This window comes from Octopus sinensis, linkage group LG2 (genome assembly GCF_006345805.1).
Source record: "Octopus sinensis linkage group LG2, ASM634580v1, whole genome shotgun sequence".
Classification (NCBI taxonomy): Eukaryota; Metazoa; Mollusca; class Cephalopoda; order Octopoda; family Octopodidae; genus Octopus; species Octopus sinensis.
The window spans coordinates 38,918,696-38,990,784 of record NC_042998.1 but is presented as its reverse complement, the minus strand read 5'-3'; the positions used below and the strand labels follow the sequence as shown (position 1 = coordinate 38,990,784).

Here is a 72,089-nt window from a genome sequence, read left to right as displayed (position 1 = left end):
GTTAAATTTTGCTTTATACTCAAAGAGTTTATTAGTTTCGCCGCAGTAATTAAGTTCGGCTTCACTTGGAAGCTAAAAACCTAATATATATCGATCGTATTATAATTCCTAAATTCAGGTAGAAAATGATAGATACAATTAAGCCTTAAGGCTCAATAGTTATTAAAAATTATGTCTTTTTAGAAATATTGCATAATTTCATCAATCGTAGATATCAGTATTATACGTATTTAAAAAAAAAACAAAAACATTTCAACAGATTTATACCTCAAATAAAGGTAAATAGTTCTATTCTTTACACTACTTCTTGTTCAGTCTCATCTTAACTCTGTTACAAAATAGATCTATATTTATGACCAAAGGGATCCCACATATTTCGAGAAAGGTTTGATGTTTGTTATAGAAAGTCAAGCAGCCATGTTGAATTTTAAACATTGACATCTAACGTGTAGTTTTAGTAAAAAGGTTAAGCTATCTTTTGGTCATTTTGAAGAAGTATTCGCTGTGTTGTATAATGATTTCAAATACCTACCAACCGGTGAGTATGTAAGAGCAAAATTATGCAGGTATTTTACCAGTAAAGATTTTCACCGAAGAAACTCTTTAAATATAGGCGCAAGCGTGGCTGGGTGGTAAGAGGTTTGTTTTCTAACCACATGGTTCCAGGTTCAGTCAACCCATTGTGTGGTTCTCTAAGTGTCTTCTACTGTCTCGGGCAGACCAAAGCCTTGTGAGTGGACTTGTTTGACGGAAAGTGAAAAATGGTCGTTGTGTGTATGTATGTATGTATATATATATATATATATATATATATATTATATATATATATATAGGAAAGACAGAAGTTGAAAATGCACTGAGAATAGTCAAAATATTTTAAATCAAAATATTTGAAGCTTTAAACGGTTTCACAGTTTACACTGATTTTCAAAAGGTTCAAATAGAAAGACGTGGCTTATGTCGCAGCTGATTTGCTACTGTTAGAGTCAGCAATGCTCGGGTACTGGACGAGTGCGTGCAGAACGGTTCGTCGCTCTGAGCGCACCTCGGGCAGGCCCGGCTGATGGCACTTCCGTGCCTGTAAAGTTTATCCCGAACAGGCAGCGCCCCTCGGAAGCACTGTCAGGCAAGGGATTTCTGGAAGTTATCCATAGGCTTAGGCCCGAAAGTTCTCCGCAATAGACCGATTAGTTGATCTTCATTGACTCCCAGAGTTTCCCCGAGAACGTCGCACTTTCCTTGACCTAGTCCTCTATAGAACGTTCGAGTGGAACTACCATCGACTGTGAGCGCTTGACGGCACTCGAGGTGCCAAGCGACCCTCCTCGGTCTACGCCTAATCCAGAATTGCAGCTCAGTCAAAGAGACAACTTGTGGGAAAGTGTGCCTGACAAACGGTAACCACGCCCGCTCGCCACCAAGGGAACACTGGAGATTGCAACCTCAGGGCATGTCTGCGCATCAGCAACCACGGCATGCTCAGCCCTCCATTCAATGGCCGTTAACAGCAGATGGAGCGCCTGACCAGTAGAATGTGCCCCTCCCACAGAAAGCGGAAGAGTAAGCTTACCAGCTTGGTTGACTAGTAAACGGGACAAAGGACTACAGTCAAGCGGTAATAGATGACGGATGCGATGTACGCATTCGCCACCTCCGCTTGACCTTTCAAGGAGAGCTTCCTCTTGGTCCATTTCTGGGTGAGATTCGCTACTCTGCACGTCACCTCGTCCCAGTTTTTCTTCACCTGGAGACCCGGACGAAGCCAGACTCCGAGTAACTTAACGGGACCGTCTGTCCAGCGCCCTATAATGCTGTTGGACGGTATGGACTTGCTTTTCCAGATTCCGAGTTGCAAGCCCATTGGCTTTACCGTGTTCATTTTTGCTCCTGTCACCACTTCATATTCTTGTAGTGTTTCGTCAATCAGGTCTATATGTCTGTGGTTTGACACTATGACTGGCATCATCGGCGTATGCAGTCACACTCCTTCCCACATCCTAGATCACGCGGGACACCCCTCAAAGCCTCCAACATCCTCAGTAGTGGCTCAAGAGTCAGTACATACAGAAGGGAGGAGAGAGGGCACTCTTGATGGACCGAACGCAAGATGCTGAATGGCTCCGACAGATGATCATTCACTCGAACAACCGAGCAGATGCCGCTGTACAAAGTAGCGGTCCAAGGAAAACTGGACCGAAACCAGCTGCCTTGAGGCTAGCAGCCAAGTATTTATTGATGGCCGACTCTATCAAAGGCTTTAGAGTGAGCTAAATTGATCAGAGCCTCATCTATGCCAGCTTCGTTACCCACCCTCTCTATGATGTAACACATAAGATGGAGGTTATCGTGAATAGCCCCTCGACAGACACAAGTGGTAATTCTCCCATTCTGCTGCCTGTTGCAGTAGACGTCTACCAAGAGGACCACAAACAATATGGCATCGAAGTATAAAGCTCGAGGTGCAGACCACCCAAACCTAGCGATTTACCTCTCGTGCATTTCTTCATCGCTTCCTCTATCTCCGCGCCTGCTTTCGGCTTTTCACAGCATTTCGCTTCGCTCGTCGAGAGTCATGGCAGTCCGTCAAGGAAGACACTGAAATCTTACCTGTTTTCCGTCCTACCATTCGTCCCGAACAGTTGAGCAAAGTGCCACTGAAAAGCCGCACACATCTGTTTCGGTTCGGACACGTCGCATTCGCTCTGGTCCACCAAAGACCGAATGGTGGCTTTATTGTCACTTATCGCTTCCGCCACGCGGGTCCATCGTGACGCTTTCGTTCCCTCCCCGATTAGTGAACGTGCCTTAGCCCTGACGACAACGCAGCCTTCATTTTTGGCGTCGGAAAATTGGTCGAGGGCCAACCTCGCTGCCAGCACGTCGGTTGCGATGCCTGTCCTAAGCGCCTAACTAAATCTCTATTTCGTTCTATCGCCAATGCCTTGCTAAACCTAATTGATTCTACTCTAATTGCCCTTTTAAGAGCAAACCACCAGTTGTTGACGATTGCACCCGTCAACGCCCGCTCAACCAATTCGCTAATCCGATCTCTGTATATTTATTTCAGGGGGCACCTCCCAATTTTAATTTCTGTCATGCGCCGACCTAGGTACAGGAATACTGTTTTGCGTCCTCCTCTGTTGTAAAACGCACTTCCACAGTGCTGAATCGTTATCCACGTGTTACATGGGTCTTGTCTTTCCAAATTGGTCTAAGTAATATTTCTAGTTTAGTGGCTTGTTCCACTTTTGGTGTTTTGGCATTTGTACGTGACCGTTTTTCTGTTCGTTTTCTTATAATTTCCTTCGTTGTGTTTAGATGGATATTCTTTCCATCTTTCGTTATTAATTCCTTTGATTCTTTTATTTCTGCTAGAGAAATATTTATTTTTATTCTCTTGTTTGTTTCGCCGCTGAAGCGAAACCGCGTCCGTTCGTTTTGCTTTTAATGTTGTTCGAGTTTTCTTCATTGCTCATGGCGGCGGTGGCGGCGTTAGAAATATTTCCCTGTTTACTCATGTTTAGGCTGTTATTGGTAGTTATTCAAGTTTGCCTCATTTTCTTTGTCGTTCATGACGGTGGTGGCGTTGGAAATGTTTTCTTGTTTATTCGTGTGTATGCTGTTGTGACTGGTGCTTGTCAGAGTGGGGTGGGTGGGAAATCCTCACTGTACTGGCCGTCAGAACAGCCACTGCCACTCCCCTTGACAGAGGAAGCCATCTTGTTTTTACATAGTTTCCACTAATTAGACTTTGACTGTAGATTTACTGACATGACTCCAAGAGTACTATATATATACACACACACACACACATATATATATATATTTACACACACACACACACACACACACACACACACACACACACACACATATATATATATATATATATATGCCATATTATTGAAAATAACCACTAAATGTATTTACAATGGAATTCACAGAAAGACTTGAAGAAATATGGAAAATATTTTACAATGGTATTTTGCAAACAATTACAAAGGTTTATTTTAAAAAAAGACTGCAGAAGTTTTCAGAGAATTAAACTTACCGTTTCATGGGTGCAGATAAAGAAGTGAGTAATTTTGAAGGAATCGATAGGCTGCGTGAAGTTTTGGAAAGTGTTCAACTGGAACCGAAGGTTACACATTTTTGGAAAGTAGTGTACTCTGCCATTTACACTTAGCGTTGTTCTGTTTGTCATTTTCATTTCGTTTTGACTTTCAGAGGATGGTAATATTTATCTATTTACAGATCGACGGATGGATAGATGGGAGAGAGAGAGAGAGAGAGAGAGAGAGAGAGAGAGAGAGAGAGAGAGAGAGAGAGAGAGAGAGAGAGAGAGAGAGAGAGCTTAAATGGAGGAAAATAAGGAAAGTATTTAAAGAAGGTAAAAGTAAGGTTAAGTGATACTGAAAATATTGGGCAACTAAAATAAATGCATGATAAGTACAAGTTTATATAAGTATGATAAGTACAAGTCTATATATGTATGATAAGTACAAGTAACTATGTGAGGAGAAGGATTTGTGCCAAATGATCGGTAGCAAAGTGGACTAATCGTACTAAAGCTGATAATGTGAAGAAAGTAAAAGTCGTCGGCTGAACTAAGAAAACGGTGCACATAAAATCATATCTTTACTAAAGGGAAAGAAAACCCAAGAAAAACAAGAGATCCGTGACGGAATGAGAGAATAAACTCATGAAAAACATACAACATGGCGAGTAAATAAATATAAGCATTAAAAAGAATGACGAAAGATGATTGCGGTAACAGCAGTGATCGTTACCTGGTATCTTACAGTTATTCCTGGTGTACTTTGGAATTTAGGATCCAATATTTATCTTCTTGTTCGTGCGTAAAAAATAAGTTTAATAGAACGTGTAACTTAATTTTCATTGAAAGAGATTTATCACAAATGTACTATCGTAGATATAATCGCATAATGAAGGAGTTCGCTCCACAATCACATAGTTTCCGGTTCCACCTAATGGATCATTACATTCGACAAGTAGCTCCCAGCCATGTGATATATATATATATATATATAATATATATATATATATATATATTCACACACACACACACTTTGACTTTGTAGTTTCTGTGATATTTACTTCTCAAATTATATCAAATTTTTGGAAACACCTTGTACACACACACACACCTATACTATATATGTATCTTTTATCTTTCACTTGTTTCAGTCATTGGATTGCAGCCATGCATGTATGAATTCCACTGTAATACCATCCATACGCACTTCACAGTTCCAGTGTGATCAAATATAGACGCAGATATAGCTTATGACCATACATATATGCGCATGTGTGTATACATGCGTATGTGTGAATACACACACGCATACAGATATATATATATATAAAATTTAATAAGGGTAGAAATTGATATTGTGGAAAATAGCGATTTGACGACTATATCTAGCATGTTGACTGTCCACTTTTCACGTTCAGTCCTTTAAATTTTGTATTATATATATATATATATATATATATATATATATATATATATATATATATACATGTGCGCGCGCGTGTATGTAGATATGTATACATGGGTACATATGTTTGTGTGTATGGAATTATATGTGTATGTGCGCATATCTATGTAAGCGTGTGTTTATGTGTGTGCGTGTATGTGTCTGTACGTACGTATCTGCATTTTTGTCTTTCGTCTCAGCCAAATTACAGCAATCGATTTCAAATTTTGGCACAAAGCCAGTAGTCTCAGTGGAGGGGAAGAAGTAGATTACATCGACCCCCAGTATTTAACTGGTACTTGGTTTCATCCACTCCGAAAGTATGAAAGAGAAAGTGGACCCCGGTGGCATTGGAGGTCAGAACGCAAAGTCGAAAGAAATGCATCTAAGCATTTTGTCCGGTACGTTAACTATTCTGCCAGTTCGCCGCCTTAGATTGAAATAGAAATACTGACCCACTGTTAGCTATTCTGTTTATTTGTCTAGTGTTCTTTTTTTTCTTCTTTTGCTTATCTCTAACCATAGTCCACACCAAGTGTAAAGTCATGACCCACTCATGTCCTTATATTTTTGTATTTTTGTGTCTTAATTTACATTTTCCTTCATTTGTAATAATGGAGAGCTACATCTATTTACAACATTTAGCTTTTAAAAATGCTGATCATTACAAAACACCCCATATCTTCCTTTCCCCTGCTCGCTCCCCGTTCTCCTTTTAATTATTTTCCTTGTTATTTTAGTTTTTCATATCTTTGTTTAACTAGAATCTCATATTCTCTCGATATCTCTATCTTTCTCTTTCCGCATTTCTGTTTCCCTCTCAAAATATATAAACCTTGCCCTCTGGCCAACTTGAAACGTTCGATCTCTGCAACAATGCAATGACGTGTTCCCCTCATCATCTGTTGTGGTTCAGCATCCATACGCACTTGGAATATCGAATGCAGATGTCGCGTACAGCGGGAACAGATGATATGAATTGTGTTTATCATAATTTCTCATATATATATACAAGGTTTACTAGGAGGACAACACTACACACTCCGAATTGAGCAGCTGCCTCGAAGACTTTGGAACCCTTTCTGTTGAATAATTCTACAACAACTAATTTAATTATGGCCTCTGCAGTGAAAGGAGGCGTAACTCTACTTTTATTTCTTTTCTTTTTTGTGCTTTTATTTACTCTTCTACTTTTTGCATCAACTTTCACGTTTTTTCTCGTGATTTCTCATGTACCATCGTCCTGATCATATGCCCAGAGCTTGAAGATTAGGTGGCGACATAAGGCGTGTTATTAAAACCTCTCTAGATACGTGTATTTATAGCAAAAACAAAAAACAAAAAAACTATTGGAAGCTCTTATCTTTATTGCGTGTACATTGTACATTAAATGATATATGTGTATATATATATATATATTCCTATCTCCATCTGTTTTCTCTCCTCTACAGAAGAGCGTAGGCTCGAAACGTCAGAGATTTCTTGACAAAGACACTCTTGACCAGCGGAACATCCAAGATGTGACGTCTCTAGCGAGAGAGTGAGTTCTCACGTGACTGGAATGATGAAAGGCAAATTGGAGTTTGACAGGACTGAAACTTCGAACGCAAAGGGCCGGAGCAAATATCTCAACGCATCCTGACCGACAGTTTATCAACTGTACCAAGGGACGACTGCATGCCACTACATCTACATTTCTTTTAAAATGCACACAAATTTACACACGCACGCTCACACACAAACGCGTGCGTACACACACACACAAACGCGTGCGTACACACACACACAAACGCGTGCGTACACACACACACACATCACGCACGAACACATATACATAATGAGAGAGCTACAATGAAAGACGAAAATATGGATTGAAAGGTAGAGGCTTATGAATATTCAGTACAATTTCTATAATATGCAGTATAATGCTTAAGGTTGACCAGGCGTCAGTGAGTCGATGTTAGTGAATAGGAGGGCACTCACGAATAGAAAAGACCAAGTGTTAGAAGACAGTGAACAAATTCATTTCTCTGTGCCTAGAATGAAAGTGTCACTTCTCGTATGAAAGTGTTTATATTGAGTTTATATTGTTATCAATTAGGCTGGATGTGTATTTGTGTTGGTATGTTTATGCGAGAGATGTATATTAACTCCTACATATGTTACTTGATGTGTGAATACGTGTGAGATAGCAGGATTTCTTTCCATTTAGCCCATGTGAACGCGCACGAGTATATGTGGTCATAAGTATATATGTATGTTGAACTGCTCTCCTTTAACATCTCAAATGCAAAATCTCTTCTCTGAAGACGGAGGCTTGTCTCATCCTACGATGGAATCGATCTACAAACATTATTAGGGATCTCTCAACCCCCAGAGACTGCTGTTGGATTTCTAATACTTTTCTTCAAACCTTTTATTTTCTTGTTCTCTGGTCCTTTTTATATGTATACAGATATACCTTTTTTTGTATTTCATGTATTTAATATACTTTATATATTGATCCGTCTAACTTGCTTATCCCTGCATTTACTTCTAAACCCGCTCAAGTGGAAATCTCTTGAGCATCACTAAGTGTATTCTATACGGAGACTATCTGGATCTCATCTATGAACTGTATATGTATATATATTTGTGTACATGTGTGTGTGTATATATTTATATACATGTTTGTGTACATGTGTGTTTGTGTACGCGCGCGCGTGCGTGTAGATTTGTGAGTATAAATATTTGTCTCTATATCTGTGTGTGAATTTGTTCATATCTGATTGGATTATTATATATGCGTATTTTTATGCGAAAGAATGATTAACCACTGAAAGACAGAGCGAAATGGAGAAAAGGAGAGACGAAGAGAGTAAAATTGCTTGAGTAGGAACTAAATCATCAACAAGTTGAGGATTTAGCTCCTCTTTCTAGCAAGTAGGCTCCTCATGTGCCCTCTGTTATAATTATAAATTTTATTCTCTCGCTATTTAACGCTATCATTGGTTGCTACCACCTATATTTTTTTTTGTTATTATCAATTATTTATATTTACCCTTGATAGTAATAACAATAATAATATCTATATGAATATTCGTTTGAATATTTACTCCTTATATATATATATATAAACAAACGTAAAGTATAATTATAAGAAGCAATACAATTATCACACCCTAAATTATAATTCAAACAAGTGAAAAGTTAGCTGCTGTACGCATTTAAATACTTATAATTAACCACACCTATTCAGTATGGTAAAGATGTCTGAAACAACAAAATCAAGAGAGGATCCTGTGTCTATTTAATATACTCAGAAGTTTACTATTTTGACCAGAAGCCTCAACACCGAATTTCTAATTATCAACCAATGCGATCGACGTCTGAGACGTCTTAATTAATTGGAAAGTAGAAGAGAGTATTTATGGAAATTCTCCACGCTTATGAGAGAGGTGATGTGAGAAAATGCCTGGTAGCCGTGAAGATGAAATTGGAAAACTTGAACTGTCAATATTTTCTAAGGAAGAGTTATTATTTTTTTTAAAAAGCCATCACCCATTGTTGATTATTCAGTTGTGTCAATTAGGTTGGAATAAATTAAATAATTGAAGTTGATTTGTTTTACTATATTTGCAATACAAAGATCGGACTGCTTTCAAAACCTTAATATTCAGCGTTTTACCAATTATTCAATAAATATTTATGTACTGAGCACAACTAATTAGTCAATATAATACTAAGTTGCTGATGCAACTTTTGACTTGAAGGGACGTAAGCTTAAATTTTGCGTAGTGTTAAGTAGAACCATTCAGTCCCAACAAGAACCAACATTACAGTTTGAACCTGGTGCTTCAGATTAACGAGTCTTTAAAACTTAAAATACCTATTTCTTTACTACCCACAAGGGGCTAAACACAGAGAGGACAAACAAGGACAGACAAACGGATTAAGTCGATTATATTGACCCCAGTGCGTAACTGGTACTTAATTTATCGACCTCGAAAGGATGAAAGGCAAAGTCGACCTCGGCGGAATTTGAACTCAGAATGTAGCGATAGACGAAATACCGCTGAGCATTTTGCCCGGTGTTCTAACGCTTCTTATTTCTTGCGCAATGGCCCAGTGGTTAGGGCAGCGGACTCGCGGTTTCGATTCCCAGACAGGGCGATGTATGTGTTTATTGAGCGAAAACACCTAAAGCTCCACGAGGCTCCGGCAGGGGGTGGTGGCGACCCCTGTTGTACTCTTTCGCTCCAACTTTCTCTCACTTTTCTTCCTGTTTCTTGTCCCCGACTTCCTACGCAGCCACTGAGCCTGGATGCGCATTCATCCATCCGTCGATGCTCTCGGTGTCGGGGGTTGACCTGCTTTCTCTTCTGCGGGTCTTACGAATAGCAAAGGACCACGTTTCGGACTTCTCCCACTAATGGGACGAAGACCGCTTCGCTCAACAAACAAACAAACAAGCAGCAGCATCTTGACATTGGACTTCACTGGATGCATTTTTGGGGGGTGGGGGTATGGAGACATTGAATGCTCCCACTGATTCTAGCGGCGGAAGCCTGAACTACAACGGGCTTGTTCCATAGATAATATTTCCAGTTACTTTTGGGCATCCCCTCGTATATAAAAACATTAGATGCAGTTTAAACAAGAAAAAATAATATGAAAATATCGATAAATTGACAAGCGACATCTCATTCACCACTGTAAGACAAAGACGTAAAATCTCTGACGAAGTTTTTATTTTCTCTCTTATGTTTGAGTTTGGTACTTGCGATATGTTGTATGAAGCTGCGTGGAAAATCACAGCAGCTAATTGAAACCAGTGTAAATGACAAACCAATATAAATATAACTGAGCGGCACCTTTGTCAAGTGTCTTCCGCTATAGCCCCAGCCCAGCTAATGCTTTGTGAGGGAATTTGGCTCACGAAAACTACATGGAAGCCCGTCGTATGTGTCTATACATGTCTGTTGTGTATGCATGTGTGTATGCGAGCTTGTGTCTTTGTGTTTGTCCCATCCAGTCACCGCTCGACAACCGGTATTTGTTTGTTTACGTTCCCGAAAGCTAGCGGTTCACCAAAAGTCATTAACAGAATAAGTACCAGACTTAAAAAATAGTAATGGGGTCGATTTGTTCGACTGAACCCTTGAAGGTGATGCTTCAGCATGGTTGAGATTTAATGCATGAAACAAAAACAAAAAAAGTGAAAAGGAAAAGAATGTAACTGTATAGATTTAAGATAAATCACGCTTCCATGAAAGTAAAATTGCTAAAAATTTATAAACCATTCAATCTCTGGCACATTATAGGATCTAAATGGGATCAAATTGTTGTTTGTGTTTAACAAATTTATTTAAAAATATATAATGTTGAAAATTAATGGGCAAAGAAGAAATTATTTTCGCATCACAAATAAATGTAAATGTATATTTAGATACATAGGAGGCCCAATAGATAATTAATGGTAAACTCTAAATAATTCATACAGAAAATTTATGCAAAAGATTTAGAACTAAAGAGTTAATATTTAGACGTAAATAACAGTTTAAAAATGTGAAAATAACCAAATTTGTTGATTAAATGATATAAGAAATTGTAATTCGTTACCTGGGGAATAACGAGATATTACTATCAAAATATTCTACTTTACAATACCCATAGATTGACAAAACACTAAAATTAAATTTATTCTAGAGTGTTATGGAAATTTCCCGTCATTAGCATATTTTTAGTATCAGTGACACTTTGTGAACACATACATTTAGAACGCATACACAGGCACAAGTGTGTATATGTTCTAAATGGGCGAGATATATTCATGCACGTGGTCTCCAGTGGTTGTTTGGAACAACGTCTGTGAATATTTCACGCCACAATCATCGTCATTGGAGTAATTGTCTCTCACCGTAGATGTTCAGCAATTTGCATTTCTTAATAAAGGCGTTCTAAGTATTGGTTCAAGGGAGGTTAACATATAAATCGGTCGTCTCCGAAATTATTATAAACTAGCCAAATGACCCGGCGTTGCCCGGGTTACTGCTGTTCTTATTCAGATTAGTAAACAATAAATATAAAGATATATTTTCATAATTTATTAAAACAAAAAATCCAATTTGTAATGATAATAGAATTTAGAACCGAAAATCTGTCAATGTTGAAAGCTCTCGAGATAAACAATATTCATTGAGTAATTTTTTGTGGGTGTCGGAATGAATAAACTAGAGAGCAAGCAACATAAAGTTGGCCGTGGGAGAAGCATGAGGGATTGACCCTGAGAATTGTTAATTGAAATACCAAATCTAAGTTTGACTAGAAACTGAAGCCTCTTAAATTCAAATGGAACATCTGTAGGTATGAGAGGAATTTTTGGAATAAAGACATTTTCTCCTTTGTGACTACCTGTTATGATTGCTGCCCATAGGACATGGGGCTTCATGGAAGTAACAATTAAGTGAGTTCCATTACACCAGGCGAGGTGAGTCAAGATTCTAAGCAACATAATGAGAGCACCCAGTTTTAGTGTCAAGTTATGCGGTGGCATCCCAGTGGGTTTAAGTGTGTTCAGAACTTCAACAAGGTATCGAACTGCCTGATCTTGATCGACTGTTGTCGGTTGATCGAAAAGTCATTTCTGATGTACCTGTTAATGATTGAGTTAAATCAGCCATTTCATTAGTTGGGTCCAGTATAGCTCTTTCACTTAGCCAGTTTACATCAGTGTAATTGACAGATAAATTGGGAAATACTTTATCCATAAGATCCCTAAGAGAAAGTATCATTTGGCCGCATCTAATTTCATGTAGGTGAAGTATTCTTCACCTATATATATATATAAATCCAAATTTAGGGAGGGGAGTTGGACACACCATCTGCAACCATTCGCTGCTCTCATTACATACTCGATAATACAGTCGTCTGAATTGCCTCCAAAAATCGAAGTCGAATCATTCCCTCACTGCATGAGATTTGGCACTATTCTTTTCAGGTGTGTATTCATGCTTTAATCAAACGTATTATAAAGAAAAGACCTGGCGAAAGTAATCCGTTTTAATTAAAATATAGTCGAGAGGTCGTGTAATATGTTGTATTTAGTATTTGAGAATATGGCGAAATTTGCCCCTGCATTTGTATATATAAGAGATGTGGAAATTCGTTGGAAAGAAAGTCAATTTTCTGGATGATGGAAGAACATAATGCTGGGTCATTGAAAACTACATGTTAATTGAACAGCTTACTTCTATACATGGGAAAATCGATTTCTCAAACAAAATACCAGTTCTTCAAATATGAACACACCCACTTAACGACCGAAACAAGATCTGATGTTTAGACAGCTGAACTAAGTGTATTAAAAGCAATTCAGCTTAATACTTATACCGGAAATTGAAAAACTTTTTCAAATTTGAAATTTACAGTGTTTGTTGATTACAAGTGAAGGTGGATGTCGCTTGAGAGGCAGCTGCAAATTTTTAAGACAGAACGGGCAGAAAGAGCGGTGAGTATACATACATACTTGTACATACGTACATACATGCATACACACGCACACACAACACAGACATATACAATGCATACATATGTCCATACACACACACATGCATATAACTACCAACCCCGACCCCGCACACATCTATTTATTGGTTTGTTTACCTTAGAGCCCTTCGTAATATATGTACAATTGCTGACACCTCAGATATATATATATATATATATATATATATATAAGCATTCGACGTAATGAATATTATGAGTTTGGTTTTCTAAGGAACTTCTTTTCATTTAATGTTTTTTCTTGTTTACGTGATCTTCAACTTTCTGTCGATGGATCATTAGAATATTTTATTGAACCGAATTCACAATTCAGTATAGTTTATTCAGTGATAAAATTAATTACGTTTGAAATTTGTTCTACAAATCCTGCGCGAAGGGTGAAAAGATGCTTGTGTTTTACAACGGCACTCGGAAATCATGCATGCATATATATATATATATGTATTTATGAATATATGTATGCATATATATATATGTATACACACACACACACACACACACATCATATATGTATAGCCTGAAGTGCCATTGAATGAAAAAGCTTTGTCGTCAAAAAATTCCATTAGTTTTGGTTGACATTTTGAAGTTAGTTTCTGAAGTTTTTGAACAAACATTTTTCTGAGAGAATCAAACTTCTGGAAATTAGTAGGAGTGCATTCTTGATTTTTAATTTTGTCGGAACCAGTAAAACTCGATCCTATAATTCATGAATAAGCTATACTGGTTCTCCGTCGGCTACGACGACAAGTGTTTCAGTTGAACCGATCAACGGAACAGCCCGCTAGTGTAATTATCTCGAAATTGTTGAGCATTCCTTAGACACGTGTACTCTTAAGGCAGTTCTCAGGGAGATGCAGAATGTGACAAGGCTCGACCTTTGAAATGCAGGTACAACTCATTTTCGTCAGTTGAACGGACTGGAGCAATCTGAAATAAAGTGTCTTGCTCAAGGAGACAATGCACTCCTGAGGATCGAACTCATAACCTTACGATCGTAAGCCGAATACGAAGCTAGCATTGGTATTTGTACGGCCTGCCGGAGGGTACATGAAATATCCTTGAATACGAAACTACACATACAACATGAGGCTTTGTATGTGATGGAGTCTTCTTGCAGCGTTGTAGCACGGCGTGAAAGTACCTTAAATCCAAAATGTCCGTCTTTCATCATGCATTAGCTGCTCATTTTGTCTTTTGAAGTTAAACATCAATGCATAAACAATTGACTTTAGAAAACCCATGAACTTGGAAAATATGCGAAAAGAATGTTCTCCTAGTTCAGTTGTTGCATCAAAGAAGCATTATTTGGTTCTCTTTCTTTCAATTTGTGACGGTTGAAAGCTCAATAATTCTTGAGAGCAATATTCTCTGCAAGAATGGTTTTAGGTAATCTTCGATTAAACACTAAATCAATGATTTGATGCAGAGGAGAGATAAACCCTTTCCTAACGGAGAGGTCATTCTGCAGCAGATGCTTCGCCACTCATAGGTGAACAGTAAAGTTTAGCCACCTGCTGCTGGCACCGCTCCTCCAGCTGTCACAGTCACAGTCACAATATTTTGCCGAATCCAAGAACCGGAAGAACAAACAGTGTCCTTCTCTTCCTCTCTGCTCGTGACTACATGGGTATTGTACAAGCCACCAGTTCATATTTGCTTGCAAATAACGAATACTGTGTCATGTGTGTGTGTGTGTGTGTGTGGCATTACCATTACTGCAGACAATTCGCAACTAAACAATCGTAATGTACTTGATGGAAATGTACACCAAACGGTTACAAGACATTCGTGATGTTACTTCAGACGCACCCGATGATCCGTGACACGCTACTACCCCTTCCATCCTTTCTATTTACAGGTTAGAATATCCTATGATGACCAATGTTTATTGCTTTCGAAATGTAAAGCATCTTCATCGGAATTTTCGGTCTAATCTCGATATGGGACAAATCGCATTCGATGCATGTTTTATTGATCAATTATCGAGTCATCGATATTTTCTATACAAACCGTGTTTATGCGAGGGACTAACAACCAACTCTGCTTTTTAACTTAATCCCTCGACTGATCCTACTACATATTACTTATATGTGTGTGCATGTGTGTGTGTGTGTGTGCACATATACACACACACATGTAATTTAGATTTTTTGTATATAAAAAATAATGGGCAGAAATATTTTTCGATTAGATTACTATCATTAAAAGTACACAAGAATATTTATGACCGTTGTTCTAGTTTTTATTTATTTGAATTTTGTATTTGAGTTTTTGAATTATATTTTTAAATTATTGACGCTCGCGCTTACAAACATGCTTAATGCAGTATTTTCTTGGACTTAAAAATCCTTCCATGTAATTTTGTTTAATTTTGTCAAATATTTCCCCGAAGAGATTCATAACCATAAATATGACTTTTTTTAAAATTCATTATTGGGTAGGAATCGAAACAATTTGTGGGATTAATATTTGTATTTCAATTCGTATTCATATTATATTTATTGTAATATAATATTATATTAATAAATTATATTTAAAATATGTCAATCGTAAATATCTTTTTGTATATTGAATACACACACACACACATATATATGAAAGAGAATTTGTTTTAGAAAATGCACACGACTTTGAAAATTTTGTACTTTTCTTTAAATAAATTTCCTTACATAGCAAACTAGTTTCAACGATTTTTTGTTTATCAATGTTACAAATGTAAATAATGCAATGGAATTTTAACAGAATTTAAAATTATGGAGTAGAAAACAGGATTAAAAGTTCACAAAATTCAATGACAGGGGTAAAGAATATTTAAAAAAAAAAGATCGGTGAAGAATCTAAAAAATGTGGATTACTGAAAGTTCGGTCATATTGTGTTATAGAATACGTGGACGAGAGAGAGAGAGAGAGAGAGAGAGAGAGAGAGAGTAAGAAAAGGGTTTTTTGCACAGTTTCTGTCGTCTTGCGTGTAGTTTTTTTTCCATCGCATGTGTGTCTTTGTCCCCAACCATCGCTTGACAGCCGGTGTTCGTTTGTTTACGTCCCCGTAACGTTAGCGGTTCGAGAAGTTAGAACAAGTTCCATGCTTATATAAAAAAAGGATGATATGCACACCTGAAATACCTTTCCGCTGCTCCTAACTGGCACAAAAAAACAGCGGCAGGCATGGCTTCCCTCTCGGGGACCTACGTTTCTTGTATTCTACTTATTCTACCATAGAGAAGCGAATAATACAAGAACACAAACAAATAATATACACAAGGTACGTCGATGATATACGTAGTTGCAATGCACACATTAAAGGAAGTTGAGAATCTAATGGAAGGCTCAGAAAAGAAATGCGCACTAAAATTAACACCTTGAAGAATATAAACGCGAAATCGTTTTTAAAGACAAAGAGATACATTATACCAGTAGACACTAAAGAATCAAAGAAATATATATAGCTATACGGAGACGGTGAATGCAAACACGACTATAGGATGTCAATGGTAAAATCATTCCTCAGAAGAGTATTTATATTCTTGTCTCCAAACAATTCACTAGAGAGAACAAATACATAATATAAAGCCAACATTCGAACCATAGAAGAATACAGACGCAAATACACAGCAGAGAATACAGCAAACTGAAAGGCTCACACCGAATATAACATTTATTACACGAATCAAATGCGTAAAAACTATTGAACAGACAAACATAATCCTAACCTTTGTTAAACGGAACACAAAGCGCATGACAATCAAACATAACCTAATAATATACGAAAACTAAAATCTTCTTTACCGATAACACACCACAAACATGTAACCTGAGAGCAAGATACGAATAACAAAATCGATAAATTTGATTGTAAAACTGAAAGTTTCAAACTTCAAGACGATAGCTGTTACATAGGACGTAGTGATACAATATTCTTTCGTCGGCTCAGCATGGACTCACAACTTGAAGTTATTACAAAACATTATATCATACGCCACAAAACAAAAGTAAAAAAAAAAAGTTTTTAACGGTGGAATACGAGGTATAATATACAGCTAGCTATAATAACGAGCAGAATGTTGGGCTAGAAATTTTTTGGATGGAAAATTAGATGGCTGCCCGTGGGACACGAAATCCCATCTTCTGCACATGACAGACGTTCTAACCACTATACCAAAGCATCCCATCGAATTTTCATCTTCCGTTTTAGAAGCTTTGTTCTTACTAGTAAACAAGGTACGTTGGCTTCTTAACCCAATATTCTGCGCAACTATTTATAGCGTTATCTGCTTCGAGTTCCAACGTTAAAAAGTGATATATTTCACGTTCTCTCGATGTAAACAACATACATTTACGATATAAGCAACATACAATTCTTGGAGGTAAAAACGAAGGATTACTTTGGTAGAATAGTTAAAACGTTTGTCATGTTTACAGGTGTGAGCGCAACTCCTACGGGCAGTCTTGGACTTTTAAATTCTTGATATATTGGATCAATATTCTTCTACACTATTATTTATAGCTGTATCTCCTTCGAATTTCACCGTTAAAATTATACATGTTCGTGTGTGTGTATGTGTGTGTGTGTTAGCTTGTGTCTGCGCTCATGTAGATTCCACACTCTTTATCTCTCACATTCATATAAGTGATAACGGCTTACATTTTCTCTCGCTGAGCATTCTTCCTTCATTCATCCAAATACAATGGGTCCAGCTGACGCTCTGCAATACATCATAAAATTGCATTGAGAATCATAAAAGAGATGAAGTTTGTCATCAGCTTGAAATACAATTTACTTTAAGAACCGGGTAGAATGAAGAGAGAGAGAGAGAGAGAGAGAGAGAGAGAGAGAGAGAGAGAGAGAGAGAGAGAGAGAGAGAGAGAGAGAGAGAGAGAGAGAGAGAGAAAGTAAATACAAGGCATATAACACATGCATGAGATCAAGATAGACGTTCAAATTATATTCCATTTGGTTATGTTTCATTTCATAATTATTATCCCTACTTCCGGGTTTGTAAAACTCGAAAGTTTTGAAGATCGTAACTAATTGTAAGACTGTAACTAAATTAGAATTTCGCTTTTGCTACTTTTAAGATTACCATTCGCTAGTAAAGCTTGAATTGATTCCTATGAGCATAGCCGACATTCAAGCCACTTACCTGCATTTGGTGACGCAGAAACTATGCTGTACCATTCGAGATGAAAACTCCAAATGTGTTCTGTAAGTGACGATGACTTCAACTTGTAATTAGCAAATGAATTCTTATGCGCGGTGAGCGTATTTTTGAATAACATAGATGTTTACGATCTAGTTTGGATTCTTTGCCATCAAATTTGGATTCTTTGCCATCAAATTTGAATTCTTCGCAATCAAATTTGATTGCAAAGAATTCAAATTAGATGGCAAAAAATTCAAATTTGATGGCAAAGAATCCAAACTACATCGAAAACATCTATATTAAAAATAGAGCCTATCTAGTATTTAATATTTTTATAGGTAAACATTTTACATCTATTCACTCGAGTTTCCCCCACAAAGTTCCAATTAAGTGGACATTCGTTACATACTCAACAGTTGCAGCTGCGTAAATTAACACTGGAAATATTAGTGTTGCAGCATTGGCTGTTGCTGCACTGGCGATGTTATCCCGTTGAGGGTTGAGAGTTTATAACTAATTATCAATTCTCCTGATGATACTACAATTACCTGCGCTGGTAGCACACTATTACTACGTTCACAAGCCAAAGACAAGCGCTCGTAATGAACCCTACGCAAAATGTTATTATTGTTATCTGTACTAACTGTATTATCATTCTGCTCTGTAAGTGAAGGGTACTTATCAAATGGTAAATAATTTTTGATTCAATCAGGTCCATATATATGTGTGTGTGTGTGTGTGTGTGCGTGGCATATGTATGTGTATGTACGATGTATGTATGTGTATGTGTGTATGTGTGCGTGGCATATGTATGTGTATGTACGCACGCGTCTATAAAATCCGCTATACATTATAGAAGCCATAATTGTGTTGTAATTGTATTATTATTCAACAAGTGAAGAGAGAACTCAACATCGATCGAAGTGATTGATTATTTATTCATTGAGTTAACACACGTTAGGAGTCGCTGCTATAGGTCCCTGTCTATCAAAATGAATATGGTGTCAGATTGACTCAGATAAATCAACCAGGGTCTCATCAGACCGAACAAAATGGCAAAATATGGCTACCGAGAAAGAATATGAAAATGTATGAATATAATGTGAAGAAATTGATAGATAAGAGTCCATAATTCGGTGATAATAAAGATAGAATTAGCTCCTTTGTATAAATTGAGTAATAGTTTTAAAATATACGAAAATATATGGTCCAAGATTCACGCACAAGCAGACAAAACATATTCACAATCGCAAACACGTCTTGGACAGCTGAACTTGGCGGCATAATTTTCCGTTAGCCAAGAGAATGTCTCTCTGGTAGTAGTGTAACGAATTTTCATTTGTATTTGAAATATTTGCATGTAAGTACTGATACATTAAGATACAGGCATCACTATTTTTTTCTGTCACGCAATGCCGTGTATATAGTAAAGCGTTTTGTGACATATCTTATTATTTGTACAGTTTTTAATATTAATAATACATTAGGCTTCAACTACGACGATTCATCCATGTTGTTCTTATTTCTCAAATTAACTTTTTACTTTTTACCAGAATGGTCGCTCTAAGTTTAACTATAGAGTTCTACATTTGATCTTCCGATCTTGTACTGAACACTGACACGCATCGTCTCTGAAAGATGATGACAAGGTAGAATTCCTTCATTCTTATCCTTTCCTATTCACAGCAGGATTAGAAACTGTGGTACGTATATATATATATATATATATATTATATATATATATATATTCATGTAATATGCTTATATATATATTTCGTAAATATCTTTATTGAGGATTTTAATCTGATGCTGTATGCACTTAAGAATACATTATGTGGCACTGTGGAGATGAATAGAGGTACTGAACCTACGTTTTCAACTCCTTCTGTATTTGTTGGTAAGAAAGCAGTGCAGCATTACATCCAAAGAGTCAACTGGTTTCCATCTGCATTCCTGCTGGAATAGGTCCATCTATGTTCCCATTTAACTTTATTTGTTACAAAACTAAGTTTTATAATTGTTTTCATAGTAAGAGAGATCTCACCATCTAATTTCACATGCTGTCTATTTTCAGTTGTAGTTTTGTGTATGTTGGTAACACTTGGAATGAATGACTGGCGTGTATAAGGAGGCTTACCCGCAGCATGAACATTTTATAGCGAAATGGGCATTAACTATATAAGCCAAGAAACTTTAAGAAACGAAATTTGCACCGTAAGCGACGAGAGCAAAACATCATTTTAATGACTAATTTTTGTGAATGAAAATACAAAATACATCTCTAAGAAAATCAAGCAATACAGAAACTAGAGAATCGAAATTCTTTGAATTACTTTTGATGAAATATAGAGAGAACTGAATGAGTCCATTCTTAACAAAATGGTAACAGTCTGGCCGTCCGCTATCATTTTGTGTCGGCTGAAGTCGAGACCCCAGCTGTCCTCGGACCCTGCACTGTCGATTTCTTCCGCAGAATCGGAGCAACTGCGGCTTCAACTACGACGATTCATCCATGTTGTTCTTATTTCTCAAATTAACTTTTTACTTTTTACCAGAATGGTCGCTCTAAGTTTAACTATAGAGTTCTACATTTGATCTTCCGATCTTGTACTGAACACTGACACGCATCGTCTCTGAAAGATGATGACAAGGTAGAATTCCTTCATTCTTATCCTTTCCTATTCACAGCAGGATTAGAAACTGTGGTACGTATATATATATATATATATATATATATATATTCATGTAATATGCTTATATATATATTTCGTAAATATCTTATTGAGGATTTTAATCTGATGCTGTATGCACTAAGAATACATTATGTGGCACTGTGGAGATGAATAGAGGTACTGAACCTACGTTTTCAACTTCTTCTGTATTTGTTGGTAAGAAAGCAGTGCAGCATTACATCCAAAGAGTCAACTGGTTTCCATCTGCATTCCTGCTGGAATAGGTCCATCTATGTTCCCATTTAACTTTATTTGTTACAAAACTAAGTTTTATAATTGTTTTCATAGTAAGAGAGATCTCACCATCTAATTTCACATGCTGTCTATTTTCAGTTGTAGTTTTGTGTATGTTGGTAACACTTGGAATGAATGACTGGCGTGTATAAGGAGGCTTACCCGCAGCATGAACATTTTATAGCGAAATGGGCATTAACTATATAAGCCAAGAAACTTTAAGAAACGAAATTTGCACCGTAAGCGACGAGAGCAAAACATCATTTTAATGACTAATTTTTGTGAATGAAAATACAAAATACATCTCTAAGAAAATCAAGCAATACAGAAACTAGAGAATCGAAATTCTTTGAATTACTTTTGATGAAATATAGAGAGAACTGAATGAGTCCATTCTTAACAAAATGGTAACAGTCTGGCCGTCCGCTATCATTTTGTGTCGGCTGAAGTCGAGACCCCAGCTGTCCTCGGACCCTGCACTGTCGATTTCTTCCGCAGAATCGGAGCAACTGCGGCCCACCCGAGAAATGAGTCCCACGAGGTGGAATGGCTGTTGCAGCGAGTGTCGCTGGTCATTCTCCGCGGCTACACCTTTGCATTTAAATCTGCGAAACGTGGCTAAACAATCCAGGGTTGTTCTCGGATGCCAACCCGCCACTCCTCCTCTCCATCTTCTGCTGCTTGATTCCACCCGCTTTCTTTTCTTTTCTTTTATTTCCTTGTTAAGGTAGATATAGCTTTTTTCTCAATAATTTGATCTTTTATAATTTTAATGTTTTGTTTTTTTTTCTTTCCTACCTGTAAAAATATGTTAATAAAATATCAAATAGCGAAAAAAAATGGCGGCCATATTTTAGACATTGCTCGTGCGCCATCAGAAACTGAAATCAAATTAGAAAAATAGTTGAAAGGGAAGTTGGACACGTTGAATTCCTTCGTCTGTTTGTCATTAATACTTTCTGATCATTTTCAACATTACAGTTCGAGTTTGAACTCATGAGGTTTCTCCTACATGCAAACAGCATCGGTATAAATGGTGAGCTGAAATAGTAGAGGATGCTTTCATACAATTATTTTCTTGACTCCCAAGTTCTCAGTTGAAATATCGCTGATGTTTATTTATTCAGCAATTTCTAATAAGCAGGTAAAATAAATAACAGGTGAGTATGAGATCCAATTCAATCCTTACTTATTTCTAATATTTTTTTTTCAGGGACCGAAACGCGCAGATAATCATGTCGAAGCATTGCAAATATTGGTGTTAATCGCTGCTACATACAAAACCGATTCTCTTTTTCTGCCATTAAAGGGAATAATAGTCGTGACAAAGTTAAGTTTGATTTAAGCCAAAAGTTCAAACGTATTCTTGGCTAAAGGCTTTATATCTACAATGTATAATTTCAACTTTGAAGAAAGCAACATGCATTTTTCTTTCGAAGACGAGATTAAGACCTAGCTTTGACATTATGACATACATGTGAGTATAGAAGACAAAAAGTGGAGCTGCTGCTTTGGCATGGAAGATAAAAGAAAAAGAAAAAAGAACAAAATAAATAAAATTGAACAAAGAAAACGAAGACGATGCACATTCACTCTCACATGAGGTTGTTTTTGTTATATGGATTGGGGAAAACGGTTAAACAAACCGCTGTCAAGCAATAAACAGATTATATAATTAAGCTATAATAAAAAGTATTGATTTTTTTAAAACTACAAAATCAATAAACTACAATTTAAGTAAATTATTTCAGAAGAAATTGTTGTTAAAAGCAATTCTAGGCTGTAGTTGGTAGCTATGAGCTAAAAGTACATAGAGGAGGTATGTATTAAGTGCATTGGCTTTTCAGATATTTTGTAAGCTACATATATAAGCTTTTTTTGTTTGTGTGAGTAATATGCAATAATTTTGCAATTTGATTGTCAATATAATTAAAATTTTAATAAAATACTTCCAAACACACTTTAAAACTGAAAAAAAAAATTAATGATGTCATATCCGAATATTTTTGTGGTGAGTTGTAATTAATGGTATTGAACGATGTGCAACTTTTAAAAAAAGAACTTGCATTTTCAATTATTCATTTTAAAATTAAAATTCACATAAAAATATGGCAGAGATATTTTACATAAAATATTGACTTTTATTTTCGTATACAAAAACGATATATGTGAACTTAATATTATTACAAAAAAATCTTTAATCAACCTGCTACAAATGAAGCTAATCAGAAGAAAAGATCAGATGAAGATAAAAATGGAAAACTGAAGGCACTCTCGACACATTGCGATAATCACTTTGGATTGGATAATACAAGCAGCTTAGCTGGAAATATAATCAATTTTAATAAGTCATTATGTTATCGTTAATAATAATTGTGGAATAATAAAAATATAAAAAGAAAATCACCAAAGAAATGTAACTCAAATAAGCTAATTGGATGAATCGACATAAGTCAAGATATGATGCACTGAATTAATTGAAAATTCCTTTTCAGTTGGAGAAATAAAAGAGAAACCTAGCGGCAATGATCAAAACTCTCAAAGATAAGGGGAGATAATTGGAAGAAATTCCGAAGTAATTCCACACAACTAATTAGTAGACGGGAAGAAATATGACCTTTGCATGCTAAGGGTAGCTATTGGCATATTTCCGACTATTTGGTCCTCCTCAATATAGCACAATATATTCACGCTTGTTTCAATCAGATGAAAGAAGACTTTTACTTAGACAAACTCTACCCCAGTAATATTCTGCATAATTATAAAACGAAACTCAACTAATCTGAATAATTAAAATGAACTAACAGCATAAATTTCAATAAACTTTCCGCAATGCACTGAATGATCTACGCAAAACATTCTCCTTTTAACGAAATGTCCGCCTTGGTTTGAACATGAAAGCATGGAGCGGACATTATTATCGGCAATTGAAGAAAATTGAAATATTTAGGAACAATAAGGAATTAAGACTTCAGTAGATTATGTTATGCTAATGAAATCTAATAAAACGGAAAATATTCGTAGCTGTTTGTCTGCAAATAAAGGGACATCGAATTTTTTTTAACACATCAATAAATGATGTGAAATTATTTTCAATTTCTTGAATTTACCTCTCCTGTACTTTCGAAGTCACTAACAATTAACAAGAATTTATCGTTAACGACTTTCAATGTTTTGTAAATGTTTTGAATATACCGCATACTTTGTCTTTGGTAATTCAAGCCATTCCCCAACTGGAATTGTCTCCCAAGGCTCTTTTAAAATATTTCTTTCGTCATGGGAATTGGACTTAGAATCGTTTTTGCTGTTCATAAAATGCAGGAGTTCATTGTACAAACCCACATTTAGAATGGCGTCAATATTTTCCAAAAAAGGTGGCGAGCTGGCAGAATCGTTAGTACGCCGGGCGAAATGCTTAGCTGAGGTGTATTTCGTCTGCCGTTACGTTCTCAGTTCAAATTCCACCGAAGTCGACTTTGCCTTTCATCCTTTCGGGGTCGATAAATTAAGTACCAGTTGCGTACTGGAATCGACCTAATCGACTGCACCTCCAACCCAAATTTTCGGGCCTGGTGCCTAGAGAAGAAAAGAATATTTACCAAAATTTTAGATAGACTGACAGATTTGAAATTATCTTCCATGCTTGATGTTTATCGAAGCCGTGGGATGCTACTCTTGTGATTTTTTTCCGTAGCCACCTTTACGATATTCTAAACCCTTGTTACTACTTTGCTTTGGAACAGCAAGTAGGGACTTAAAATTCACATATTTGGTCTGATGTTTATCTGAGTTAATATATATATATAATTACTATGAAGCATTGTGGAAAATATACTGTATAAAGGATTGTGGGTAAGGCCAAAACAATACGAAGTAAATGCAAGGTAAATCACAAGAAAACAAATATGTGAATTAATGTAGACTTACCTTGTATTCAATATTTCGGGGTTATGATCCCATTTTCAGGAAACTGACAAATGTTGCCGATGTGCGTGTGTGTGAGCGTGTGTGGAGTGAGGCCATCCTCCACACACACGCACATCGGCAACATTCGTCAATTTCTTGAAAATGGGGTCATAATGCCGAAATATTGAATACATTAATTCACATATCTGTTTTCTTGTGATTTGCCTTGCATTTTAATTCGCATTCTGTTGGCCTTATCCACGATCCTCAACACAATATATATACCCAGCATTTCATATTTGAGGCTCCGATGAAGTTATAAGGTGTTGCTCAGGCACTCAATTATAAGTGCAGCGCATCTTGTAGCGGAAACACTTGTACGCCAATGAAGTTCATAAGATAATCATTCATTCCTTCGTCGTCTCTTTGTTTCCTACAACTGCTTTGTTCTCGACTAACGCTTCATTCAGTAGCATGCATAGATCGAGCTCTAGACCAGGCTATTAGTATCGCAATGCCTAAGCGATATAATAAAACGGATATATATATATATATATATATATAATATATATATATATATATATATATAATATATATATATATATACCGGGGTAAGCACATAAATGTGAAACAAGGTGGAAAAAGGAGTACTCAAATACCAGAGGTAGAGTAACAGGCTTTATTTAAAAGCACCAGAAATATAACAAAAGCTGTTACTCAGAGTTTCACGTTCCCGTTCGTCGGACAGTTTTGTTAAAATAGATCAGGAATAACGATATAATCAAAACTAGTTAAAGGATACATCCCTAAAAGTGGAGTTGTTTCATTGGTCCTTTCAAATAACGGCCTTAAGCATGCACAACACAAATATATACAAAGAGGTGAATTTGGAGACAAGAAGAATAGGTAACAATCTTAAGATTAGCGATAGGGTAGAATATTTTCCACCCCACAACCCACTTTTATTACCTTAAAAAAGACCACGAAGCCAATTTTGATAGAAACCCTAAATTAATAATTGATTAATCCGGCTAAAACTGAAATAGGTGTTATTAGCAAATATATTTTGGATCGTATTTTAACCAAGTTAGTTAGTGAATTAGATTTGAGAATTTGGAAAAATACTAAGTCAGTAATAGATTGGTTTAAAGGGGTTAGCCATAAGCATAACTACAAATTTACGCAGTTTGATACTGTTGACTTTTACCCGTCAATATCCAGGCCTTTGCTCCTAAAAGCATTAGACTTCGCCAAGCAGTATATCAACATCGATAACTCGGAAATTGATATTATCATGCATGCGAGGAAATCACTTCTTTTTCACGAGGATTCCACCTGGGTCAAGAAGAGTGAGGATTCTCTTTTCGATGTGGGCATACGACGGGGCTGAGTTATGTGTGCGTATAGGAGCTTATATTCTACACAATGTAAAACTAGAAATCCCGCTTATCATCATCATCATTGTTCGACCGTGGTCGAGACAATGGAATTTACCATGCTACGCCAGACTTCACGGTCCATTATAGCATTACGGAGGTCCTGTTGCTGGATGCCTGTATCTCTGAAGATTACATCAGGGTAGGAGAGTGTGCACCCTCTGGTATTGCGAGTAGATGGCTTCCAGAGGAGAAGAGTAGAAATTGCCTCGTTTTCAGCTCTACAACAATGTCCAGCAAACTGGACTCTCCTACCTTTCACAAGAGATGATACAGGTGATAGTTTCCCATATATTTGTACTTTGGTTGGATGACGCTTCCACGAGAGATTTTGAGCTCTCATAAGGAGGCGAGTGTAAGTGCCATTCAGCCGCCTCTCAAGCTTCTTTGATAACGTCCAGGTTTCTGAGCCATATAGTAGAATTGGTTCGACTGTGGCTTTGAAGATTTTAAGTTTGAAGTCTCTACTTAGATTTGATGACCAGATCTTATGCATATCATTACAGTTCCCGTTTATAGACGGCCAACTGGAAACGGTGTTTCCTGAGGCTAAATAGCAGTAGCATTCTTCCCTTTTATGGGACTACTACAATAACTTGGCAACATAACATCGCTTTATCGTGCTGCTACTGCATAAATCTTTCTGAGAGATTTAGAAATGCTTTATATATATATATATATATATATATATATATATATAATAATCCTAGGTAGCTCAAGAATATTCTTCCGAATGTGCCATAATGTATTGTAATATGCTGGAAGAATTGTAGAATTTATCAATCTCCTTGGTCTTGCACAAATTATATCTTATATGTAATTTTATAATGATTCATTAGCTGTTTGTGATACGATATTCCAGCGAAGCCATTAAGTGCAAAATCGATTTATTTTATCTTCATGTTGTTTCAATATGAATGTCATTATGAGTGAGATAATTCAAGGCTAAAATTAAAGCAGCATTATCCTTATATGTAATTATTGCTTGTGTCAATAATTACATGTATAAGGTTATATTTATATATCGGAAGCCGTTAGGTATGCATTTAAATATTTCAGCAGATTACTCGTCATACCTTTCTTGCAGCTGACAGGAGAGAATGCATGAGGACTTAAGTTTTGTGTAGTCAAATATGAATATATATATATGTGTGTGTGTGTATTTATACATTTATATATGTATACACACACACACACACATATATATATATATATATATATATATATATATATATATATATATATATATATATATACATAGGCGTAGGAGTGGCCGTGTGGTAAGTAGCTTGCTTACGAACCACATGGTTCCGAGTTCAGTCCCACTGCGTGGCACCTTTGGCAAGTGTCTTCTACTATAGCCTTGGGCAGACCAAAGCCTTGTGAATGGATTTGGTAGATGGAAGCTGAAAGAAGCCCGTCGTATATATATATATATATATATGTGTGTGTGTGTGTGTGTGTGTGGTGTGTGTGTGTGTGTATGTGTATATGTTTGTGTGTCTGTGTTTGTTTCCCCAACATCGCTTGACAACCAATGCTGGTGTGTTTACGTCCCCGTAACTTAGTGGTTCGGCAAAAGAGACCGATAGAATAAGTACTAGGCTCACAAAGGGTCAATTTGCTCGACTAAAAAGGTGGTGCTCCAGCATGGCCACAGTCAAATGACTGAAACAAGTAAAAGAGTATAAAAGAGTATACATACATACATATATATATATTAATAATATTAAATGCAAGGGATATTTGTTTGTACCTGAAATATCTCAGAAATGATAAATTTTATCTGAATTTTTTTTTTTGCATATTTATTTTCATACTTACCTTCGGCAGTGCAATGCAAATTTTTGTGATATTTGGACGTCTATTTGTTAAAGAAAACGATTAAACACAATTTTTGTTTGTTATTTCTCTAGGAAAAAAAACAAACATAATTTCTGTGACGTCAACACTCATACGGAATACACAGACATATAATGACTGTCATGGCGTGTCAATCAACACAAGCACATCTTCGATATCTGAGACATATACACACACATAATCCTCGCGCTCTCTAAGAAAAAAAAAACGCCGACTTTTTGACGTACACAATATTTTAATCATTTAAAAATATTTTAAACTGAATATGATTTCAAATATTTAATTTGTTTGTACAGTAAGTATTTATATTTTAGCTTTCCTTAAACAGACAATATTTTAATGTTTTTTTAAAAAAAATATTTTCAAGTGAATGGCGATCTTCCCCTTGGACCCTCAGTACAGTTATCTGGAATTCGTTGATTTCCATAAAATTTTTTTATTTATTTACTTTTGTTTAACGTGAAAGAGAGGAGGAAGTGAAAGTTTTATGTACGTGTATATGAAATGGACGTGTGTGTGTGTGAAGAGAGAGAGAGAGAGAGAGAGAGAGAGAGAGAGAGGAAGAGAAAGAGTGAGTGAAGGGGTGTGTTGTCATGTATACGTACATACATCATTACATATGCGTACATCTTTTTTGTATGTACGTGTGCATGTGTGTATGTGAAAGAGAGAGTGGGAGACAGGGAAAGAGAGAGAGAGAGTATGAGTGAGTGGAAGTGTGTGTTCTCATGTATGTGTAAGTGGCTCTCTCTCTCTCTCTCTCTTTCTCACACACACACACGTCCATTCCATATACGCGTTCATCCATCTTCCACTTTCTCTTCTCTTTCACTTTAAAACAAAAGTAAATAAATAAAAGAACTGTTTACGGAAATTAACGAACAAAACAAACTGAACCGAATGACAGTTCTGAGAGTCAAAGCGAAAAATCGCTCCAAGGGAAATACCATTACAATATTTTTTCGAGTGATTTCAGCGTACCTCAGCCCCAAAGATTTGGCTGCTATTTCTAGCACGCGTTGCTACCATGTAACAGCTATTTATGGTAAAGGACCAGAAATACCTGTTACGTGGTAGCAGGGCGTGCAAGAAATAGCAGCCAAATCCTTCCATTTCCGAGGAAAGAAGCTGTTTACGCGTGATTTCGATGTCACATTCGTTGAAAGCATGCGAAATAAGCTGGAAAAGAAAAAACCCACGAAACAAAACTCCGTTGCTGGGAAACTCAGACTTTCCCAGTGGCCTAACTGGTAACGGGTAGTCTAGTATACACGCGCACACATATATATATGTATATATATGCATGTATATTTCTCTCTCTCTCTCTCTCTATCTATCTATCTATCTATCTATCTATATACATACACACACACGCACAAATACACACACACATATATATATGTAGGCTTAAGTTTTTGTTATTATAACTTAATAAATTCCATAATCTTTACAGGTATTTCCTCAGCGAAGAGCCGTGTTTGTTATGCATTAATCGTTACAACATGTATAACATTGAAACGCCATAACCCCAACTGGGCAAAGTTGACGAATTTTACTTCGACAACTACACTTTTTACTCCTGAGAGTAAATTGCATCATGGCTTTATGGTTTAGTAAATAGTAAGAGCAACGGCTTACGTCTATAAAATTGATTACTTGTGCAATATCTAAAAGTGAAAAATTGCAATGACTGACCCGGCAGAACCGAGTGGAAAAAATATTAGCAACAACAATAAAACAATATAAAATATCAAAATATCTATTTCTTTACTACCCACAAGGGGCTAAAAACAGAGGGGACAAACAAGGACAGACAAAGGAATTAAGTCGATTAGATCGACCCAAGTGCGTAACTGGTACTTAATTTATCGACCCCGAAAGGATGAAAGGCAAAGTCGACCTCGGCGGAATTTGAACTCGGAACGTAATGATAGACGAAATACAGCTACACATTCCGCCCGGCGTGCTAACGTTTCTGCCAGCTCGCCGCCTTAGAATATCAAAATATAATCATGAGAAATGTAAATCACAGAGAGAGAAATATTTTTTGTTCTTTGACCATTGTGGATGAAAACATTGGAACATGTTCGATATTTGAATGTGAGAAGTTCGCATTCAGTAGTCTACATTAATTTGGGGAAGTAGCGATTCTGTGCAGCATGCCAGTTTTAAGACAATGCCATCATCTACCGTTGAAAAGAGCAATTCATATTTTTAATATACACTCTCTTGTGTTGTATGGTTTTAATATATACACCCGTTGGTTTTATGTGCCACTCATACTTCACCGATTGTCAGAAAATATTGACGGTCGCCGCTTGCAATATGATGCGTTTTAGGTATAAATCGCTGCGTTGAAGGGATAACTTGAATGTCTAATGGTTCTTTATTTATTCTGAGTTTAGGAATAGTGTTTGTTTTCGTAATGCTGGATATTAGTCTATGAAATCTAATGACTAGATTTGAAGTGAGTTGCATAATTGCTACTGAGACAAAAAAAAATGCAATATCAATATTAATAGTAAACAACAGGAAACAGAATGACCTAGAATTGTTTACGACTAAACACTAAACATGGCATAAAAGTCACAATCACCTGTTCTTCCCGCTTCAAACAATAAGGATTTCATGTATTTGAGTATTTGCTTCAATCTGTCTGTCTATCTATCTATCTATCTATCTATCATCTACCTACCTATCTATCTATCTATCTATCTATCTATCTATCTATCTATCTATCTATCTATCTATCTATCTATCTATCTATCTATCTATCTATCTATCTCTACCTACCTACCTACCTACCTACCTATGTATCTATCTATCTATCTATGTATCTATCTATCTATCTATCTATCTATCTATCTATCTATCTATCTATCTATCTATCTATCTATCTATCTATAACGAAACAGTAGAAATTTAATACGTAAAACCCGTTTTTGAAGGAGGATCCATAAATTAAAAATACGTATGAGGACATTGAAAATAGAACAAAAAAAAAAAAGACACTGTATCAACATCTTTGAAGCAGAAAGGGATTTAGAAAATTTTGTAAAAGGAAAATAGAAATATTTAATAAATTTCTTACGAAAACAGCAAAGGAACGATGTTGGAAGAGAAAATTAAAATAGAAAAATCCTGTTTGCAAAAAAATAAAAAAATGTTCTCTGTTATTGACGATGAAGGGGAGAAAATAGGAAAAACAAATAGAAATAATGAAAATTACCCCGAAAGTTTGTTGGGATTTGGATGGGAATATTTACAAGGGTTTTAAACCGATTTGCTTAGAAAAGATCAGAAATTGTAAAACCAAAAATGCAAGATAAAAACGAAATAATCTTAAGGAATTATCTAAATTATGGGAGCGATTATGATTGGCTGCAGTAGAATATTGAAGAGAAGACAATTGAATCTAAAATAAATGTTGAAATATTTGTAGACGGAATCCTGGGTAATCAAGGAAATAATTACTGTCAGAAAAACCGAAACATAATATTGCGAGAGAAGGGATGTATGTGGAACTTGGAGAGCTTGGAAATGATATAAGACAGAAGCATCAGCAGCAGGAAATTGGGATTATAATACTAGCAAAGAAGAAGAAAATTTCGTTTTAATGTTATATTTTACGAGATTTACTTCGGAAAAAAAAACTTATAAATAATAGAAAAGATTCTAATTTTGTATATTGTTATACATGAGGATGGTCATATTCTGGCAAGTCATTATTATTATCATTATCATTATTATTATTATATTATTATTATTATTATTACTTTTTATTTTCTTCTTTCAAATTTTCTTCCATTTCTTGCCGAGTGTCTTCCCGACTCCTAGGGCAAAGAAACTCATAGTGTATATTGGTAGGCCATTAAACCAAACTCAGTAGTTCGTTCATTTTAATTAAAAAAATTTTTTTTTAAAGTTAAATTAAAATACATGAGCAGCAACAGTTCTCACATCGACAATGCTCTTCTCAATACGTGTGATGTACCAGTTAAGACAATCTTTTGCACTTCTTGCAGGGATGGTAAGCCAGGGATCATTCTCATATAATTTTCGGTTCCCTTCTTGATCATTCCTAGTGCTCCTACGATCACTGGTATTGTAACCGCCTTGAGATGCCACATTTTCTCAATTTCAATGAGTAGGTCTTTATATTTTCTGAGCTTGTCAAACTCTTTCGCTGAGATATTATGATCACAGGGGATGCTCATGTCGATCAATAAGCAAACTTTATTGTTTTGGTCTTTCACAACAATATCTGGTTTATTGGCCTTGATGGTTCGATCTGTATGTACTGGAAAGTCCCACAGAATGGTTACATTTTCTCCTTCAGTTACAGCCTCAGGGTGGTGATTATACCACTTGTCGGCAGTTTTGATATTGTAATGCCGACTTATTAGCCAGTGGAGATATTGGCCAACTCTGTCATGTCTTAATTTATACTCCACTGGTGCTAAGACTTTACATCCAGAGATTAGGTGGTCCACTGTTTCAATCATGTCGTTGCAGAATCGGCATTTTGGGTCTGCTCCATTTTTCATCACATTGGCCTGGTAGTTCCGGGTTAATAGGCTTTGGTCTTGAGCAGCCAGGATGAAACCTTCGCTCTCTGCTTTTAGCCCTGAGCTCCGCAGCCACTGATGGGTTTGCTTCTGGTCAACATCAGCTTGTTTGCTGCGGGTCACATATTTGCCGTGCAGAGGTTTCTCCTCCCACCTATCAGCCAATTGCTCGTGCGCTTTTTTCATTGCCATCATTTTCACCTTCTTAGCAACAATAGTTGCCGTACTTCCCTCGGGTTGTTCAGTTTGGGTATCCTGCACGAGATCAATAGCAAATTTTTTGCTTTCCTTGATGATAGAATGAAGCTTCTTTCGTCTCTCGTGATTTTCCACGAGCTTTAGCATCCAGTCATTCGATATTTCGAGATATTTGGCCAGTCCAATTGTGGTTGTTTTGTAAGCTAGTTCAAATTGGATCAGGCCTCGACCTCCTTGGGCTCTGGGAAGGTAAAGGCGATCTACGTCTGCCTTTGGGTGGTGCATCCTATTACAACTCAGCAGCTTGCGTATTTTTCTATCTATATTCTTTACTTCACTCATATTCCAGTTCAACACATTGTAGCTATAAGTAACAACTGGAACTGCTAAGGAATTTATAGCTAACACCTTGTTACGTGCATTTAGTTCAGATTTCAGGACTGCACGAACTCTCCTATAGCATTCCTTCCTGATTTTCTCTTTCATGCTTGCATGCTGAATACCAGAGCCTTCATTTATCCCTAAGTATTTGTATGTTTGTTCTTGCTCAAGCTCTCTTATGACTGTGTCAACATCTAACACGACTGAATTTGTGGTCTTCACTTTCCCTTTCTGGAAAGTGGCCTTGGCACACTTCTCAAGTCCAAACTCCATCCCGATGTCATCGCTGAATGCTTTCACGGTGCGCAATAGGCCTTCAAGTTCATTATTGTCTTTACCATAAAGTTTTAAGTCATCCATATAAAATAGATGGCTTATTTTTTTATTGGCAATTTTATCCCCATACCCTGTTCTGTTTAATTCACTTGTAAGGGGTATTAGGGCTATGCAGAATATTAAAGGTGAAAGTGAGTCACCTTGAAAAATTCCACTGTTGATGTTTATATTTTCTGAGGCAAGTACTCCATTAGAGTGGTATAATTGGAGATTCGTATTCCACAACGACATATTGTGCTTCAGGAAGTTTGAAATCACAGGGGAAATTTTGAAGATGTCCAGCGATCTCAAGATCCATGGATGCGGTATACTGTCGAAGGCCTTCGCATCCATGGATCTTGAGATCGCTGGACATCTTCAAAAATTATTATTATTATTATTATTATTATTATTATTATTATTATTATTATAGAAGGCGGCGCGCTGGCAGAATCGTTAGCACACCGAGCAAAATGCTTAGCGCTATTTCGCATGTCGCTAGGTTCTGAGTTTAAATTCCGCCGCGGTCGACTTTGCCTTTCATCCTTTTAGAGTCGCTAAATTAAGGGGGTAAGAGGTAAGTCGATTACAGATCTTCCTGTATTTTCAGGAAAACCTTGTATATTTCTCAAACAATCAGAAGCAGAAAGCACGTAGATGATACTATCGAATAAAATAGTCATTGAAATTAGTGCTTATCAAGAAAAAGCCATGCAAATCGACTGGAATTTAGAAAATCTGTAGCCCTCAGTGCTTAGAAAAGCTTAAAGATTTGTGGGTACAAATTTTGTCACGAACAAAACCAAACGACCTCTCGTTAAATATCTCCCCGTAACGTGTCATTAACGGAAGCTTGTTTAGGGGTTATTGCAGTAAAATAATGTATCCTTTGGTTTTTAGCATTTGTTTTGAAGTTGCTTTAAATGGCCGCTGCGTGGGGTCCCTATACAAAGGGTTTTATTTTGTGTGTTGGAATACTTTTGTTGAGAGATTGGGATACTCAGACAGGCATTGATACAATCTACGAAATATCATTGTTTTACTGTTATACTGAGTCTTTTTATACGATTTGCAATGTGTGCCGTCGCTGTTTGGATAAATGTCAGATTTGATGGAGCAGACGTGTGATTAAAAGCGTTCCAACTAGGATCTTCCTGTCCTTATAGGATTATCTAGGAAAACATTCCCTTGCGCTCCTTTCATTTTATTTCTTGGAATTTGAAGGAGATTCCTTTGATATGTTTAGTCTGTAGAGCAACCGCGTTCACTTATATGTGCTTTAAAACGATAGACTAGTTGGAGATAATTCTTAGCGTTTTTATCATCTGTGGATGTCGCTCATTTTTCTTGTTATTGTCGTTGTGAAATGGCCAATAGCGAGTTAGTGATGCACTGGAGAGAGGGCTGCGGATGCTTAGCTATGCTGTGATCTCTCACGAACGATGCGATTAATTAATAGGAGAGGCTGTGTGTATGAAGTTTCTTTTTTCATCACATGTGACTATGCCGTGTTACTTATATAAAAACTAAAAGACATACGTGCTCTTCGTATGTTTTTAGCGTACTTTATTTTAAGCTAGGCAGAATAATGGTGCCTCCAAAAATTCATTGAGGTCAGTGGCAGTGCAATTGATGGCAGAAATCTAAATTCTCATGTTAGTTAGAATGTGAGATATTTAGGTCGGCCATATTGAAGGCAAGTCTTTCTTTAGGATACGTTCGTAGCAGAGTAATGGCTCTGTGAATTGATTCAGTTGCATGGTTTTGTCGAGCAAACAGATTCTATGGCTTTTCTCCGTATTAGTAGGCAACAATAAGCTTTACGCCGAATGTATTTGAAGGAAAGGAGAGAATGAAGAATCTGTCAGAAGATCTTCATTCTCTTTTGCTTTGTTCTGTTGGTGCTGCTAATTACTTGTTAGAGATTCTTCTGACTGAAGCTCGATACAAACGCTGGTTAGTTTTCTGGTTTTCCTTAATTTATTTTTGTTTTCTTTCCTGCTTTTCTTTGTTTACTCACGTAATTTTGACATATACTATGTTTTGTAGTGTTTATATAGTTATCGTTATGAAACACTTGTTTTCTATAGCTTTTAGCCGGATGAAAATTTCAATTGTGCAATTATGGTTGTACTTCCTGGTTGCTTTGCAAAATGCAATTTTCTTTTGAAAGGTTCTGTAATTGTTTTGTTGAGTATCTATGCCTTATCTATATTGGTGATGTAGTGTTGTAGAAACTATAGTTTTGCTAATAACGTATCAATTCATTCTCGATACTTTGTAACAGATTCGAAAATGAATATGCTGATCGCTCCTCCTCCCTTTCAACGATGTGCGTTCATAACGCGTGCGATTCATTGATATTAGCGGCCACCGCGGGGTTTCGAATTTATTGTGCATATTCTCAATCAACACGACTTCTGAATTTAACTTTCGCTTATAGGAATCAACAAGCAAATTATTTGCTGGTGTGTACTAATGTCTGTCAAACCGGTAATAATTCATGAGGAGGTGCATACAGAACAGCGAGAACCCTATCCCCAAGGTCCCTATTCATTCGATTATTTGGCGGAAAGCGTCCCACCTTACTGATTGAAACGTTGTGATGATGATAATGGTGATGTCGTTCAATGGAAACTTAGGCGATGAGAATCAAATGTTTGCAGCAGCTTGGTTTTCGCGAGTAGAAAGTAGTGTATTGGAGAATTATTGGACTTGGATTCGTTGGATGTGTTGTCAGCATTTTAGGATTGAAGGCTAGTTTAGTTGAGGCAGTGACGAATCTGCTTTACTATCTTCTGTACTGTTTTTCTACCAGGATTTATTGTGTTCGGATGTCTCTTCCAGAGTGTGTTAAGATATTGTAGCTGGTGTTTTAAGTCCTCATGTGATGTTGGTGGAAGTTGGTAGCGTACTCTGTGATCATTATTAATGTATCATGTTGATATTTTGAATGCCTTTATTTCAAGCATTTTGCCTGTTTTTGTTCAAATGAGGTTGATGTTGTACTAAACACGCAAATTCATGTCCTTTATTTAACGCGGTTAGTTTGGGTATCCATTAAGGATTTTAGAAGGCCTTGTGGGGCTAAAGTTTCTTTGAAGTATAATTGCTTTGCACGATGTCACTGTGCATTCGTGCTTGTGCATATGTGCATTCGTGTGCAGCGCAAACCATCTGTACTTCCTTGCACTTTTCGACATCTTCTTTACTTAGGATTACATAATGTACTTTGGTCACTGCAAATTATTTCTCTGATATCTCTCATTTCTCGTCTGTTGCTTATTTTTCTTTTGTTCTATTTCTACTTAGTAAAATGCAAATATTAGCAGCACGACTTGTATTTTGCATCACACTGAAATATATTTCAGTGACGTTTTCTGTTTGTACAGTAAGCTTGTACGATGTACACTGACCAAGCACACGCGCTCGGCATTCGTTTTTGCCTATTTGAGGATGATACTGTACGCTCCAATAGGCTGTTCCCAATTGTATGGCATCCGGAACATACTATACTCTTTCAGTTATCCCATATATTGTTGAGCTGGGGTTTTTTTGTTATCAAAGCTAAGCAAAAATAAACTAATCTCTTCTTTGAATGCCGTCAGCTAGATTACATTCTTATACGTGTTCATTTTGAGGATGTAAGGCAGAATACGAGGGAAATTTAGCATATAAATTTGATATGGATAGTTACTACGAAGAAACTGCCTTCTCATTTCAAAATGCCTGTGGATTCTGACAGTGGTAGTAACAAGGGGTGCTGAAAAGTTCCTAGCTTGGAGAGTATAACGAAAGATTACAGGTGTTAAACTTACAGGAAAGGTAGGACAACTATTTAGAAGATATGCAAAAACTCATGATGGTATACAGTATATCTTCCTCTTTTTTATGCAGATTTAACGCATGATGGCAGCTTCTACAGTGGATTTTGGTAAAATTGAAGCACAGATGGTAATGAAGTTCCTCTTTTTGTAAGGCAAAAGAAATCAATGGAGAGATGAAGGAAGTCTTGAAGGATGACTGCTCATCTTACTCCGCAGCGAAAATCCGAATGCTAAACTTTCAGACTGGTTATTTCTAGGTCACAGATGAACCCCGGTCAGGGTGGTCAACTTCTGCGACCACAGGAGACAAAGCCGACGCCGTACACGTCATGATTCTCGAGGACAGCCGGATTCGAACTAAAGTCATAGATGAGACTCTGTGGATTTCCCGCGAAAGAGTTGGCCACGTCATTCACAACATTTGGGACATGAGAATGTTTCCCGCAAAATGGATGCCGAAATATCTGAACGCAGATCAGGAGCGCATCAGAGTGATGACATTAAAATGAAGACATCAAGAGAAACGATTTTGAACCGGTTTGCAGCAGCCGAGACTGATTTTTATGGTTCGTCTAGTCACCATGGATGAAAGTTGGCGTCATCATTATGATCTTCAAACCAAGTAGCAATCAATGGAATCGCACCACAGCAGTTCACCGTGCACCAAGAAGTTTCGAATCCAGAAGTCAGCTGGAAAGTTCCTGGTTTCAGTGTTCTAGGAGAAAGACGGAGCACTCCTCATAAAATACCTGCCAAAGGGTCGCACCATCAACACATGTCTCTGTTGGACGAACTGTGTGTAGCCTTGAAGCAGAAACGCCATAGAAAGCTGAGCTGTGGTGTTCTGTTTTTGCAGGACGACAATGCACCAGCACACAGCACATGAAACTCTATGGAAAATACGCAACTTTGGCTTCGAATTGGTAGACAACCCACCTTACTCTCCCGACATGGGCTCCTCCGACTAACAGCTCTTTCCACAACTGAAGAGACATCTCAAAGGAACGAAATTTCTCTCCGATTCGGAAGTGATCGCTGTTACAAAGGTTGGGGGCCCAACCTTCCGAGTTTTTTTACAGGGCTTAGAAAAACTGAAGGACCGCTGCAATAAGTGTTTGAATCTGAAAGGGGAATATGTTGAATAAAATCATAATTGACTGACCCGCCTGTATTTTCTTTTACCCAAAGTCAGAAACATTTTAGCACCCCAGTAACGATAACTTGCATTGACCGAGAATTGAAATTCCAACTTGTAGAGTTCAACATTTAGAATTTGGCACCGACGTTCATAAGTAGATTTGCATAACTGTTGGCGTCTTTGTTCTTATTAAATGCCTAAGTGATTCAATAAAACCAACCTCTTCACGATAAAAAGTGAATATTCCTTTCTATTTGGCCCGATGGAAGAGTCTTCTTATATTATGAGGGATGGAGAGAAAAATGGGTTGAATATCCCTGATTGGTTTTCTTTTGTTTTTGTTTCTGTTGGGTTTGGAAAATGCATTGCAATCATGACTTGCTTAGCGGTTGTCATTAGAAAACTAACCACATAATCGCAATCAGGTCTTAAATACATAACTCATAAGATTCGTTCGTCATAAAGTAAAATGCGTTCGTTTGAAAGTCTAAGGATGACTTCTCTTGAAGTGATGTTAACTATTAAATTTTGAGAAAACAACTTTAAATCGTGTTATTCTTTTAGAAACAACGGATAATTTAACATTTGAGTGAGATATAGTTAATGGTGTAAATTTGCAAGTAGACAATATAAAATTAGTAAGCATTGACAATCCACGAGTAGATTTAAAATACTTAAAATCACAGAGCGAGAGAAGAGGATCTTCAGAATAATTAGCAAATTCTTGAGAAATTGTTACAAGTTGCTCCTTGAGGTAATATAATACAATGATAAGTTCTAATACATAGTGTTAATGTGAATATTAATCATCTGATATTAAGCTTGTGAATGTGTTTTCTAATCTTATTGGAAGTGATTTTCTATTTTCATTTGTGGGAAATTGTTAGCGTCAAATGATCGGCATCTTATCGATACTTATTAAGTATCGACTTCGAATCGGCTGCATTCATTTATTGCACTACGAGTAAATAAAACTGATAACCCCCTCGAAGCTTTGAACGAGACAGTGCTGTTGAATGGTTAATAAAATCCTTTTAAACAGAATATCAATGGGATCCAATTTGGTGTAAATTAGTTCAAATATAGTTGTTTGTAAATAGAAATATTTGTCTGAAGAGTTTAGGGATACAATCCATAGGCTAGCAGGCTTCCTTGTTGTTGTTGTTGTTGTTGTTGTTGTTGTTGTTATTATTATTATTATTATTATTATGAAAGATTCTCGGATAGTTCTTAATTACCGGTTATTCTTTACTTGAAATCAGGCAGTAACAAATCACCAAAGGTTTCAAGTAGTGCCTTCTCCATTGACTCAAAGAGACAATACTCTCCTTAGAATGCGAACTGTACCCAACAATGCTGTCTTCTGGATCACATAAACAGTATTTTACGTAGGATATGAGCAGTTTCCATGGGCACTATCTTTTGAATTTCTGCCATTTTTGGATTTCTTGGTATCTGAGCTAGGTAGCAATCAGCTCATTTTGTTATGATCCCTAGGGCACATATGACAACAGGTATTGTTTTAGTCTTGCGGTGCCACATTTTGCCAATTTCTATTTCAAGATCTTTATACTTGCTCAGATTTTAGTAGGTCTTATTATTATTATTATTATTATTATTATTATTATTATTATTATTATTGTTGCTGTTGTTGTTGTTGTTGTTATTTAATGCGGCGAGCTGTCAGAGTCGTTAACATGCTGGACGAAATGCTTAGCAGTATTTCGCCTGTCGCTACATTCTGAGTTCATATGCCGCTGAGGTCAACTTTACTGTTTATCCTTTCGGGGTCGATAAATTAAGCACCATCGAAATTATGGGGTCGATGTAATCGGCTAGTCGCCTCCCACAAAATTTCATGCCTTTTACTTGTAATAGAAACTATTATATTGTCATTCAGTAGTCTTATTTTTATCACGTGGTTTCATTGCACTACCGAGCGCAGCTCTGTGTGTCTTGGGTATGTGCTGTGGTTTGTTATAGTGTTCTTATTTTCACTGTATTGAAAGTGCTTTACGTAGGATGTGTGCGGTGCCTAGTGGTGCTATTTTCTGTAAGCCCTGGTGTTTTGATTATGTATTTGAATTTTTTTATCATACTTAATGCGCCCACTATGATAGGAATTGTTTCTGCTTTTAAACTCCACATTCGAGTTGCCTCTGTTTCCAGGTCTTTGTATTTTGTTAGTTTCTCCATTTCTTTTAGAGAAACGTTGTCATCAGTTGTCTCTGACAACTATATCCGGTCTATTAGCCTTGATTTCTCTATCTGTGCGTATTAGCATATCCCATAGTATGGTTGCTTTCTCATTTTCTGTGACCTTTTCTGGCGTGTGCCTATACCACCTTCTTTCTATAGTCTTTTCATACTGTTGGCATAGCTTCCAGTGCATATAGATCCCAACTGAGTCGTGTCTTTGAATATATTCTTTCTTAGCCAGGACTGGGCAGTCAGAGACATTACGAATTATTGTTTCTTCTCCATTACCGCATATTCTGCAGTTGTATTTCGTTTCCTTTTCGGTGATTTCTGGTGGGAAAACTTTGATCTTGTGCACAACATATGCTATATAGTTGTTTGTTGTGGGAAGCTGACGGTTTCCATCATACCCAGCAAAATAAGCTGTAAGTTTCCATATAATAATAATAATAATAAAGCTGGCAGAATTATTAGCAAGCCGGACAAAATACTTGGCAGCATTTCGCCCGTCTTCACGTTCTGAGTTCAAATTCCGCCAAAGTCAATTTTGCCTTTTATTCTTTTGGAGTCGGTAAACTAAGTACCAGCTGAGTAATTCCCTCAAAGTTGCTGGCCTTGTGCCAGAATTTGAAACCAATTTTCGTGTTCTACTGTCGTTACCGTACCAACTGTCTTTGGTGGCAAAATAATATTGATATTTTAGTTTGACCCAAAGTGACACTTTTGGCGTGATTTAAATTGCAATTATGAATAGAAACTAACATATTTGCCTCGATGTTTAACTCATGTTTGTTTTTAGCAAATATACACACATGACTATTTCCTTTTTCTTTGATTAGACACAATAATGATTTTTAAAATTATTTATAGGAAGATAGGAATGAAGTCACGTGGTTTAGTTGTTAAGGCTCTCACAGTGGTGAGTCAGATTCCTGACTGCTCATTACGTCCTTGAGTAAGACACTCTACGTTGCGTTAGTCCACTCAGCTGTACCATTGTCACATTCTGTGTCAGGATAAATCTCCCTGATTCAGGAGATTCAATGATCGGATCAACTGGGAATTTTGTACGTCATAAACGACGGAATACCAGTCACAGGAAAATTCCATTAACGTGTTCCCTAATAAAATCTGAGATGATTACTAAAATAGGAAACAAATATCGAAATATATTAACAGACGCTAATCGATGTTTGTGCTGATAGTTTACAGTAATGAAAAACTCGCCAAATCCCTTCAATTTTAAGCCAGAGAAATGAACCCATTTCATTGTCTTATGCATCTCCTATGCTAAACCCTAAACAAAATTCCGCATGAAACACTTGAAACTCTACTCTGGTACTCACTTTGCTATTATTATCATTCGGAAACATTTCCCATTGTACATTAATGAAACTGTCAGCCACAGGTTATACTTTAAAAAAATGTGCAATAATACTTATGGAGCGGTGATTTGTTCTAAACACTAACTTTTTTTTTTAAATTTCCTAATAGAATTGATCATCAGACTATTTCTGGATAATTTGAAAATATCAAGTCACAAGTTCCTAAGTATTTCAATTTTCAATATATTTATGAGAATCAGTTAAGTAAATATATTGGGCGTAGTTAATTATAACTGGACCTTGTGTCAACATAGTTCATGTTATTACCGAATTTACGATAACAACCTGATTTAAAACAACTACACTTAACATTATACACTGACGATATATAAATCTAATTACGAAAAGTACTGAATTTTCCAACAAGAATTCCTATATTAATGTGAAATGAAAATAAATAGCAAATCTAACATTGACAATATACTGATTTAATTAAGATACCTATTGCATTTTCGAACGAGAGTTTCTATAATAATGGCATTTTCTTAGTTCAATGAGAGTATTTTGTTAAATTATTTCTCAAGTGCCCTGATGAGTTTCTGGGTATTTTGTAAATATTGAACAGTGAAATAACGAGGGAAGCAACTTTAACTAAAACGAAGTGGGGAAGCATTATGCAGTCTCGAATGAAATTGTCTGATACTATCAAAGGTTGCTACGTGAATGAGAAGTGCTTAAGCAGCATATCAGCTGCTCGCTTTCGTCACTGAACACCTTTCGACACAAGTTTACGAAGATACACTCCTAATGAATGTGGCTCAAAAGCTTTGAGATATCACACACACACACACACACACATGCAAACGCCCATATACTCGCATGAGTTTAATTGTAAATCTATCTCGTAGACATTCAAGCATGACAAATTTAATTATTTAATTATTTCTCCTTAGATTGAAAAAATGACGCACAGCCTTAATCGATTTTCGAAACTTATTGAATTCTCATCAAAGGTATCTCTCTCTCTCTCCCTCTCTCATAAATATATATATATATGTATATGTGTGTGCGTATGTGTGTGTTTGTACACATACATATAAATAGAGGGATAGAGCGAGGTTAAGAGGTATTCAGTTAACGAAGCAAGCAAAAGCTTACACTGGGAAACATAAATTAGCCGTGTCTCACATTCCCGAACCTTCTACGCACGCCAAGCCCCGTGTGGTGGTTTCGAGAGACTTCAGTTTCTCTTCCACATTCAGCCCTTTTTGTAATAAATAACTTTTTAAAGGCTTCTGAAGGAATTAAAATGTTTACATAAATCCGTCAAAGGATTCAGCGTTACACCTTCCGCGTTTCTCGCCCCCTGCACACCTATCCTCTGTATATGTAACACCTTGTATATCAATCAATTCGACCACTGTTTACCTGAGTTATTCATAGGATATCTTCTGTAAATTCGATGTTGAGGAATTTGCTTAGATTTAAGCCACCAATCAAATTGCCTCTCAATATTCTGCAGTGAAGCAGATGCGCTGCCAAAGACAACTGGAATAGAATGGTGGAGTCACGCTTCGTCAACCAACAAATATATTGAAGTCAATGAGTTGTGGGTTGGTGGCTGACTCGATCGGTGCATGGCTTGATTATGGCTTGAATTGGAGGTGCCAGAGATATGAACGACTTTGGAGTGTTTGTTTGCTGGTTAGGGGTGTATGTAAGGGATTACCATAAAGCGTTTAGGATTGTGTAAGACTTGATTCCTGCAATAGTTATGAACAAATACATCAAGAGAAGTGAGAGAGTTTGACCTTGAACCAAACGAACTGCTGACAGCCAGGTAATCAAGGTAAAAATGCAATCTACATATGCGCATTCATCAGAGTACATTTGACACGAAATATCAGCAATAACAATGTTTATAAGTCGATATTTTCACTCTGACGAGAAGCATTTCCATTGGGCGTTAGAAAGACGTTTTGGTTGAAATATATGTTTATAAGGTACTAAGGAATGAAACAGCGAGATGCTACAATTGTCTATTTTCGCATATCTTTCTAATTCACAGTCTGAGAGGAAATGTTAAAACCCGATTAGAAAAAAAAACCCTCTCAACTTTTCAAAAGCTAAATCAGGAGTGTTTTATTTGCCCAAACCTCAATCGTCTTATCATCCATGCCACAGTGAAGGTCAGATTGATTGGAAAGGAAAATGGATCCAACCGAGTTCTCGATTATTACAGTCGATCTAATTCATAGGGTTGCGTTGTTATAACTAAAGTTAATAATAGACTAGTGTGTATCGTTTTTAATTATCTGTTCATATAACTTTCGCTCCATCATATATCTAAGTTTATATATATGCTACCTAACGTTCGCTAATATAAAAATAATTAATAGTTTGTTCGAATCATTCTTTATTTCCCTCCAGTCAGATTATTTCCGTATCAATTGCGTTCATCTGTCTGAGAACTACAAGAAGACACACCGTATATGTTTTAATATAATGGACGTCATAAGGAGGATGAAACGAAGAAGTTGAAGAGACATACAATAGGAAGAAAATAAGATAAATATTAAAACTAAGAGAAACAGTTAAAAAAAAACGAGGAAAACGAAATAAAAATAAAAATAGTATTTAAGAACGATTGAGATAAATGAAAAAGAATTAAGATTAAAGAAGAGATTTAAAATTGGATCAAATGATATCGAAACATAAATAGTCTTATTATTCCAAATGAATGTGATGTGCTTGCATATAATGTCTGGTTTAAATAAATCGTTTTAAGTGGTATCAACTGGTTCGCTTTGTCGTAATCCATGGGTATTTCAACGCTGAAATCCGTAAGACATAATCCAAACTAACATCAGGAATTCATGGAATCTTTTCAAAAGTAGGCAGCATTTTGATGCAGGAATTTGAAAATTTCATCCAAAGTAATTTTTCATGTTTCTCCTATATTTTTAAAATACGCAATTGAATATATTTCCTGCAATACCCGTAATAATAATAATAATAAAAATAGTAATAATAAAAATGTCTCCTATAGGTGTCAAACCTGATATATATTAAGGGAAGGGGGTAAGTCTATTACATCGACCCCAGTGCTCAACTGGTACTTATATTATCAACGCCGGAAGGATTAAAAACAAAGTCGACCTCGGCGGAATTTGAACTTAGAACCCAAAGCCGGAAGAAATGCAGCTAAGCATTTAGTCCGGCGTGTTAACGATTCGGCCAGTTTGCCGCTTAATAACAATAATAGTGTCTTATAAGGTTTTCAATAATATTCCTAAATATTTCTTGCGTTTCTTGCACATGGTTTCTTTAGGCGGTTCACTAGACAAAGACCAAGCGATTGTAGTGTACTAGTTGGACGAGCTGAGATAATTGGTGTATAGATGTTCTGCGTTTTAGGATCCTTTACACACGATCAGACAAGTGGAGCTTAAAAATGTCTCAAACCAATAGTGATGGAGGTTTTAATAACCCACTCGTCCCGCGATCCCATACATCAGAAATTCCTTTAATACAGCCATCATCTTCCATCTAATCTTTCTCTTGAACAGAGACGACAACTCTGGATGGAAACCGTCTCTTAGACATTGTTTTCCGCTTACCATCAGAGGTAATTTCATGCCATCTACTGCGCATGCCTATGCTACTGTAAAAAGCTGTTTTTCATATTCTATTGTTTGGACAAGTGCACATTTTACTTCTTTTATATCGATTATTCTGTTGCAGACGATACCAAAAAAACATTGGGGTTTCTTCCAATCTGACTGAGATTCTGTTCGCGTCTATTTTTTGCCTGTATTATGAAACTCTGGAACTTGGTTATTTTTTCCTCGAGATTCTTCTTCAGGTTTTCTGTCTCAGGACCAAATTCTCTCAATTTATAAACCTTGAACACAAACCCATTCTTGCGTTAAAGTCTACGGGACAGCTATTTGATATCATCAGCCCATTTCAGTGCCCGAAGACAGATGAGAGACCTTGTCATCCCCGAACCATTTTGTTTTTTGGGTCTTTTCACTATTTTAATATCACTGCTTCCAATTCTAGTTTCTTTCTTATGAACTTTTTCAAACTATTTCTCTCCGATTGTTTTTCGTTGATCAAGACCTGCCTGGCAGCAGCACTGTTGTTGTATTCTTTGGCCTATTGTACAACTTGAACTCAATTTCTTATTTTATACGCTTTCGTTGTGGTTGCGACATCTTGGTATGGCAGCCATTCGTAATTAGGGGGGGGGGGGCAACTATTCAGAATAACAGAGACGCCTGTCTACAAAGGCCGGTTGTCTGTTTTAAAGATCTTTGTAATCGCTTTTCAGCTTCGTTTTAATTGTCATTACGATAAACTATTAATAAGGATTTATTTATTACAATTTATTGAAATACAGACACTAATTCAGTAATTAAGCAAGTTTATTTTCATTCATTCAACTAATAATTTAATAACCTTAATATTACTTCAATACAGCAACAGGTCAGTCCACATTTCAGTTTTACATGCAAAGTTCGTCACTTCACGTCATCGAAATTCTGTCGATTTTCCCTTGATTTCGAAAATAAACACACATGCTTCACTGTAAATTCATAATTTGCCAAGATTCCGTTGAAGTCGTTTCATATTCCTTAACCTGAAATTATTCTTGGGACCGCTTGCCATACAGTACTCTCAGCTTGTATGCCAGTAATATTAGAAACTAAAACTTCGCCTCGGCGCATACTGCATGCCGGCTTACATGCCGAAATTTACTTAAACTAGTTTCAATCCTAAGTTGGAATTTCATCGGCAGCTAATGATATAGGCAGTTGAGTTCTAATTCACACGCTATTAAAACTGAATCTATTTTGGACCATTAAAAAATGTGATCGATTAGGTCAAGATTTACCAATTTCAATGTGTCCGAGTAAAGAGAAAACGGGTTTCTATATCGGGCCTTGATTTCGACATTGGAGGAAGAATCAAAACAAAGTCATATGAAACACATAAAAAGATCTAGAATTGAATGGCAAATATATGGGAGCCATCATAAGATGTCAACGTTATCAGGAAAGTTTATAATATAAGAGAAAAAAGGGGAGATTACACAAAAACAGACACTTTAACATAATGTGTAAGCATCGGTTTGAAATGAAATGAGTTGTTGGAACAATAACAGGATTAGCAAAGCAACAAAAATTAAGCGCATATAAGTTGCAATCAAAAATCCAACTCCCAGTTCGATTTAATGAGAGAAGATGTCAATAAGAAGGCAAGTTAAATATTATAGCATTCCTGTGCTCTGCTTCAATTTTTTTTAAAAAAGAGCAAAAGCCATCTTCGATGATGCTAAATATAGACAGTTTCTACACGATTGCTGTATGTATATGTTTCAGTAAACAACACGTGACTTTCTTCATTGTTAAAACTGAAAATATTGGCTTCTACCAGACGTTTTCACAAGGGAAAATTCCCTGGAAACAGTTGTTACGCTGTAAACAGGAAAATGTTTCTCTTTTTTGTCTCGATTACTAAAGTTCTTTGAAAAAAAAGAAAAAACACTTCATGGATTTCTTTCGGAGATAATTATTTCCATCTTTAAAGAGATTCCTCACTTTATAAAATGCTTAACAAGATACGGTTTATCTTTCATTTTTTACTTGTTTCATTCATTAGACTGCGGCCATGCTGGGGCAACGCCTCGAACAATTCTAGTCGAATAAATCGATCCCGGACTTATTTTTAAAAGCCTGGTACTTATTCTATAGGTCTCTTTTGCCGAACCGCTAATTTACGGGGACGTAAACACACCAACTACATACACAGACAGACAGACTCACTCGCACACACACACTCATGTATACACACAGAGAGTGCGATTGGTAAATTGTCGCCATATTATATTTTTCATTTTACGCATGCGAATTGTTTGTTTTTGTTGACTACACAATAGAGTAGGGTCAGTTGGGCACCGTCTGTGAGAAAAACAACACCATGGCACAATTCACTCTACCAAAAATTTGGAAATGACATGCTGTACTGCTTGGCATACACACCGAAAGCTGCAATACGAACATATCAGAGTGTTTGGGTTTCAATCTGAGGATACTGTAATCTGAGGACAAAGCGATCTGAGTATATGTACCGAGAGTGATAAAAAGCAAACGTCCAGTCAACATCATGGTATTTGGCGTGATCACTAGTGATGGCGACATTATTCTTCCATTCATCTTTCCACACTGCCTCAGACTCAACACGGAAGCCTACATCAACTGCCTGGAGGAGGTAGTGTTGCACTGGGTCAAGAGGGTCGCTGCTCGAAGACCCTATGTTTGGCAACAGGACTCTGCATCATGTCACACATAGCTGTCAGAAAATTTCTGCAACCACATCACCCTGAATATCTGGCCATCTAACTCCCAGACTGCAACTCCCTTGATTATTATGTGTGGGGCGCAGTTGAGCGAGCGACCAGCAGAACTCCTTGTAACACCAAAGATGAACTGAAGGCAAGGATTATGACAGCATTCACCAACTTTATCAAGGATACTGTCCAGAAGATTTGCAGGAGATTCCAAAGTCATCTGGAGGCCGTGGTTGAAGCCAATGGCGATTTTATTGAATAAATTAACTCTTTAGTATTTCAAGATAATTTTATGTAATTTTGCTAAATATATCTGTTAAAATGAGATGTCAGTGTTGCTTTCATTGTAGCGTAATTTAGACGACAGTTTATTCACTGCAACCTGTATATAGATACATACATATATACATACATACACACACACACATACACACTGGTATATATATTTATATACATACACACACACATACACACACACACACACACACACACACATATATATATATATATATATATATATATATATATATATATATATATATATATATATATATATATACACACATACATGTAGATACATATATAAGAACAAAATTACTCTCTGAAACTTATAAATAATGGAATCACGAAAGCAATGAGATTAGACATCACACATCTTAGGACTCCAAAAGAAAAAAAAAACGAAGAAACATATAATTCCATTTATTAAAACATACAATTTGGGAATAACCAATATTTTCCACGTTATACACTCAAACCTACCGATACTCTTACAGAACCCCAAAATGAGAAAACTGACAGACAAAAGCTACTTGTGAAATAGTAAACGCCAGGAAAGAAACCTTAAAAACAACTTACAAGAGCAAAATCCACACCTGAGAATGAAACAGAATACTCCGTAAAGGAATGTGGGGACAGCAGATGTGGAATAACAACAATAACTACAAATATATAGACGGGGACACCCACATAAAATTTGAGAGTGGATTCTAATTCAAAGTAAATGCAAATATGAACTGCAAGACACAAAACCTCATATGCTGTATTCATTGGCCCAAATGCAAGGGGAATTATATTGGCGAAACCAATAATTCCCTTTGCCAACGCGCAAAAATATACAGACAACACACCCGAAAAGAGGAGCTACGGAAAATTCGATTGAGCAAGCATTTGGAAATATGTGGAGAAGGAAAATTCAAGATCTACCCCTTCGACAAATGATTAAGAAACGACCAAAACTCCCGAAAAACAATGAAGCTACACTTCATAAAGAAGTCCTCACCAAAATTAAACGCTTAAAAAAAGGGAAACATTTGGAAATATGTGAAGGAAAATTCAAAGTTCCGAAAGATAACAGAACTATATTTCACAAAAAAAGTCCTCGAGTGGCTGTGTGGTAAGTAGCTTGCTAACCAACCACATGGTTCCGGGTTCAGTCCCACTGCGTGGCATCTTGGGCAAGTGTCTTCTGCTATAGCCCCGGGCCGACTAATGCCTTGTGAGTGGATTTGGTAGACGGAAACTGAAAGCCTGTCGTATATATATATATGTGTGTGTGTGTGTGTGTGTGTGTATGTGTTTGTGTGTCTGTGTTTGTCCCCTAGCATTGCTTGACAACCGATGCTGGTGTGTTTACGTCCCCGTCACTTAGCGGTTCGGCAAAAGAGACCGATAGAATAAGTACTGGGCTTACAAAGAATAAGTCCCGGGGTCGATTTGCTCGACTAAAGGCGGTGCTCCAGCATGGCCGCAGTCAAATGACTGAAACAAATAAAAGAGTAAAAAGAGTAAGAGTAACAAAAATTAACATTTATATAATTTTTTGAAATTCCACTTCTGAGAATTCTATATGAATTTGATTGTGTATATGTTAAAGATGATCTCAAACCATTGCTAAAACTTTTTTACCGCATTGTTGTTGAACCTTGCAAAACATTCCAGATTCCAGAATTCTATAAGAACAGCTGCTTTCCCTCTTCTGTACTTGTCTCTCTTTCTCCTTTAGAAAATTCTAGGTTGGAGATTTAAAATATATCCAAAACAAAACAACCAACCATAAATAGAGGAATTCGGAAATATAATTGTGACAGCCTTGTGTATTGCTTTTTAAAATTCCATTTTGCAGTCTGAAGGACAAATACTTGGACACAAATCAAGAGTAGTGGCTACTACTTTTCCCAAATCATTTAACCACAGAGATGAACCTTTAATTATATTAATTATTAAAAAAACATAATGTGTACTTATGTACGTGTGGTGTATATATGTGTGCACAAATATGAACGTGTACATATATAGATCTCATTGAGTGTGTGTGTGTGCTTTTATATATACATGTGTGTATAATTGATGTGTGAACTAAAAAATCACTCTTTCGAAAACGTAGAATTTCAACGAAAAAAGTTGACCACATGCATATAACTATTCTTTAATGAATACAAAAGAATAAAAAACAAGACCTGGAAATGCAATTATAATTTTTACTGAAGAAAGTAAAAAACATCTGGTTTTTCAATTAAGAACCTTGATAACTACAAAAATTTAACCTCACTCATACAAAAAACCACATCTCTTTACCTCCCCCACATTAATGAATACAGAAGAATACAGAAACGAGACATGGAAATACAGTTATAATTTTTACTGAAGTCAAAAACAACCTTGACCAATTCCAATACAAAAATTCTTTTTTCCTTCTTCACCCTAAAAGGTCACTAAGTACTAAACAAACAAGTCTGACCATACCAATATAAAAGCCACGCCTCTTTACCCCACAAATTTTCTATATATATAAAGGCCAGGAAATCTAACTTTAAACCACTTTTTGATAAATCCGATAACGGAAGAAAGCGCTAAAAGTGTAAATATAAAATATATATATAATCATCCAACATTCTGACTACCTTATTATTCTAAATATACAACATCTATACATCACTTTAGAAAGGATATATATATAGTCAATCCAAACATGAAAACACAAAGAGAAAACACAACAACGCGAGGACGTGGAACAAGTATAGTGTTTTTGGACGCTCAGGAAAGGAAAGAAAGAAGGAGGATTAAACGCTTCGAACGGAGCTCTTCGTCAGAAACATAGGAAAAAGAAAGATCCAAGGAAGGGAAGACGGAGGGAAAAAATCGCCGATGGTACACACGCGGTCATAATTAAAAATACACATTAAGTACAGGACATCACCAGCGAGTGAAACATACGTTAAGAAACAGAGATAAGTACGGGACAAAATAGCAAAAGAGTCTAACTCCTCCTCAGTTGTCGACTGTTTATTTCTACCTATTTCGTGCTTTCCATGACAAGACAAGAAAACATCATAAGACAGCAGCATCCAGAAATTTTAAAAATATAAAATTTATGGAGAGTGAGGGCTTCGAACGCACAAACGACACCAGAGTGGACATACAGAGTAAACAATTGACGAAGACTGACATTAAGGGCTGTTAGGCCAAGACTAATTGTAATGGGTAACGCATGGGAAAAAATTTGAAAGGATACACAATGGAGAAAAATTAGTAGAAGAGAAAAAATATTTTCGCCCACTCTAAGAACCACGTATTTTATGACCGATTTAGGTAAACGATATGGAAAAGTTTAAAGAGTATGAATCAGGATAAAGTTTTATCTATAGAAAATATTTCCAAAGGAAAAGTATTCCATGTTTCCATCAAATTACTAATAAATGAACAGTTTAATACAAAAATCTTATGAAGTCAGATTCCGATCTTCTATTTTCCATTCTTAAATTATGCATCGTACAAATAGTATTGTTATCCCCCTCATACACATACGCACCCTCTCACCTTCACATAACATCAGAGAAGTTTAAATAAGTTATGTATTTTTCTGTACATCATCAAGATAGCTATCTGTATTCATTGATTTATTGATTTGAAATTCTTCGTAAATTTACTCAGTTCTTGAAGCAAGAAAAATATAGCTTCCTGTCAAATGAACCACGTACAACTGCAAAAATATTTTTACTTAAAATGCATAAATATTCTAATATGCCTTATACTTGATTAACTTTTATGTTTACAAATAGCAAAGTGAAGTGAAATTTTATAACGTGACGGTGTTGGTGGCTATACTATTTCCATTCTCCATACACTAGGAAACAGGAGGAGGAAATAATTATTTCTAACACTTGCACAAGTTAATACCCGAGTTGCATTCTTGCTGTTTACTGTTTAAATGAAATATACTAAAAGGTGACAGTTCCAGCAAAATTCTTAATAATCTAGTTGGTTAAACCAGCAGGTGTTTTACAGAAATTTTACGGAAATAGAAGAAAAAAAAACCGGAAAAAAAAACCAACAACCAAAGACTAATGAAATAGTATAAAAATGTTTGAGTAACTTTTATCAGCAAGATACCGTTCTAGAACATTTATCCTCAAGCAAGAATTATTCACATTCCAAACCTGAAGGCCACACAAAGCATGAATAAATCGATAATATTAACCCTGCAGCTTAACTAATAAAACGAAAGTGGATTAGTTCTAAAGATTATGTTTTCTTTTACAGACAGAATGGAATAATATTGGTTATTAATTAATACTTTTTCGCCCTAAGGACTTGTCTGGAACTTCATTCTTAAAAGAACTTGTAACTGTAATTGTAATTTGGGCCTTGAGTACTAGATGATAAAAATATAACTCACTAGATCCAGTAAGTATCGTAATTCTAAAGTGTTGGTTAAGAGTTCTAATCAAATTTAGAGTGAATGTCATCCACCAATGTTGTTATCACCGACTAATTAATGATTATAGTCTTAAATATGAGTACAAGGGACAAAAATTTGGTCAATTCATTGAATTGCGCCAAACTATATTGTTGCTATCGATTTTATCGACCCAGGTATTTAAAAGGCAAAGACGGCTTCGGCAGCAATTGAACTTATAAGCGAAGCAGGTACACTACTGGCTTTAAGGAATGTTTTTCCACGCAGGCCCCTTGCAATTGATTTAGAAATAATATAGACAAATTATACAATTATAACATACACATTATTTAAATCGATGGTCCGGCGACAATCGACCTCTCTGTGCCGTTTTCATTTCACTGACGTCAAACAATTCCGTAGTCTCGGAATACACGGGAAATAAAGCAAACAGCAATGTAACTTTACTAATAAAGATACAATGTTCTAAATTCATAGAATAAGGGATGAGATATTAAGACACTGAAACCTTCGTCGAATATATCAGTGGTGCAAGGCAAACATGTTGAATCTATTTCCGGTATGCGCATATAAATACAATCATCGCCTTTAAACCACACCTTACTTATGCAAATGATGTGATGTCCATTTGACCATGTATCTCTTCGATCAAAAATGACCTCAGGCTAAATTTCAACACAGATACATATTTAGATCCAAGTGAAACTAATATTACATCGTTCATTACATTATTCTATGGATACAAATGTAAAGGTGGATACAGTTGCCGGAACAAACGACAGAAGTTTTCTCAAAGAATGAAGGAAATATTTTCCTTCCGAAATCATTCGACATTACCAGCGCACATGAAAGTATATTTTATTTTCACTGGGTTCACATATTTTGTTCCCTCTCACTTTTGCTGCATATTTCTGCTCAAAAATCTATCTATCTATCTATCTATCTATCTATCTATCTATCTATCTATCTATCTATCTATCTATCTATCTATCTATCATCTATCTATCTATCTATCTATCTGTCTGTCTGTCTGTCTGTCTGTCTATGGTATTCTATGTCTACATATATGTGTGTGTATATTTGTATATTACAATAATTTCGACCCCCACCCCTCCCACATGTTCGTATCTATAAATCTTACGTAATTGTGAGTTATATCTGTACATTCTCTGCGCTGCAGTTGGTCCCCCTTCATATATTCATATGCCCCTACTTCCAAGGTAAAACAGGGTGACCCGCCTTATTGATTCATTGTATATTTAATTTTGTAAAACGATCAAACATCAACAGGAAATTGGCTGGTGGATCTGCAGCAAACTAACAGATAAAGAAAAAATAATTTTCTTAAGTTGGCATAAAAATATACCAGATGTCACTTGAGAACCGATCATATCTCTACAATAAGCCTCTTCATCCTTCAGTTATGATATAGCTATGTGATAAGAAAATCTCTATCTACTTTGATATAAAATGTTTTAATTAATTTCATTTTGTTTTTGTATACTTCTTATACACCAGATGTTTCCCCAGGTGTAGTTAAGCCAGATTTTGATTATTAAATTATTTTATAGCGATAACATTATACAACTAAAATAAAATGGAACATGTTATCTGTTCAGATTATAACTGATGGTAAGAAAACCAACAAACTTGTTTTAAAGTAACATGCTTTCTATTAGAAGTTGAGTAAAACACGTCGAAATACTAACCTGAAATATTCCGTCGTGTAATTATATAATATTTCAAAGATTTAAAAGATAAATCCGTTAGCTATGTTTTGTATCACTTTCCTGATCTAAATTTATACGGCTAATATTTTTATCTGTATTATAGTGAGTGTGTTAGAGTAAAATGTAAGCTAAGAGGAACCTAGATTTTCGCTAAATTTCAACTGCTTGTTGCAGTCGTGTTTATTACATTCACACTAGTTTGGCTTTTTTAAAGCTATGTACATCACAAACACAAATATTTCCATCTCCGATAAAATCGAAACCATTTAATTGCCCATCAAATTAACAGATCGAATTATATTTTCAGTTTCTCAGATATATTTACAAGAAGAAAACTGAAATCTTGAGTATATTTTCTGTATATACTTGTAAATGTTTAATCCAACTTTATGGAATGGTAATCAGCATTTGATTTTCTCGAGTTCTTGTAAATATTGTATTATGGTTTTTTGATCTTGGATTTTAGCAATACAGTAAGTTCTTACCCGTATTCAGTTAATTACGAGCCAAAAAATTTACACGAGTGTCTCTAAGATATAAGTGTGTTTGATGTGTATGCTAAAGTCTGCACTCACACAGATGGGGACATTAATATCTTGTTTCGATTATCGGTTCAGGTTTATGACAGTTATACACTTGGTTATTGAATGCAAAGTTGAAAAATGCTTAATTCATGATGCAGCAGCGTATTATGCAAATAATATGGCTAACGCCAGATCTGTTAACCATAATATTTGGATATTAAGCAACTATTTAAACAAATCAATAATCAACACCTCCAACGACCCTCTTTCACAATCTTGCTTTCTCTCTCTTTTCTCTCTTTATGTGTGTGTGTGTGTATACTGCATTGGAATAAACTGCTTGATCCTGTTGCTAATTTAGTGCAATTATTTTACCGGTGGGAGGAGGGGCAAGGTTGATTAGCCGAATCATTAGTGTGTAGGACCCATAGCTTGTGAATATTTATACTAATTACTTATAATTTGAGTTCAAATTCCGTGGAGGTTAACACAAGGTTCCATCCATCTGGAGTTTACAAAATAAGTGCCGATACTGATTCTTCTCTCTCTATCTTCCTCCCTCTCTCTCTCGCATACGCATAATTGGCAGCGCTGTGAGTAAACCCAGAGAACCAGTTATAATATTCCTTTCGTCCAAAACAACCAATTCCATTTGATTGCAGTGGAGGAGAATGGCCACTGAGGGTTTGGTAAAGTATGAGGATGAATAAAAGCTACAAATATTTTAAACAGGGAATCGAGTTTCTGTTACATTCTTGGTTCTTTTAGTGCTTACAAAGTCTACTGCGGTACTCGGAGTATGCAGGCATATTCACGAGCTCTCTTACTAATGGCTACCCTTTTAAACTATTTGGTTGGCTCCCAGGTCAGATAAGCTAAGTTAATTTGAGTAGAGCTTTATAAGTTTATTGTTTGCGTATGCTACGATATTCTTACATTCTCTCGATTCCCTGTAATTCAGACAGCTTCATGGTCCCAGCAGACAAAATGGAAAAGGTGTCTCCCCAGAGTATAGCTAAAAAGATGCTCTGGAACAGCCACTCTGCCTCGATTGCGGTATCCGGGGACATGGTCCGGGGGCCGAGAACACCGGAGGTCTAAACTTATGATAACAATATTGTTATTTATTAAAGGTTCTTTTGATGATTAAATTTTTTTTATGTACAACTCTTTGGCTATAAATAGGTGGAATTAGTATCCATGGAACAGAATATTCTTATTTATCTGACGAGAGCTTTCCACAGATCTACAAATGTATTGAACAAGTTTTCTTGCTGTCACCTGTATTTCTTTTTATCCTTTATCTCAAACATCTGATCATCTCTGCGTCGGACTGGATTGCCTCTATTTTTCGAACAAACGTGTCTCACTTGTACGCTTTTCTCGTTGTCGCAAAGCATCAGGCCAGGATGTCAATAGTCGGCGAAACGCATAAGTGGGGATCACAATATTCACTGTTCCAGTTATGGTATTTTCCCGCCTGGCTGAGGATTGTATGTGTTCATTCAACTATATAATGGTGACCCCTGTGAAGAGCAGTGCTGACTCGACGCTATCTACCGTTCAGAATATTTCTGTTCGTCCGCAGATAGGAATAATAGCCATAGTGGAGACGCGTTTGGGGCTCTTGGTCAAAGCACGGCGCATCTGCTGGTCCTCTTTATTTATTGTTGGTAGTGTGCAGCCTAGAAGAGTTTTTAGAAGTTAATGAGTTTAATGATGCTGCAGCTATCTTTGAGAATATCTATTTTGTTTGTCCAAATTGAGTGGAAAAGTGTGTATTTAAAGTACAGTACTGTAGTAATGGAGGCGCAATGGCCCAGTGGTTACGGCATCGGATTCATGGTTTTGATTCCCAGACTGGGCGTTGTGAGTGTTTATTGAGCGAAACACCTAAAGCGCCACGAAGCTCCGGCAGGGGCTCGTGGAGAACCCTGTTGTATTTTTTCACCACAACTTTCTCTCACTCTTTTTTCCTGTTTCTGTTGTGCCTGTATTTCAAAGGGCCAGCCTTGTCACACTCTGTGTCACGCCGAATCTCTCCGAGAACTACGTAAAGGGTAGACGTGTCTGTGGAGTGCTCAGCCACTTGCACGTTAATTTCACGAGCAGGCTGTTCCGTCGATCGGACCAACTCGAACCCTCGTCGTCGCAACCGACGGATTGCCACGACTGTAGTAATGATCGATGCTCGGATTCTTGAAAGTGACAGCAGAAACAGTGAAGGTTGAAGTTTGCTGCAGTGGCACATAATGGTCGATGCAATTCCAAGTAGTCTTTCATCTTTGGTATGTTTTAGTTTTCTGAGGAAGCCTGTTGGCGTTGTTCTTCGATAAACTACGACGACGGGTTGTGTATTCTTTGGCGTTCTTTATAGAATATTCTAAAGTAATTACAGGCCTATACAGGAGTGGTGCAGTGCATGACGGATCTTATTGTATCGTTTCGAGGCAATTGCTGTTTCTCTCTGCGAGTATTTTATGCAAGTTTATGCTTCGTTCAGCTTTCTTTGCTCGATGCATTCTTTGTAAGCTGCAAGTGTTCCATGGTTCTATTGTTAACTGAAATCAGAATGTCTTCGATTTTGGCGTGTGTGTGTACGAGCGCGCGTGTGTCTGTAAGCGTGATCTGTTTTCTAATGTTCTTGGTTGGGGCTAATTTACATAGTTTTTGAGATTTCATACATACTTACACACACACATATACACAATATGCATATTTATATAAATTATGCATACCTGAAGTAAATAATAAATATGCATATACTATATCTATCTATCTGTCTGTCTATTTGACTGTCTGTCAGTCTATCTATCTATCTATCTATCTATCTATCTATCTATCTATCTATCTATCTATCTATCTATCTATCTATCTATCTATTCATCCATCCGTCTACCAAACTGCCTGTCTGTTTTGATCTATCTATCTGACTGCGTCTGTCTATCTCGATCTAACTATATCTATCTATCTGTTTGTCTGTCAGTGTCTATCTTGATCGATTTGTCTGTCTGTCTATCCATCTATCTGACTGTCTGTCTGTCTGTCAGTGTCTATTTTGATCTATTTATCTATCTATCTATCTATGTATCGAACTTTCCAAATTACGTTGTAAGATGAAATTTTTTAACAGTTCTAAGTCTTTAACAGTTTTACCAGCGTACGTATGTGTATATATGTGAATGTATGTAGATGTATGTATGTATGAATATAACGCGTGCGTGCGTGTATGTATATGAGTGTACGAATGAATGTGTGTGCGTGCGAATGAGCGTGCGTGCGTGAGTGAGTGCTTGTGTTCGAGTAGAAAGATAAATGGACTTGCTGTCGTCCCCAGGGGGACGATAGCCAAGATGCTTGTGACCGCGGTCAAAGATAACAAAAGTAATAAATGAAAATAATAATAAAATTAAAATAAGGGAATGGGTTTGTATGTGTATGTATATGTGTGTATGTGTAGGTATGTATAGGTACACATATGTATATATATATATATATATATATATATATATATATATGTATATATATATATGTGTATATATGGAAATGTGTGTGTATGTGTGTATGTATATATGTGTGTGTATGTGTGTATGTGTATGTGTGTGTATGTATATATTTGTATGTATATGTATGTGTGGGCGTGTGTGTATATATACATGTATATATATATATATATATATATATATATATGTATATGTGTGTATGTATATGTGTGTGTGGTGTGTATATATATACATATGTGTATATGTATAAGTGAGAGTCTCCTTATTTACCTAACACTCTATTCTTCTATTTATTTTTTTTATTCTTTTATTTATTCTTTTATCTACTTTACCACTGACTCCTTGACCACTCCCCTAAGTATGATATTTTTGCGCTATGCCTACCCCCAAAAAGTCCCCCACCACCACTACCCCTTTAAACCTGCCTAAATGTATAAATGCCAAAACAATTCTTGTTAACTAGCTTCCTGATGATTTCTCTTGAATGAAACAGTTCTAGTCCTGTAGAAGCTCCTTCTATATAATAAATTAATTTTACTCTGCTATGTATTGAGTACCTTATTTACTGTGGTTAACCCCGAATCGACCCGGGACCTACACACATATATATATATATATATATATATATATATATATACAAATATAAGGGTAAATAATTATTAATTTAAAAATTAATAAATTTTACCAAGTAGTTTCGGTATGTAAAGAGAACCATTATCGGTAGGCACTTTTACAAAAAGTTCTTAAGGGTTAAGCAACAAGTTGCTTCACCACATACCGAAAATTTAGAAATAGCAGCCAAAGACAGATTATTCCTTTTTACTACAGATATTACTCAACAGATAACAATATTTGTAACTCACATAGGCAAAAGAAGAAAAATAACGAAATCACACAGTCTTCGATTAATTGTGGATGCGTTTCCGAGTTAGAATTATACCCGGAAACAGGAATTTGTATAATTCTAACTCGGAAACGCGTCCACAATTAATCGAAGACTGTTTGATTTCGTTAATTTTCTCCTTTTGCCTATGTGAGTTACAAATATTGTTATCTGTGGAGTAATATCTGTAGTAAAAAGGAATAAGCTGTCTTTGGCTGCTATTTCTAAATTTTCGGTATGTGGTGAAGCAACTTGTTGCTTAACCCTTAATTATATATATATATATATATATATATGTATCACCGTGACCGACCAGGCTATCAGATGTTGCTACACATCGCAGGTCACAATGCGCTTCGCATCGTTTTTTAGCCTTCAAATAACGCCACCCCGCAGGCTAAGCGAGCAGGCCAACAGAAGAAAGAGTGAGAGAAAGTTGTGGCGAAAGAGTACAGCAGGGATCGCCACCATCCCCTACCGGAGCTTCGTGGACCTTTTGGGTGTTTTCGGTCAATAAACACTCACAACGCCCGGCCCGGGAATCGAAACCGCGATCCTACGATCGTAGGTCCGTTGCCCTAACCACTAGGCCATTGCGCCTCCACACACACACACACACACACCACACACACACACACACACACACACACACACACACACACACACACACACATATACATATATATAAAACGTTTTGTTAAAGTTCCTACCGATAATGGTTCTCTTTACATACCGAAACTACATGCTAAAATTTATTAATTTTTAAATTAATAATTATTTACCCTTATATTTGTGTGTGTATATATATATATATATATATATTATATATATATATATATATATATATATATATATATATATATATATATCTATATATATCTATATATATATATATATCTCTATATATATATATATCTATCTATATATATATATATATCTATATATATATCTCTCTATATATATATATCTATATATATATATATATATATATATATACATATATATATATCTATATATCTATCTATCTATCTATCTATCTATATATATAATATATATATATATATATATATGTATGTATATATATATATATGTATATACATACGTCTGTATGAGTTAGAGGTTAAAGGTTAAACAACCATCTAAGGCATAATAAAGATCCAATATACTGCAGGATGTATACCTATGTATTTATATCCAAATGCTTACTGTTGTAGGGCAGCTGCGCAATTGAACAATAGGCATGAGTGGGGGTAAAACAGAAATCTACCCAGACTTTATGAGGCAAAGAAGAAAACGGAGAAGATAATCAATCAACAAACCTCAGAGCCCTGCAAACATCCATTAAGAAACAGAACCAAATGAATGTTTGCAGGGGTCTGAGGTTTGTTGATCCATTACCTTCCTCTTTGCCCTACAATATATATATATATAAAGGTCTTTCAAAATGTGACCCCGTGTGTACCGTTGGCGATTTTTTTTCCCTCTGTCTTCCCTTCTCTGGATCTTTCCTTCTCTTATGTTTCCTTCTTTCCCGAGCGTCCAATAATACTATATTTGTTCCAAGTCCTCGCGTTGTTGTGTTTTTTTGTGCTTTCTTGTTTGGATTAACTATATATATATATATATATATAGAAAGAGAGAGTGAGAGAGAGAGAGAGAGAGTGGTTGTATACTGTCAACTTAACGTGAGAGTCCCGTAAAGGGAATCACACCACCGCTATTTAGCCCTAGGAAGCATCGACGCTTCCTGTCGGCTTTGACACATTCCCTGTGTCCTTATTTTTGCGAAGGGGAGGCAAACACCCCCGCCAGCTAGGGCTTGCACTTAGCCGACAAGAAGCGTCGATGATTCCTAGGGCTAAATAGCGGTGGTGTGATTCCCTTTACGGGGCTGTCACGTTAAATTGACAGTATACAACCACTCTATCGCCCCACCACCGCTCATGTCTCTCTGAGACAATTAGAAATTCAATATTTCTAATACACACACACACACACACACACATATATACATACATACATACATACATACATACACACACATAAACCAACACACACGTATACCATATGTTTCTCTTTGCGTACGTATGCGTGTGTTTTCAAAATGCAAACAACGTTTGAAAAAAACATGAATTTGCGATACTTTGATATGATGTTCTTGAAACAACCCACGAAATAGGTTATTCATTGAACAGAAAACTGATCTTTTCAAAGTTATTATATCTATTTTACAGTGTTTTGCTAAGTTGTTAAATGAACATGTTGACTGTCAGCGAACTGCATCAATGATTCCCTAGTAGTTGTTAATAATACAATAACACCAGATTCCCATTATTCTGTCTAAATGTCTTTTTGTTGTCTAATCACTCAAAGTTATATGTTCAGGCTTATAAGTGTTTTCTCAGTAATACGAGATGCAATCTTGAGATTGCCGCTTAAGCTTTGGTACAGCGCTCCAAATCTAGTTAGCTCGACTACTCGTATTCTCTCTGCGAAATACGGTGTGCAGACAGCAACCTCCTTAGTATAATCGTTCTATCTTTAAAGTAGCAGTTAATTATATACTCCATATTTATCGTTTAGATCATTGTTATCTATTACTAGCAATTATATAAACAATATATATTTCTAGAGTGAACAGTTACTCAACAGGGTATTTCATGAAATACCGTTCAAGAACTAATTCCAATACTAATTGGATGCGATGATAACATTTCTTATATATTTTTTTTATATAATTAAGTTAGAAACAAAGCATTTCCGTTGTGTCTTTAAATGACTTGATTTCCCGGGATCTTATCTCTAACAGCACAAAAGGAAAACGATTAAACAGAGTTCACCACGTAAATTTCAATATATTAAATACGTAACTGAAACAAACGGAAAGAACATTACAAGATTTACGACACTGAAATATGAACTAAGGATATCAGACAGTGTTTCAAGGAAATTTGATTTAGTGTTTTTTCAATATAAAACTATTAGTTACAAATGGACACTTAAATTTTCTACTGGAGATTTCTGGTGCAAGTTTCCTCTGATGATAAATCGTTTAGCCGAAAGAAGAAACGGAAAAGAGAGATAACTTCATTTTGTATTGCTTCGAATAAATGATATTACGTAGAAGGGAAACAGGTAATGTCTGTTGACTTCCTATTGTCCTGGCTTAAGTCAAATTCATTATATATCAACACATTTAAATTCAGAATACAGCAGCATTGCTAGTATTGTTTTAAAAAAAATGTAGTTGAAAACTCACAACAAACCAGGTATTTTGATGGTAAATATTATTCAATAACTCAATATAACATTCCATGAGATAATTCTGTACAGAATATAGGATGCGCACAAAAGTTCTAACCTTTATTGAGTCACACAACCCATTAAGCTGTACATAACGTGCGCCGCATGGTTAGATGAGAAAACTCTTCGTAAATTTAAAACGGACCGTATTGAATTGAAAAGTCTGTCGACGTAAAACAGGCAATGTTAACAATACACACACACACGCATAAGTATTTGTATAGGCTGACATACTTGAACACTCAGAGCTTGGCAGTAGGCCTTAAAATGAACTGCATGGAAATAGAATACATGAAGTCGGAAGACGTAGCTCAAGGTCGAATAGAGGTGAAATCGAGGAGAAAAAAGGAGTATGTCTAATTAGGGTACATAGTGAATATATGTCCAGATATGGATGCTGAAATCTCAGACAGAATAAGGGCAGGATGGAAGGTATTTACCATCAATAAAGGATGGGCTCAAAACAAAGACAAAACCATATGTGCCAGACTCTTCAATAGCTCTGTCCTACCTGCACCCTCATACACAAGGGAGATGTGGTCACTACGAAGAGGATAGAACATTGATTGGCTACAATGATTGGCCATGGAAAAATCCGTGCTTGGTTTATCATTACGAGAATAGATTCGAAATGAGATCATTCGAGAATGGAGCGGAGTGAACGATGTGATTGCAGAATACCAAAGTCACAAGTTCCACTGGGTCAGACATGTTGCGAGGTTTACAGACAACAAATGGACCCGTGCAGTTGCTGAGTGGTACCCAAGAGATCGGAAACTGTCGCTTGGAAGGCCTCCATGACCATAGGAAGATGATTTAGTCGAGCAATTTATGTATGTATTGATTCATGAGAAATGAGAAATTACAGGACTCAATACAAATCTATAGCATTCTTAATATATATATATATATATATATATATATATATATATATGAAATTTCATATATTAATTATACATACATAAACATATACATAGACGAATGGATTACCTGGTATTGCTATTATTGTTTCATTGGAAATATTTATTGTGACAAAAGCATAATGCTATTAATCAGGTAATTATGTTACAAAGCTCCCAATTCGTTTGGCCACCAAATCAACAAGTGATTTGACCATAGGAAGATGATTTAGTCAAGCAATTTGGGTCAAGATGGAAAAGACTGGCGCAATCCAGACAAAATTGGAAGTGCATTGTGACGAGTGGTGTACAACAGAATCTGTTGGTCTGGTTGACATTGTAATATGTATATGCATATGCATTTGTTTTGCAAGTTTCTTGATGTAAAATCGCATGCTGAAACTAATATTGCTATACTTGGAGATGGTCATCTTTTGCCAATTAAACACACATACCATTTGATGTACACTTCAGCTTTATTATCTCCGCCTTAGTGAAGGTGGAGGCATTGTTTTCAATTGGGTTTGTTTGTCAATGGACAAGATATCTCAAGAACCACTGGATGGATTCGGATGAAACTTTCAGGGATGTTTGGCCTCATGATTGGCACGACCTGATTAGATTTTGGGATCGATCCGGTACTGGACGAGGATTCCGGATTATTTTTCCTGTTTCTTTATTTAAATTTTGAAAACGGTCGGGTTCATTTTTAGTATTCTCGTTTGTGAGAGCAGGCGAGTTTATTTTTCAGGTATTCTCATTTAAAAAATCATATCTGGCTAATCGTTGAGAGGACGTTGGTGTTGCATTGGCGGAGGTTTCCGCTCTCTGAGTGCTCTTTCTTCTTCTTCTTCTTCTTAGTTTAGTTGTCGAAGTACTTTCGTCACACATTCTGTAATCTCTTCAACGACTTTCTGTTCCACGTGTCTCTTCTTGCCTTGCCTATTCCATTCTTCCATTACTCTATGGTGCACTTTCATTAGTCTAGGCTGCACACTGTTTTCTTCTTTATGCCCAAACCGTCTTCTTGTCAGTTTATGGACAACCTTCTCTCTAAGTGCTTTCTTTTTGCTTTGTTTCTATCCTCTTCTTCCTGTCTTTCTTTTCCTTCCATATCCATATGAATTTTCGCATTAAACTTCGCCAGTCAGCAGATTATGCCTTACGTTATTCTCTTTATATTATAATTATCAGAATCTCCATGAAGATATGCTAATATTCTACTGATTTTGGCAATATGTTTTCAGAACACTTTTGTCACGATTAACTGTAAGAACAGCTAACACTAAATTTACAGTAAAGTAGTAAAACGAAGGGTTTTAGAGCAGCGCCGGCGGATGTATTGCAACATTTTCGATAGAGTCAAATGTCATTTTTTTAGCGCCGACTATCTGCTGTGTTTGAGTTAATTTTGCCATTACTGGCTTTTGTTGGTAAGGTTGCTAGACTTAATGAGTTTTTATGGATATTAATGCCTTTAACTGTCCTTATGTTCACAAACTTCCACCCCTGCCTACCTCTCTAGATTGACAGGCTAAAAATACACCGATTTCATAAACGTAGGTAATTTTGTTTAGAAATTTCATTTGTTGATGATTTGTTCATTAATCAAGTCACTAATCACTTGTTGATTTAGTGGCAAAACAAATTGAGAGCTTTGTAACATAATTATCTAATTAATAGCATTATGCTTTTGCCACAATAAATATTCCCAATGAAACAATAATAGCAATACCAGGTAATCCATTCGTCTATGTCTATGTTTATGTATGTATAATTAATATATGAAATTTCATATATATATATATATATATATATATATATATATATATATATTAAGAATGCCATAGATTTGTATTGAGTCCGGTAATTTCTCATTTCTCATGAATCAATACATACATACATACACACACACACACACACACACACACACACACATATATATATATATATATATATATATATATACACACACACTGAGAAACAAGAGGTTGTCAGAATTTTGGATAATTCTTTATTAGTGCTTTCATTCGTTAAGCGAACTCTTCAAGACAAAAATTAAAAACAAAATGATATAAAAACAGAACGTTTCCGTGTTCTTTTATGGGAATCAGATGTGAATCATGATTGGAAAAAAATACGTCATTAAAAATTGGAATAACTTCCTCGGTGATTGCGCCATCTTTTGGGAGAGATCACAACGAGAACCTACAAATATTTTATGACATAGTCAACACACTTCACCCATCCATCAAATTCACGACAGAAACCAGTTGCAGTGAATTACCATTCCTGGATATTCACATAAAAATAAACAACTTCACAATCACAACAGACATATTTTACAAACAAAAACGGACACGCACCAAGATTTGGATTTCTGCTCTTGCCATCCTCCACATTTCAAAGGGTACATCTCATTCAGCACAAAAGCTTCCTAACAAAACAGAAATACTCCGTAGAATTAATAAAGGAGGGAATTAAAACTGAGCATCACACAACTAAGGACAAAAAGAAAAAATTAATGAACACACGATTCCATTTATCAATATGCACAATCCTTGGGTAGCCAACATCTTGCCCACCATAAAATAAAACCTACCTATATTTCTACAAAGCACCGAAAATAAAAAAAATCTGATTGATAAAAATTCAAGAGCGGATTCTCGATCAAAGTGAATACAGATATGAACTGCAAGACGCAGAATCTCATATACTGCAAAGAAAATTAACATTGGCGAAACAAACAATTCCCTCTGCCAACGTGCAAGAATTCACAGACAACACATTCAACAAGAGGAATTGAGTAAGATTCCACCGAGGAAGCATCTAGAAATATGCGGTGAAGGAAAATTCAAAATCTTTCCCTTTTACAATTGTTCAAGATATGACCCAAAATTCCAACAAGCAATGGAGCTACACTTCAACAAGAAACTCTCTCCAAAATGAAATGCTTGAAAGAGAAGCAGAGAAACTACATCTTTATAATTATCTTTTTAATAGAAATGATGAAGGATGAAGAGAAAACATTTATATTACTCTGTTACTGTTGTTTCTGAATGTTGATAACCTGATGCTCATTTTTATTTATTCTAACCAAATAAACGGTCAGACGGGATTTGGGCAGCTGTGGTTTTTATAGACTCACAATACTAACACACTTGAGTCACTTTACCAATGATTAAGAAAGATATCTAATGTAGCTAATTCGCAAAGTAATTCATGTAAAATATCTCTTTTGAATCATTTTATCCATATAAGCAAGAAAAATAAATCCTACAAAATGATGAAAGATACTCAAAAATACATTTAAGCAGGTCCTGCTTTGTTATATAATTAATATCCTACAGAGTGGCGCCCAGCTAAATATACAACATATATGTTATTATACAACTCATTTATGACGTTTTATTAAATGTAGAGAGAAGAGACTGAATTATAAACAATACCGCACTCAAATTATTCTTTGCATTCTGACTTTATTTTCCTAATTTATGAATGTTGTACTCATTTAGTGTTTGTTTGAGCAGAACATGGAATTACACAGAATATAGGAATTGGCTCTACAGCTGTGAAGGAATTTACATTTGCATTGGACTTTGAACTCTTTTTATTTTCAAACTTTACAGTGATGACTGCACCCGTCTAAGAATCAAAAACAATTCTTTTCTTCTTCCTCTCTTTCCTTATCTTTCCCATCCTACTTCCTAAAATTGACATCTTGAAAGGTCATCTATGAGAAAATGCTTATTTACAAATATGTTGATAGGTATACAATAAGAAGGGAAGGAGGAGGAAGAGGTAAAAAAGAAAAGAAAAATGCTTTGTAATGAAATTTCAATTGGTTGACCACATCAAATTGAAAAGAAATCTCTCTCTCACTATTTATCCATTCCTCCTTTATTTTTTTCCCTTTTCCTCAATTGCTCTTCTCCCCCAAATTTTTTTCTTTTTCCTCTCTTGTCTCTAACACAAACAACATAATTGAAAAGAAACCTTTCTCTCATTCTCACTGTTTCTTTCTTTTTACCCTTCTTCGCTTTTCCTTCTCGATTGTCCTGCTCCTTATCGTTTTTCTTTCTCGAGAAAAACTTTATCTTCTTCTAAACAAATCAAAAACATCTGATTCACATAAAAGAGCAAAGAAACGTTTTGTGTTTTATCATTTTGGTTTTAAATTGTCTTGAAGAGTTCGGTTAACGAACGAAAGCGCTAATAAATAATTATCCAAAAATTCTCCTTTTTCTCAATATACAATATCTGTACACCACTTCAAACACTTTATACATACACACGCATATATATGTGTGTATGTGTGTCTTTGTGTGTATTAGGAAATTGATTGTAGTGCCCGGTTAGAGAGCAGCAACAGGTACTGTCTGATGAACCACAGGCCCTCTTTAACGATACCGGAAAGGCGCAACATTACATCTATGGCCAATCACGTGAGGCGTTTAAATGGGAAAGGAACCCCATACATGATACCTGGGGACTTGTATAAATGGAGCAGACAATGTAAGCTTTGCTTGGCAGAGAGAGAAAAGATCTTAAAAACATCGCTTGTCCCTGGAACATTTTTAAACATCAAGAAAGAAGTATTTAGTCAATGCCCGCAATCAAAACATTCTATTCGTTGAATAGAAACGCGACAGCATCTTGGAAAATCGCCACGGCCGGAACCGATGTGAAGAAGTTAATCCTGTCCCACTTGTTAATATAGCCTGCACGGGTATATACTTTTTGCTTACGAAACTGACTCACCATGACGTATTCCTCCCTCTAGTTATAGACAGGTTATGTGCCTTCGTACATTTAAGGCTGACGAGTCACCTATACTGCTAATCACTTTATAGGCGCGAAACCAATGATCACTCTCTGACCGGCCATAACAAGCAACTTCCTAAAAGATATATTACTGCTCTAATGTTTTTGAGTCTGCTCCTTTCTCGTACACATAAATTACTGACGATATATATATATATATATATATATATATATATATATATATATATATATATATACGTTTATGAATTTGTATTGCAAGATTCCTGATGTGAAATCGTGCGTTGAAACGGATATTATTATATATCAGGGTGGTCATTTTTTCCTAGCCAAATAAACTCCAGCACTATATAGTCGTTCTTCACGCTTTTATTGTTGTTCTTATTTTATCCTATATAGAAATAGGGATTAACTTAATTCCTTAAAATTGGTTTATGAAATGAAAAATGTTTTAAAATTAAGACAATAGAAAAGTCTGAGACGCAATAAATGGTGTTAACACAGAAAAACTGAGAATTGCACGCCAAAAAATCAATATGTCTCTAGGAATCATATCAGCGAAAAGAGATAATCTGCTTTTAATTTTCATAGATTACATTGTCTTCAGATTAATCAAGATAATTAGAAAAGATAACCGTTATCCCATAATTGTAGATGTTACTATTTTAGATCATATTTCGTCAGGACAAATTGGTATTTTTCACGGCACTTAGTTGTATTTAAATCAGGAAATAGTTCTGGAATAAAGAAAATTGGATAGGCATATAGCAAATTGTTTCAAATTTCTTCGAAACACGTAACTTTGCCCAAAACTCATTCTTATAAATCCTAGATTAATATTTTAATGATTAAACAAACATTTACATGAAAACATGCATCACACATTTTAATCGGCTGTAATTATCAGGTATGATTCCATATTCCACAAAAAGACTGTTGCAGTGAAAAATGAAAGATCAAGATAGATAGAGAGAGAAAAGGAGAGAGAGAGAGAGAGGGAGAGAGATAAAAGTTTTTAGACTTTGTTGACACATGTTTACATAATATACATATTAGAAGAAGAGTTTAAGAGGTGATCCAAGCTAACAGGTATGTGGTCTGAATGCTACAATTGATGAGCTACTAGGATCCAAGTTCAGAACGGGGGCTGGAGTTGTGTTAGCCACCGACCAGTAGGGAGAGAACTGGGGATCTGTAGTTCCGAGTAACAAATGAACTGATACGCTTGCCCTGCCTTGATTTTGTTTATTCTTCTTTTAATTTATATATATATATATATATATATATATATATAAAGTATGTGTGTGTGTTGTAAGTAGAAGAAAGCTGTGATATTTAGATGTATAATAATTATTTTTGTCCTAATAACATCTAAAGCCTGTAATTTGTGTGTGCATGTGCGTGTGAGTAGTGTGTGTCTGTATTCTGCCATTTTTGTGTGTACGCATATGTGTGCATTGTGTATCCCTTGTGCACGCATATCAGAACCGTGTTACCACCGCAATGCCACAAAGCCACTCCATATAAGTCATTACTTTCTAATTTATCACGATAATCCTTTTGCTCGAACGTTGCCTCACCAAATTTCTTCACATTCTACATGAGACGAAACAGAACTGTCAAGAAAGAGAAATTCCCCCCTGCTAAAAGCTGCAAATTTTATTACATTATAGATGTTAACTACTTTTCATATCAGTAGAAAAATCAGAGAATCCAATCAGCCATATTTCAAACGAGACCTGTTACAAGATGATGGTCAGTTGCAAGAAGCCATGACGGAAGAAGCTGTTTAATAATTGCCTTAAAAAGCGCAAAGCATATTTGCAGTTTTATGAAAAACTTGTAGACTGACATCTTGTAATGATCCGCGGCTAAATATGGAGAAAACTAACCAAAGCGTCAAACGCAGGAACACAACCCTGACGTTGTGATTCATTTCAGTAAACAGTAATAAGAGGCATTTTTCTATATGGTTGAGTCTGGAAGAAGAGTTAATGTCGTTGACCTTGGCAGGCCGTCCATGACCGGTGAGATGGGTGCCATGAATGCTATTCTTCTATCTTTGTGAAGGAAATGCTGCGAGAAAGACGCGATCGCAGAGGGAACTTCAGAGGGCTGATATTCTGACGAAAGTGTGTGTGTGTTAATTAATACAATGCCTGGGGGATTGGCTATAATAAAAGTTATGAGAGGAAAAGAGATGAATAAGACGGAAATGCCTGAGTGGAATTGGTTTGAGCCAATCTAGATTAAAGGAGCGGGAACTATTTTATTGTTGTAGAAAAGGTCGAGAAAGGAGACAGCCTGTCAATGGACCAGAAATTGAAGCAAGTTCTCGAGTGGCTTTATGTCAATCAGTAGGATAGCCCATCTCTGGCTACGATCTAGTATGTTTGTCTCATATCGTGGTGAAAATTTTACCAAGAACTGCTTAAATATGCCTTGCTTCATAGTAACCAACCTCAAGGGAACCAATCAGTGAGTTTTATTATGGTGCTAATTCTCCAGCCCAATATATGGCTGAATGTGAAATTCAGTGATTCATTGATGGGCATAGAGAACCATATTCTGAAGTGGAACTGCAGCCTTTTAAAACAATAGGTGAAGATATGCTTATCCCAAGAATGCCAACCATTCAATGTAACACGCTAGTTAGCTGTAAGATAATTGCGCATGGCAGAGCAGCTCAACGATGCAAGCAATCGTAGCACTGTACACCCGATGAGCTGGCACGTCGTGTATCAACTGCATTTTGAGGATTTAGGCAGAAGAATTTTTGGTTCCATTTCTTTGTATTTGTATGTCTTTGTATGACAGAATGTATGTGATCCAGCAACAGGCTGAGTATAGCTGTTGCCATAGTTTTATATTTTGTATTAATACTATGATGGAAAAAAAACGTCTGGCGATACGTGTGCATTCGTTGTTTTTCATCTTTTTACGTTGCTAATAGACTTGATAAAGGCAAGAACATCAGGGAGTATAATACCCTCTCTTATAAATATATATGTATGCAAAACAAAAATATATAATCTGAATGAAGTGAAAGTAATGTGGGATTTGTTAGTTATGGATAACTGAAGCTCAACTCAAGTTCACGCC

The 72,089-nt window shown here is 36.1% G+C and overlaps 1 long non-coding RNA gene across 1 annotated transcript; it reads right to left on the bottom strand.

The window, feature by feature from the left end:
• Positions 1-27,022: 27,022 nt before the first annotated feature.
• On the bottom strand, positions 27,023-46,036 carry LOC118762263. Its single transcript, XR_004998017.1, has 3 exons — positions 46,026-46,036; positions 39,002-39,007; positions 27,023-27,156 (listed from the first exon to the last, which is right to left on the bottom strand). It is a non-coding gene; the product is annotated as an uncharacterized LOC118762263 (long non-coding RNA).
• Positions 46,037-72,089: the final 26,053 nt, after the last annotated feature.